Source organism: Oncorhynchus nerka, linkage group LG6 (genome assembly GCF_034236695.1).
Source record: "Oncorhynchus nerka isolate Pitt River linkage group LG6, Oner_Uvic_2.0, whole genome shotgun sequence".
Lineage (NCBI taxonomy): Eukaryota > Metazoa > Chordata > Actinopteri > Salmoniformes > Salmonidae > Oncorhynchus > Oncorhynchus nerka.
The window spans coordinates 38,998,950-39,071,038 of NC_088401.1; the positions used below are offsets into that span (position 1 = coordinate 38,998,950).

Sequence of the window (72,089 nt, forward strand, 5' to 3'; positions counted from 1 at the left end):
CTTGTTGATCAATGCAGAGAGAAGGCAGTAGAGAGATCATAGGTGAGGAAAACAATGCAGACTTATTGGCATTTATATGATGTTAATATTTAAATGTGTATTGGACATCAGCTGTCTGAATTCAGAATTCTACACAAAACAAGATGGCATAGTCTTTCAAACATGTTACCAACCTACTGTACCTGCCTTGGTTGTATATCAGAATTCAGAACCCTGACATTATTAAGCTATGTTGATAAGGTCCTATCTACAGTACACCATATACATTACAGAGAAACTCTGTATATTTTCATTCCTTCTCCTCTATGTGTGGGAGAGAGAAGTGATCCTTGGGAAACCTCTAGGGGAACCAGAAAGGTGTCGGCTGGAAACTGAGACTCAAACGCGACACACAGACACTTAGATAACACATTGAAATGTTAGTCACCTCCTCTTCCCCATCTGATTGGTGAATAAACCCTGCAGGGTATTTGCAGGCCATCCTCTGGGACGGGGCCCAGCCAGTCTGCCTTTCACTCAGATCACACAGGATCCATCATCCATCCCACTCAGATTAAAATGTTAACTGGATATGAGAGGAATATAAAAGTCTGGTGGGAGGGATAAAACGAATATTATATAAAAATAAAAAGAAAGGGGAAAAATATAGATTTTATGGCTTGGTTTGGACCAGAGTGAGCTCTCAACAATGTTGTTGTAAGAAATGTGAGGTGAGTTTAGTTAAATTTAATGTAGGAGTTATTGAAATAGAGTTTGCAATATATGCATTCAGTAATTTCCGTACATTCAGTACTTTGCCGTTTCACATTCAGTAGGCTACAGTAGCATTTCAGTACTTTTTTTACTACGGTTTGAGAAGAGATTTTACTCAGAGTAGTGCAAGAAAATAGTAAATGACAAGGTGAGGGGACAGTAAAGTTTTATGGTAGAGAGGTAATTTATCCAATAAAGCAGATGTATCACCAACTGAACATTTTCATAAGTGAGTGTTCACAGTAAGGCTGAATGAAGTGTCAGCACTTTGGCTGGGATGAAGTCAGGGGCATCTTCTGGCCTTTTCTCGTAAAACCATGCAACACTTCTTCCTGCTTCCCGCTCACAACCTCACTCCCCTCAAATGTCACCATACATTAATGGGAATTTGTGCATAAGTGAGAAAATGATGTCATTCTCCAAAACACTTTTGATCCAAGAGCTTAACATTGATAACATGAAAACAGCACAATTAGTGGGGAGTATATTTAGAAGACATGGTTGAATGATTTTAACGTTTTTTAACACCCTATGACTGAGTAAAGGATTCAAATTCCTATTTTTTGTTGTTGAATGAATTACATTTTATTTGAGGATTGAAACAACTTGAAAGCTAACATACTGTATGTCCTCATATGGCCAGGCCCAGGGTAGACTAATGATGGAAGGAGGCAGTTGCATTGAACCCAACTCAATTTAGCAAATTTTAAATCTAAGATCCACAGCATTAGTTAAGTGATAAAGCCTGAGAGGCCGGCAAACCGTGCCAATACAGTGCATTCGGAAAGTATTCAGACCCGTTGACTTTTTTCCACATTTTGTTACATTACAGCCTTGTTTTAAAATGGATTAAACAAAAATGTATCATCAATCTACACACAACACCCGATAATGACAAAGCAAAAACAGGTTTTAGAAATCTTTGCATATGTATAAATAAATAAAAACTGAAATATAACATTTACATAAGTATTCAGACCCTTTACTCAGTACTTTGTTGAAGCACCTTTGGCAGCGATTAATGCCTTGAGTCTTCTTGGGTGTGACGCTACAAGCTTGGCAAACATGTATTTGGAGAGTTTCTCCCATTCTTTTCTGCAGTTCCTCCCAAGCTCTGTCAGGTTGAATGGGGAGTGTTGCTGCACTGCTAATTTCAGGTCTCTCCAGAGATGTTCGATCAGGTTCAAGTCCGGAGATGGTTGTCCTTCTGGAAAGTTCTCCCAAAGAGGAACTCTGGAGCTCTGGAGTTCTACCAAGATTGCTCAGTTTGGCCAGGCGGCATACTATAGGAAGAATCTTGGTGGTCGTTATGGGGGAAAATGTATATTGATGAGGGGGAAAAAATAATTTGATACATTTTAGAATAAGGCTGTAACGTAACAAAATGTGGAAAAAGTCAAGGGGTCTGAATACTTTCCGAATGCACTGTATATTCTCCAATTATCACTTCTATACAATGGGTTGCCAACATATTCAAAAAATTATAGACATATTTTCATTAAAAACATTATTTTGATGCGTTTATTCATATTAATTCATCCTTCCACAAGACATAGTCTCGAAACAAATCTAGGTTTGCTACCCAAGCCCGGCTGGTGGTTCGATCTATCGGTTCAGTTGCCAGAGACCAGTCTTTTTGACCAGTCTTTTAGTCATTCAGTCTTTTTGTTTTGTATCTATGGACGCGATCCAGTTGTTTGTTCTAAATGTTCCATTGCCACACTGGCTGGCAACATTCTTATCCCTTGCTTGCTAGCTAGCCAACTACGACTAACTTATAGTCACGTCAAAAAAAATGCAGAGGGAATAATAACAAAGTAGCCGTACTTGTTTATGCTGCCCCTTTTTTTTCCTGATGTGTTATTGACTTGTTAATTGTTTACTCCATGTGTATCTGTGTTGTCTGTTCACACTGCTATGCTTTATCTTGGCCAGGTCGCAGTTGCAAATGAGAACTTGTTCTCAACTAGCCTACCTGGATAAATAAAGGTGAAATAAAAAAATTAAATAAATGCTGTTTTCTAATGCCATTTATTTGTAATCTATATTAATGAAATAATAAGGCACAATTTTTTGAAAATGTGCTCTCTCGCCAGTGCAGTGTTGTTTAGAGGAGCTAGCCAACAACAAAGCTAACACAATCACTGCACACTGAAGCTGGAAAGACAGCAAACTAGCTGTATTTCGTTTAATTTGACCTGTTTCTATTGACATTTCTTTGTATATAAAATAAAATGATGCCAGCGCATTCTTGATTTCAACTGGCTGAGAAATGCTGCATACCTTTGTCTCGTCCCATCTCCCGACACGTTCATTACTATGGGACAGCAGTAGACTGAATTTCAATATTGAAACAATGTTGCAAATGTTGGTGAGACAGACAGCAAGTTTAATACAAATTACAATCAAATGCTAGTCTAAAAGAAATGGGAGATCATGTCTATAAATGCTTTTTATGTTGGAGATCAAGTTCATAAATTGCCTGGCTGGGCTGATAAGACAGTGGATTGTGCAATCAGATGGAACAGAGTAAGGCAATTCAACATCATAGCTTCAGCCAGTGGTAACTTGTGGAATAGACACAGGATGGAATGCAGTTTTAACCAATCAGCATTCAGGATTAGACCCACCCGTTGTATAATTAAATATACATCACTACCCCACATAACTTAGGAAGAGATGACTTCAGATAACCTTTCATTAACAGTTTTTTACAGTATATCAGGGTCCATTTTCAGTGTGAAATGTGTGTGTGTGTGTGTCTGTGTGTGTGTCTGTGTGTGTGTGTGTGTACTAAGAGACATGTTTGGTCTCAGGAACAGACAGCTACAAGTATCACCTAAACCTTCCTCTGTTTGATGATGTCGACGGTAACAAATTTAATGAGTTCTCCGCAGATCACAATTCTAATGAGAGAGAAGAGTTTCTGCCACGGTTGCTCGAGTCAAACGTCATGAAATGATTGTTTCATTATGTGGTTGTGTTAATTCTGAAGCAGCCCACTTCTCCTTCTGGAGACCTCTCATCTCTGTACCTACACTGTAAACTCCAATATTCTGTCATTACTTAAACCTGTTTGAGGAAACCCGTTGCTCTTAATATATCTGAGTATGGTTACTTGTGATTTTGGAGTCATTACTCAAACCATGTGTTACTGGGGGATCCAGATTTGAGTTGTATTAGCTTGACATATTTGTACTAAGCCACGCCTCCAATATAATTTCCCAGTGTACCTTGCCTTTTCGAGTGAATTGTAAAGTTACAACCCATGATTGTATTCGTTAATGACAAACATCGTGCTTGAAGTCATTCATTAGCAATTCTGTGGCCTTCACTGAAAGAGGTCCAAGCTGAATGATAGCTTAATAATAATATGCTTGAATGCAATCTGTTACATATCTCATAAGGCTTTATTTTTTAGCTTTAACTTATTACAGTGTCTTGTTACTCTACAAGCCATAATATCAGTCCTATAAGTAGGGTTTCCAAAAATTACACGATTTATTAGAGTTCCTGTTTATAGAATGTCCAGGAATATTCCAACTGGGATTTCTGTAAAACTTGGAAAATGTATGTTCATTTTGCAACCCAACCCTGAAGTAATATTATCCTGGCTTGCAAAATGATGTGTAACTCCTATTAGAATCCAGCCAGAGTTAGGATAACAGTTGACATTTTTATTCATCCACAACCTGTATTCATAATGACTGCTAGGGTTAGTAACCGTGTGAGGAGACTCATTTGAACTGGAACAACCAGTTCAGCAAAGGCAACAAATCTAACTAAATTATTTGATTAGTTGTGAAAAATGGTATGTTATTTATCAATGTGTAGCATAAGATTAATCAGTCAATGTATACAGTGCCTTGCGAAAGTATTCGGCCCCCTTGAACTTTGCGACCTTTTGCCACGTTTCAGGCTTCAAACATAAAGATGTAAAACTGTATTTTTTTGTGAAGAATCAACAACAAGTGGGACACAATCATGAAGTGGAACGACATTTATTGGATATTTCAAACTTTTTTAACAAAAAAAAAACTGAAAAATTGGGCGTGCAAAATTATTCAGCCCCCTTAAGTTAATACTTTGTAGCGCCACCTTTTGCTGCGATTACAGCTGTAAGTCGCTTGGGGTATGTCAGTTTTGCACATCGAGAGACTGACATTTTTTCCCATTCCTCCTTGCAAAACAGCTCGTGCTCAGTGAGGTTGGATGGAGAGCATTTGTGAACAGCAGTTTTCAGTTCTTTCCACAGATTCTCGATTGGATTCAGGTCTGGACTTTGACTTGGCCATTCTAACACCTGGATATGTTTATTTTTGAACCATTCCATTGTAGATTTTGCTTTATGTTTTGGATCATTGTCTTGTTGGAAGACAAATCTCCGTCCCAGTCTCAGGTCTTTTGCAGACTCCATCATCTTCCCATCAATTTTATGGTCCTGTATTTGGCTCCATCCATCTTCCCATCAATTTTAACTTCCCTGTCCCTGCTGAAGAAAAGCAGGCCCAAACCATGATGCTGCCACCACCATGTTTTGACAGTGAGGATGGTATGTTCAGGGTGATGAGCTGTGTTGCTTTTACGCCAAACATAACGTTTTGCATTGTTGCCAAAAAGTTCAATTTTGGTTTCATCTGACCAGAGCACCTTCTTCCACATGTTTGGTGTGTCTCCCAGGTGGCTTGTGGCAAACTTTAAACAACACTTTTTATGGATATCTTTAAGAAATGGCTTTCTTCTTGCCACTCTTCCATAAAGGCCAGATTTGTGCAATATACGACTGATTGTTGTCCTATGGACAGAGTCTCCCACCTCAGCTGTAGATCTCTGCAGAGTGATCATGGGCCTCTTGGCTGCATCTCTGATCAGTCTTCTCCTTGTATGAGCTGAAAGTTTAGAGGGACGGCCAGGTCTTGGTAGATTTGCAGTGGTCTGATACTCCTTCCATTTCAATATTATCGCTTGCACAGTGCTCCTTGGAATGTTTAAAGCTTGGGAAATCTTTTTGTATCCAAATCCGGCTTTAAACTTCTTCACAACAGTATCTCGGACCTGCCTGGTGTGTTCCTTGTTCTTCATGATGCTCTCTGCGCTTTTAACGGACCTCTGAGACTATCACAGTGCAGGTGCATTTATACGGAGACTTGATTACACACAGGTGGATTGTATTTATCATCATTAGTCATTTAGGTCAACATTGGATCATTCAGAGATCCTCACTGAACTTCTGGAGAGAGTTTGCTGCACTGAAAGTAAAGGGGCTGAATAATTTTGCACGCCCAATTTTTCAGTTTTTTTTTTGTTAAAAAGTTTGAAATATCCAATAAATGTCGTTCCACTTCATGATTGTGTCCCGCTTGTTGTTGATTCTTCACAAAAAAATACAGTTTTATATCTTTATGTTTGAAGCCTGAAATGTGGCAAAAGGTCGCAAAGTTCAAGGGGGCCGAATACTTTCGCAAAAACATAGATATATATATTTTTTTTATCCCCAAAATATACCTGCAGTAGAGCATGCTTGGAAAAAGTTATAATTGGTTATCCTGACTTCAAACAAAAATAGATATTGAAAATAGAGTTGATCTGACTTCTCATTTTGCTTTGAGTCAGTACCACATAAGCATTTTAAGAAATAATGACTTTTTACTGACTGAGTTCACTTTACTGGATGGATTTTGGGGTTTACAGTGTACTAATTACTATAATCACATTTTCCTTCCTATCAATTGGGTGAAAATATCTGTGTCCTGGTGACATAACATGGTGACATGGCAATGAGTTGCTTACATTTTTGGTATAAATACATTGTTATAGGTCAGTATAAAAGTCCATACCAAAGCAAGTTGAAATAAGCATAATGAAAATAGGAAAAGAGACAACTCTCTACAATATTTGAATATGTAATACATAATGCCCCATAGGATTAGCTTAGTGGTTCAGTCTGTTTGTGCTTAAGCCAACAACCTGTCAATGTTTGTTCATTGTCATACCATGACAAACATAAATAGCATGAAAATTATAGAACAGTTGGCTAAAACTCATACAGTGTGGGACCAGACTACCATATAGGATTTCGCTGAAAGCTTAACTTGTGTGGGCAAAAGTAGTGCACTATATAGGGAATAGGGTGCCATTTGGTATGCAAGGCAGACAATTAGGATAGCATCCTTGAAACGCTCTTACTGGGAGAAAATTGTTTCTTTGCCCCTGGAATATGCATTTTTTTAATGCAACAAATTTTCAGCGGTGTACTTTTACTAAGCTAACCAGCAACGTACTTAAGAGTTACGTATAAGTCTTGCACCTCGGGGGGAGCTAGGGCATGATTCGGTGAAGGTCTGTGTGAGAGAGTTTTGGCACACATAGTCATGCTGTAAATGGTGTAAACCTGAGTCAGACACACAATTTGGCTGTTTTTCTCTGATTGCACTGTGTTGTTTGGGCTCGATAATAACAACATAAGTAACCTCCCAGGGGTGTAAATAACAAGTAGATTAAAAACAATGATATGCACATATGTAGAAAATAGCCTGGTTTTTACCCTGGCTTGTTAGTGTAGGACACAGGGGCATGGTGGCACCCACCCATACACCCACACATAGACAAACACATGCATGCACACACACACGTGTGCACACATCCACACGCATACACACACAGTCATGGTACACACGTACACTATCTCTCTCTCATGGCCGCATAAACAACACAACTACACTGTAAATTATGAAGGATGTGAACTTGGCTTCACATCAGAGAAAGGGTACATCAGTGCCTGTGCCTGTGTTAATTAGTTTAGCTTGTTTGCTTTTTAATTTATTTATTTGTTGCAGTAAGAATTTGACTGCGTCTTAAATTCCCCCTATGGGCCTTGGTAAAAAGTAGTATACTATGTAGGGAATAGGGTGCAATTTGGGACTTTGAGTTAATCATCTATTCACACTGATAGTGGGAGATAAAACTTGCGGTGGGATGAGGGTGGCTAGTGGTACAGCTGCTGCTTACCTTAAATTATTCATTGAGATTGCAGACCCTGAGTGGCATACCATGCATTTCAAAGGTACTCCATCACATTGTTTATCAGCTCAGGGTACACGTATGTGTATTGGCATTTGATGCTTTATCACGCTCTCTCTCTCTCTCTCTCTCTCTCTCTCTCTCTCTCTCTCTCTCTCTCTCTCTCTCTCTCTCTCACACATTCTCGCTCATTCTCTCTTACTCTCTTTTTCTCTGTACTCAGAATCAAACACCCCTGTGATATATTAACTCTCTCCATTTCCCTCAACTGAATTAAAATGCTATATCACTTTCAAAAGGCAGGGAATTGTGGAAGAGCTATATTGATATGCATCCAAGATGAAGCACATAATGAAAAGACATGATGGAGTGCTGCCTGGACTAACTGCCTGAGCGCACGCGCTCAATTTCACTGCAGTCCGGTTGGCCAAGTCACCCAGGCAGACGAGAGAGCAATGGAGATGTAGTTGGAGAACCCCCCCCCCTGAGAGGGTGATTCACAAGTTATGGCCTTTCTCTCCTTCATTCCACTGTCATTGAAAGGATATTAGATATGGCTGATAGCTTGAGACATCAAACATCACAGAGGAGCTGGACTGATCAGGACAACCTAGGTTAGACTCGGGTGGCTCCTCGCTACAGAGCTGCTTTTCTCCCTGCAGTCACATGGAGTAAATTCTGTGCCTTCCAGGAGTCCTACCTTAAATATACAAGCAGCATATCAAATTGGGATAATATTTTAGTTTACACCTGCAAAGAATAAGAATATTTGCCACAGCATAGATTTTTCATTATAAATCTGATTATTTCACATGGAGGCTAAAAAGGCTAGCTAACTAGCTATGTTTTTAGCCAAGCTGCTCGTTACCAGTAGCAAGGGAAGGCAAATCTACCTTGTTTTCACCAAATAAAAAATACAAAAAATTAAATCTTTGCTATTGTCCCCTTGTGAATGGGAGTGTGACCGGCGAGGATGTCATGTTACCAAAAAGTGTCCGCTACTCCAAAGATCCCACTCACACATGTAGATCAACGGAGTGAAGCTCGATGTCCTCACCTGAGCAGATATCTAATTACTATAATGAAAAGTCCCCATCAAATGCTGTTTGTTAAAGCGAGAGTTATGTTTTTTTTGTTGCATGGGCTGCGTCTCAATCTACCGCATCCGCTGATGACGGCCTTCCACATCTGCGGTGGAATGTTGCACAAATCTGTCTTCTCACGAAAACCTCTTTAGCGTCTGAACCTTTTTGGCTATACACTAATATGACCCCTCCATCGAAAAGTGAGACTGACCAAGTATGTGTTGGCTGTTTTTCTCTAGGATGCCCACAAGCCTCATCTGAAGGTAGTTTAGTTTCTTTCTTATATCACTAAGATATAGGACAGACAGTTCAAAACAAACTTCCTTTTGATAAATGTTTTGTCTATCTGTGTTGCCATGTATGAATGTGTGATTCAATAGTGGACCCCCTCGAAAGGCATAAACTTTAACTCCCCCATCCTCAATTCCACTGCTGCTTTAGTCAACTGCTGCTTCTCACTGTGAGTAAGGGCGCTCTCTTTTCTCCCTTATCCTTTTCCCCTCTGCTTCCTTTTCATTTCTTTCTCTTTTTTTTTCTCTCCCTTGCCCTCTCTTTCTTCATCTCAAACTTGAGAATGGCAGCCAATCAAAAGCAGAGTCCCCTTTGCTTCAGCCTCCCTGACATACACAGCGAGAAGTGGTGCAGCGAGAGAGAAAGAGGCTGAGGGAGGGAGAGTCAGAGAGAGAGAGAGAGCGATAGATGGACAAAGAGAAGTAGAGAGGGAAAGAGAAAAAAGAGAGAGAGGCAGGAAGAGAGAGGATAGAAAGAGGGTGGGGGAAGAAGATCAAATGTGAGGCAGGAGGTGGAGCAAGAGAGGGAGAGGGAGAAGAGCATAGAGAGAGACAGAGGAAGCAGGCAGTAGGCTCACACAAACACTGACACACACACTAGCGCTCGCAGTACTGTTCAGTCTTGGATGTAAGTGCAGCCAAGAGGAGATAGAATAAGTGCCACCGCTAAGCACTGCTACGCGAGGAGTGGGGAGACAGTACCATGACACTCAGAAACACAGATGGACAATACTACTAGCTGTGAATAACAAAGGTAAGGTTCTGTTTTTTTGTTTTCTATTCTCTGTTTTGTACGATTTTTGATATCAAATCTCTGGTGTTATATCAAATCTCTCATATCCATCTCTGCAGTCTTAGGAAACTTCAAAATAAAAAGTGCCTGTAGTAGCTACACGTAGGATATTAATTTGACAGGAAATGTGAATTATTATTTGGATTATGATTAATGGAAATTTTTGTAGGGGTTCATACATGGGTTGATACATTTTTTTGGAACAGAAAATCAAGCCTGACATTTCAAAGTGAAAATTACAAAGTGGAAATTACTTTACATGCATTTTTTAAACCTCAAATACACTACAGGTTTTACATTTCCTTTCAAAATCTGTAAATGCATTCAGATACTTTCTTAAACAAAATAGGATGAACACAGTGCTCATGAATGCAGAGACTTTTTATAAAAACAAACTAGGACTGGCACAGTGCTCGTACAGTGGAATTACGGATGTTGAAGGGCAGCAGCTACATACAGGTAACTGCCAAAATAAAAGAAACACCAACGCAACGTGTCTTAATAGGGCGTTGGGCCACCACAAGCCACCAGAACAGCTTCAATGCTTCTCGCTTTGCCATAGATTCTAGAAGTTTCTGGAAATCTATTGGAGGTGTGCGACAACATTCTTCCACAATAATCATTTGGTGTTTTGTTGATGGAAAACACTGTCCAGAATCTCCCATAAGTGTTTAATTGGGTTGAGCTCTGGTGACTGACTGACGTGTGCGTGCGCACATACACACACACACTTTAAACCCCCATGCTCCTTTGAGACACCTATTGAGATCTCTTTTTCTAACCATGGTAGCCAAAACAATGGGCAACTGGGACATTTTATACATGACCCTAAGCATGATGGGATGTTAATTACTTAATTAACTCTGGAACCACACATGTGTGAAAGCACCTACTTCAATATACTTTGAATTATACGTATTCCTCATTTACTCAAGTTTCATTATTTTCGGCAGTTACCTGTAAATTTAGAGACTTCCTAAACAAAATAGGACTAGTACTGTGGAAGCTCATAGGACAGATTTACAGATTCCTCCAGTGTATCACTCTGATTAAATGTTTTATGACCGGCCTCACATGCTTCCAATAAGCTAAATCATATTCAGACTTTTATGTCAGCTACACGAGTGATTTGTGTGTGTGTGGTAGCAATGGCAAAACCTTACATGTAGTTAAGTGTGGTGAGCAGGTTTGATGGTGAGGCACTGCACTACTGCTCCTATCTCAGCTCAGATGCATGGAAGGGTGAAAAAGTTCATTGTGGGGTTTTGAGCACTGCAATAAGAGGGGCAATGAGTATGTTAGGATGTTATGTTCTATATACCCGACAGCACGGAACTAATCTCTCTGTCCCTCTCTCTCTCTCCATCCCCTCTGTCTCTATCTTTCTCTCCATCTCTGCATCCCTCTGTCTCTTTCTCTCTCTCATCTTTCTTCCTCTCCCTATCTGCTGTTGTGTGCTATGGGGCTTGGTAGAGACTGCCTTGTAGTCACATGTGATTTATAAGGGTGCAGTTTGTACTGGGTCATTTGGGTAATGCCATTATTGTTTAACACAAATTAACCACTAATATTTTCAAGAATTATTATTGTCAGATATGTACTGGCCTTTCAGCGTTCGAATGAATAATAGCAAAACCCTGCATCCCTCCCACACAGACACTGCATGGTTCTCTCTCTCTCTCTCTCTCTCTCTCTCCCAAATACTCAACCAAAGCTTTCAACAGGCTCAAATTGAAACATGACAGACGGAACTCTAAATGAACATGTTGGATATATATAGGAAAATCTGAAAAAAAAATCACATGCTGATCAGAAGGGTTGTCATTGTTATAAAATGCTTGGATCAGGCAACAAAGTTAATTTTGTGTAGTGGGGCTCATCTAAAACACATAATACAAAATATACTCAATGAACTGACATGGACAGCAAAATAAATTGTGAATGAAATTGTAAGCTTTCCGTTCAGTTTTAGTGCATCAAAATCACACCACTAACTCTAAGTGACAATTTATGCAATAGGAAGGATTTTGTCTGTTCATGGCCTCACACATTGTATAGTTCGACCTCCTTTTGAACCAGTTTTCAAGGTACAAAGTGAAGACAGCATTTCAAAACTGCATTTCAAAATTGCAGCAGGTTCTGTAAAGAGTTGTCAAGCCTTGCCAGAGACTGCAGCAGGCAGCCAGGATGCTTGCGATGTTGGAAAGGTCTAGGGCTCCACCAAGTGGACACGTTTTCAGGTCTGCCGCTTTTTCACAGCTGCATCACCACCCCTACTGTAGTAGCACTTAGGCTCTGTGGTGGTCTGTCAATTGTGTAGTCTGTCAGTGTGCAATCAGTAGCTAAAGCCACTCAGTCTGTCAATCACAAAACAGGCATTTATAGTCCTTGACCTCATTGCACAGTTTTGTTAAAAGAAGAACCACAAATTGTTTTTGGCAAATACGTATTCAAACCATCGCTCCGTCTTGTTAAGATAGGTCTATCCACAGGGACATCACATGAACCAAATATAGCCCATGATGTATTTGGTCATATTTTGGTAGAATGTAACATAAATAAGACATTCTCAAACTGTGGGACGTGGACCACTGGTTGTCTGTAAAAGTTTGCTGATTGCAGAGTAAGATTTGTGTGTGTGACTGAAGTTTGATTATTGTAGAAGAGTATGTGGGCATCAGTGGCCTATATATACAGTCGGGAGAACAAGTATTTGATACACTGCCGATTTTGCAGGTTTTCCTACTTACAAAGCATGTAGAGGTCTGTAATTTCTATCATATAGGTACACTTCAACTGTGAGAGACGGAATCTAAAACAAAAATCCAGAAAATCACATTGTATGATTTTTAAGTAATTAATTAGCATTTTAATGCATGACATAAGTATTTGATACATCAGAAAAGCAGAACTTAATATTTGGTAAAGGAACCTTTGTTTGCAAATACAGAGATCATACGATTCCTGTAGTTCTTGACCAGGTTTGCACACACTGCAGCAGGGATTTTGACCCACTAATCCATACAGACCTTCTCCAGATCCTTCAGGTTTCGGGGCTGTCGCTGGGCAATACGGACTTTCAGCTCCCTCCAAAGATTTTCTATTGGGTTCTGGTCTGGAGACTGGCTAGGCCACTCCAGGACCTTGAGATGCTTCTTACGGAGCCACTCCTTAGTTACCCTGGCTGAGTGTTTTGGGTCGTTGTCATGCTGGAAGACCCAGCCACGGCCCATCGTCAATGCTCTTACTGAGGGAAGGAGGTTGTTGGCCAAGATCTCGCAATACATGGCCCCATCCATCCTCCCCTCAATAAGGTGCAGTCGTCCTGTCCCCTTTGCAGAAAAGCATCCCCAAAGAATGATGTTTCCACCTCCATGCCTCACGGTTGGGATGGTGTTCTTGGGGTTGTACTCATCCTTCTTCTTCCTCCAAACACGGCGAGTGGAGTATAGACCAAAAAGCTATATTTTTGTCTCATCAGACCACATGATCTTCTCCCATTCCTCCTCTGGATCATCCAGATGGTCATTGGCAAACTTCAGACGGGCCTGGACATGCGCTGGCTTGAGCATGGGGACCTTGCGTGCGCTGCAGGATTTTTATCCCTGATGTCCTTCCACAGCTCTCTGGTCTTGGCCATTGTGGAGAGGTTGGAGTCTGTTTGTTTGAGGTTGTGGACAGGTGTCTTTTATACAGGTAACGAGTTCAAACAGGTGCAGTTAATACAGGTGGAGTGGAACACAGGAGGGCTTCTTAAAGAAAAACTAACAGGTCTGTGAGAGCCGGAATTTTTACTGGTTGGTAGGTGATCAAATACTTATGTCATGCAATAAAATGCCAATTAATTACTTAAAAATCATACAATGTGATTTTCTGGATTTTTTTAGATTCAGTCTCTCACAGTTGAAGTGTACCTATGATAAAAAATTACATACCTCTACATGCTTTGTAAGTAGGAAAACCTGCAACATCGGCAGTGTATCAAATACTTGTTCTCCCCACTGTGTGTATATTTATATATATTATATATATATATATATATATATATATATATATATATATATATATATATATATATAAACACTCCATTATAAGGGATGCTTAGGGAGTAATCGGCAGTGTATTGCTAAATGGAATGGTCTTAGCTGGTCTCAGGGTGGTTATTTATTCCATATTAAGGCTGCTGTTGCAGATAGGTTTTGAATCTCAAGAGAAATGCACCCAGAATACTCCTACAGTATAAAGGGCGAGAGCAATTCCACTGACCGTTTCTGTTAGGAGTCTAAACACTCCCAATTTATTCAACACTGTGTGTGTTCTTAAAAGTTATATTCAAAGGACAGATAAATGGTTGATAACCATATAAGCCTTCATAGAAATAGTGTTTATTCCACTAGCTTTTGGCAGAATGGTCAACCATGAATTGCCAAATGCTCTACTCAAAGACTTAACTTTTAAGAGCATATTTAATGATTTGTTGTTTCATGCATCTCTGTCTGTTTGCATGCCAAGCCTCTCAAGCTTCCTACCACCTAATATAATCATAAACAAAAATTTTAATATACTGTAGGCATTTAATTGACTAATCAAATCAAGATGATTCAGTGAGAGGAGTTATAGCATCTGGTCAAGAAATCGAGTCAGTACGCTCTGCTCAGGGTGTGGAGGAATTTTAAAAAGACACACTGGCCTAATGCTTAATAGACATGGTGCATCAAAGATTAATATCCAGAATGCTATTAAAACTCAAGGACAGCCTTGAATGATAATTAGAAAATGCAATCACAGGAATCAGACCAAATTAATTGCCAGCCAATGTTTCCCGATTTCCGGGGTTCTGCGCCTGCCATGCCGCCTGTCATACTCATGGCAAAGCCTGGGCACGTAGTGAAGTGATAACAGCACATCATCATCAGCTTTTGGCTTACTGGCACCCCACGACTTCCCCCAATCAGCGTGGTTTCATTCTGTATCTTCTATCTGGTGGTAGGGAGAGCGACACCTACAGTTGATATCACATTTTCTTTGTTCATACAGTACATGTTGTTAAGCGTACTGTATGTTTTGTGAAAATGATTACTTTGTCCTCATGTAGTTGCACATTTTTATTAAATGTGTGATTGTTTTATGTTCTTGTACTTTAACAAGGTTAAACATCTGGGAAACTGCTAGACCGAGTTCTTGCTGACTGAAAATGAACTTTAATGGTTTTGTTACACTTTATGTTTTGAAGGCTTGACCTTGGATGACAGCTGAGACCATACCAGTATTCCCAATCACAACTGTCTCTCTCTCTTGCTGTCCTAACCTTTTAACATTTGGATATAAGCCATAACCTGCCTGTTTGAGAGTCACGGAATGAATAATGTTTTATTTTGAGATCTCATTAGCTGAATTATTTGATTTGCATTCATGGGATAACATGCATTTACATGTGGCGGTGCTTCAATTTCATCAGTGGAACCTTACTAATTTGGCTACAAACAAGGTCCTTTGTTTGTTCATTTTTTTATTGATTGTTGAACAAAAGCAGAGACATGATCAAATATAGTCCTTGCTTGTTCAAGGCCCCTTGTGAGTTACACAATGAATGCTTCTCAGGATGGCGCTGGTACTATGGCCTTTCCACCAGCTTCACACTAAATGGGCTCTTTTTATAAAAGGAGGACAAGATTTATTAGGATTAACTTTCCAAAGTCCATAAATTATGCATGCATCCGCAAATTACCTATCAAGGCTGGCCCTGGTGGGGATTCTGCTTCATCTAGGCACTACAGACTGGTTAGCTGACAACGTCACAAAGACGATGTGTGCGCGTCGAGGGGGCAGAGGTCTGTATTTTTCATGATTCTGGGTGGCCAGACAGCTAACAAAAATGACAAGAAGCTGCCATGTGGGGATTCGCAGGTGGCTCATTGTCTCTTGTTATGATACCATGTCTTTCTTGTTTTGACACTTGTCACGTCTATGATTATACAGTATGGCTAAAATTAACAATGTGCTTGAAAGAAAACAAGTGCTCATTGTGCAAATGGATTTATTATTTCAATAAAGATTTGGAGAGGAAATATAGTTTACATGTTGTCAACAATCCTTTGATTCTAAGCCAACCCAGCCTCTTTGCTACACGGTTGCACATTCATCGGTTTTGTTGCTAAACAACCCACTGTCTACATAGCGCGTGTCATGGAGTCAATAATACAATGGCTACATTTAGAAGCCAAGGTTTGGCTGCCAGCAAGCCCAGTAGATATAGCTTTGTCAGTGGTCAGTCACCATGTATCAATTAACAGGAAGATGGCTAGCTTAAGTTGAACTTGAACCAGGCTAGGAAAACTGTGGTTGAGTTAGCTAGCTAGCTAGCTAAGTAGCTAGCAAGCTAGCTAACTTCCTTCAATTTCATTCTAGCCTGGCGGTATTATAATTCACTTTGTCAATACCTATTGTTTCATTTCACAACTGGCTAGCAAAATAAAACTAATGATGAAAACAGAAAATAGCTGTTACTAAACTGTATTACTTACTACTACTCTATTACTAATCAAATCTGCAAAAACAATCGATCAATGTATTACATTTTAATGTTTTATTGTAAGGGGAATTAAAATAGGCTAGGCAACGTGTTGCAGTAGGCCTTTGTAGAATAATACAAAACATATCCTTGACTGTAACCAAAAACAAATTACTCTTGTAATTCATCCTTTACAATTGTTTATGCACTATTTACCAAGCATTGGTACTTATGTTTATATCAGGAATCAAGGTAAGACCCAAGTGCAGACTTTGTGAAAAGGGAGACTGTGGAAAAATAGGAACAGAGACAATTGCTGGTTGACTTGAACAAAAAAGACGAACTGGCCCAGACAGACAGAAAACACAGGTATAAATACCCAGAGGATAAGTGGGGAAGATGGGCGACACCTGGAGGAGGTGGAGATAAGCACAGGACAGGTGGAACAGATCAGGGCGTGACAGTTTATGGCAAATAATTTGACCTGGACGCCTTGCAGGTAAATATTATTCTGGAATGCATTATTTACCGGACTGTATTACTCTAGTACCAATCAAATCTACAAATCAAATTGATCAAATCTGCTACAAGTTTGGCTACCAGCAAGTTTAAGCTAGTTTAAGCTAATCCTAGGTAAAATGTATGACTCTTTGAGATGCCATTTGGAGCTATAATTCCTTTACTAAAAGCTCTATTCAATCTGTATCGCTGAAGCATTACAGATTGCACTATAGACATTTAAAGGTAATTTCTGATTGGGCCAACATATGCAGTGTTTACCTTGAAAGCAGTCTCTGCCAATGCGGGAGCATTGCCTTTAGCTGAACTTAAATTTCGTAATGCTGGACAAATGCAAAATGGATTTTATATAGCCCAAGATAATTAATGAATGCATTTAAGGAAGTTTCTAATTCCATATAATTCATAATTGTCCCCCACAATGAAATTGGGCAGGGAACTGAGGATCTGTCTCCATCTGTCTGTCCGTTCGTACATTAGTCACACGCAATATTTCAGATGGCACTGGCCCGATTTTGACGAAGTTTGGGTGAATGATGAGGCTTGCTATAGAGATCTGGCATTTAAAAAATTACACTGATTGGGCCAAGGCGGGAGCTATAGTAATTAACAAAAATGTGTTAGTCACATGCAATCTCAATTGACCCAAGGGGTGGGGGGGTGACATGTTTATGTTGCCTGTTTTTTTCTCTAGGAAGATTAAACAGTAGCAATGTACAACACTGGCAACACTAAAGAGCTTTGAAACCAATTATCTCTTGATACAGATAAAATATCTTAATATGAGCCAGTTTGCTAGAGCAGGAAAATTATCCTGCAACAACGAATGTGAATTATTATGTGGATTATAATTAATGTACATGTTTGGAAGTCTGTCATTTCAAATTGGAAATTACAAACTTCAGAAGTCTTTATAAAACCTCAAATGCACTACACATGTTTTATTTCATGCAGAAGTTATCCTGCAATTGGTGATCAAATTAAGATCCTACATCTGTATTAGACACAATCAGACAATATGACCATTGGGGGGATATTGAAACCCAATATGACTGCCTCAAGTCAATATCCTGCTTGTGTTATCTATCTAATTTATCCATGTTCTTCTTCTTCACAGGGATCAATACGGGATCAAAGGGAAGAAGACTACAATGCCTGATTTGGTTACATTTCATTCCAGCGTGCATCCTACCAGAAGCCCATTACCATAACTCATTAGTCATACAGAACTATTTCCCCGTGTGATTGGATACCATGATAACCAATCACTTCCTGGGTCTACTGATGCTCTCCATCCTGCAGCCAATCAATGCCCTGCCTGTGGCACCTGGAAATACTGTGAATCTCTTGGGAACATCGCAGGAGAAGGATGATGGAAGGATACTCCAGCGTTACAAACGAGGATGGATGTGGAATCAATTCTTTCTTCTGGAGGAGTACACAGGGAATGACAACCAGTATGTTGGCAAGGTAAGGGTTTTGTGCACCATTTTTATGGGACATTCTTTGTATGCTGCCTTGAGGTGGTCGATTATGTCAAAGTACACTCAGTCAAAAGGACTGTTCCTGTTGTACTTGACATAACTTTCAATAGTTTCAGAAAATGTATCCATAAATATGTTAGGCCAATGATCCTAGGTGAAGGGAATTGGCATCTATATCCTAGCAACAGGCAACTAATTCCAGCCATCTTCCCGCATTCACGCAACAATTCAAAAACAACCAAGTTGGTTATAAATGAGTAAAAAAATTAGGAATCGTCACTCAAATTAGCGATTTAACATGACACATGGAGGAGGAATAGTTGTTCATATATTTGACAGACAACTTAACCAAATCAAGTCATGAGGCAGACATAACGGCTAGACAAAATAACTGACTCAGTCCCTCACATCGCCAAGGGCCTGAGAGCCTCCACTGTCATGATGACACAGCTCTTCAACTGACAGAGGCTTGTGTTAGCCAGTCAGGGACCAGATAAGAACGCATAAAAGAGGAAATATTTCTCAGAGCTATAACCCCCCCACTTTAGATCAAAGGAGTGACGTGTCAAGCCACCAGTGTTAGTGCTAACACAGAGACTGCTAGTCGCAGTGTTAGAGACAACGTTACAGTTATCATCCTGAGGGAGGGGAACGAGGTGACTGTCGACAGCCAATTTTCTCAGAGGAAGCTGGCTTTCATCACCTGCCTCATCCTCAGGAGTAAACAAGTGTCACAGTACAGGGTGGAGTATGAGGATATGACTACCAGTTTGGCAGATAGCATCATCCTGACGGGTTGGAGACAGGGAAACAACAAGAAGACAATGATGGAGAGAAGAGGGAAGAAGGGAAAGTGGGTAATGGAGAGAAAAATAACGAATCAATCAAGTCAGGCCAATGAAATTTCACTTCACATAATTTTGGCTTTCTTCCTGACTCCGAGGATCTTTGGCTGGCACACTGGGAAGTTTCTTTGCGTGACAACAATAACATGTACTGGCTCTTGACTCACTCAGTGTCCAAAATCATTCACAATTAAACTGTCAGAAGAGGTCTCAATGAATAAAGTTGGTGAAAAAACAAAGCCCACATGCTGGCTTTACTTGGGAAGCGAATAGTGATCACGACCTCTAATTCCATCAGCTTCACTCTGGAGTTGGTGTCTGTGATGAAAATGTGGTGAAAAGCCAGGGCTGATGGACAGGCACTTAAAGGCCCAGGACCAAGCCATATTTCAGTGCACTGTGGGAGGGTTTATTTATTTCACATCCAATCAAGTCCCCCATCCACCAACCCTCTCCCTAAACCCACATACAGCTACAGTATCTTCCTCCTCTCTACTGGTGTAGCGGAAACCCCCTCAGCCCCCACAAGGAGGGGGGACCTACCAACAATGTCTAAATTGTAATATAATTTTGTATTAAATAACTTTGACAGTAACCCTCCTTTTAAATGTCCATATGTAGCAAGAAAACTGTTTTTTTTGTCCAATATACATGGGTACAATGTAGTTTAATGCATCCAATTAGCCAATTTCTCAGCTGCGCCAAACGGCAGACCGCTTAGCCTCCTCACATAATTGACTATCAAGTTTTTTTTTAAAGTTAGGTGACTAAGGTCGGGGAGTGAGTTCATTGTTAAAACCTCTCTGGGATAGGCGGGACAGTCGCGTCCCACTTGGCCAATTGCCAGGGAAAATGCATTAAATCACACATGTAAGGTACCAAATTAAAGCTACACTCGTTGTGAATTCAGCCAACATGTCCGATTTCAAAAAGGTTTTTCTGCGAAAGCATAAGATGCTATTATCTGATGATAGCACAACAGTAAACAAAGAGATAGTAGCATATTTCAACCCTGCAGGCACCACACAAAACACAGAAATAAAATATAAATCATGCCTTACTTTTGAAGAGCTTCTTTTGTTGGCACTCCAATATGTCCCATAAACATCACAAATGGTCCTTTTGTTCGATTAATTCTGTCACTATATATCCAAAATGTCAATTTATTTGGCGCGTTTGATCCAGAAAAAAACAGCTTCCAATTTGCGCAACGTCACTACAAAATATCTCAAAAGTTACCTGTAAACTTTGCCAAAACATTTCATACTACTTTTGTAATACAACGTTTTGTATTTTTAAACGTTATTAATCGATCAAATTGTAGACGGGACAATCTGTGTTCAATACAGGAAGACAATAAACTCACGCTACTTTTCTAGTCATGCGCCTTCTCAAAAAGTACACTTCAAATGACAAAAATTCAAGATGGCAGTACTTCTTCATTACACAAAGGAATAACCTCAACCAATTTCCAAAGACTGGTGACATCCAGTGGAAGCAGTAGAAACTGCAAACAAGTGCCTTAGAAATTTGGTTTCCGAATGAAACCCCATTGAATAGACAGTGACCTCAATAAATAAAAAATCGGAATGGTTAGTCCTTGCGGTTTTGCCTGCTACATAAGTTCTGTTATACTCACAGACATGATTCAAACAGTTTTAGAAACTTCAGAGTGTTTTCTATCCAAATCTACTAATAATATGCATATCTTATATTCTTGACATGAGTAGCAGGAAGTTGAAATTGGGCACGCTATTTATCCAAAAGGGAAAATGCTTCCCCCTATCCCAAAGAGGTTTTAAAGATGGACAGACAAAAGGCAAGACCAAGTGGTGCATGAAAATACAGCAAACATACTTTATCTGATCAAGCTAGTGCCCATTACAGAAGATATCCACATCAGCAAATCTACCACCTCGTCCTCGACTGTCAAAACACCATTGCAGGTAGAAGCTAGTAGGCCTACTTATGTAGCAGCTACCACTAGCAACCTCCCATTCCTGACAGAGACATCACTGCCCGGGACTGGCAATGACAGTGGCCTTGCTCCTCTTCTTCTTTACTCCCCTCGAGAATAGTGACAGTTCCTCTAGTGAGAGTGTCGGCCCTCTTTCTCCTGCTTCTTCTCTCCCAGAAAACTAAGACCCAGCGGCACTCATGAGAGCGACCCCACTTCTGTGAACACTGGTAAGCCTATGAGTAATTAGACGGAAAAACCTGTGGAGTCTCAGTTCCAATGTGTAATATAAATAGGCTACCAGCTAAATACTGTATATAGCTATAGATAGGCTAGTAAGTTAGACTGCATTGTCTGCATAATGAAGAGACACAAGTGTTCCTCTCAGTTGAGTTTGTCTATCAGCCGTTGTAAAATCTTTAAATGTGGGAAGATAAATAATTATGTTATTGTTTCGGTTTGTTGAGAACTCGTTTCTTCAGCTTTCATGGTACTATTGTGATTTACCAGAACAATATTGGTACATTTTAGGAGCAGGTTTACCGAAACACTGGATCAATCTGGTATCTTATCATGGTGTAGACAGTCTCAATACACAACTCAGACGTTTAGGGCTCATCATAGATGTACATCATATAAAATATTGTGCTGGAGTGATTTAAACTGTTCATGATGCTGAAATGTCTTCTCTTTTAGGTGAACTTTACAGTGCGAATTGCCCAAATTCACAAAGTGTCTCAGGGTAGTGCTAATCTAAGATCAGTTATTAATGATTACATGAACATGGATGCCCTGATCCTAAATCATCACTCATACTCTGCAAAACTTTATGAAAATTGGCCCAGGTGTGTATTTGTCAGAAAACTCCACTGCATGTGCCTCTTGGAGTTGTTCATTCACTATCACCTGATCTTCAGCGAGCGATTTCAGATTGCCACTAGCAGACTGCCAATGAGTGAGATTATTTAACCTCTCTAGGGTAGGGGGCAGCATTCGGAATTTTGGATGAAAAGCATGCCCAAATTTAACGGCCTGCTACTCGGGCCCAGAAGATATGATATGCATATAACTGGTAAACTGTTAAAATAGTGTCTGTGAGTATAACAGAACTGATTTAGCAGGTGAAAACCTGAGAAAAATCCATTCTGGAAGTAGTTTTTGTTTTGTTTTTGTAGTTTTAAATGCCATTACAGTATTGACTTAGGACTCCATTTGCAGTTCCTATGCCTTCCACTAAATGTCAACAGTCTTTAGAAATTGTTTCAGGCTTGTATTCTTATAAATGAGGGAGTAAGACCAGTCTGAACGAGTGGACCCTAATGTGTCGCAGAGCTTTTTCAGGCGCATGTGCATTTCTTGTTTACCTTTTATATTGACAACGTTATTGTCCGGTTGAAATATTATAGATCATTTAGGCTAAAAACAACCTGAGGCTTGAATACAAACATCGTTTGACATGTTTCTATAAACTTTACGGATTTTTTGTCTGATTGTTTTGACTGAGTTTGAGCCTGTGGATTACTGAATAAAACGTTTTTGGATATAAAGAGACTTCATCGAACAAAAGGAACATTTATTGAGTAAATTATTGTCTTCTGATTGCCACCACATGAAGATCATCAAAGGTAAGGGATTAATGTTATCTCTATTTCTGAGTTTTGTAACGCTTCTGCTTGGCTGGTTACTGTTTGTAATAATTTGTCAACTGGGCTATGTTCTGGGCTAGGTATGTTCTGGGCTAGGTATGCTTTCGCCGTAAAACATTTTATAAATATGACACTGTGGTTGGTTTAACAAGAAGTTAATCTTTAAACCTATATGAAATATTTTTTGTTTTCTGAATTTTTATAATGAGCATTTCTGTAATTGAATATGGCGCTCTGCAACCTCACTGGATGTTGGTCGGATGGGACGCTAGCGTCCCATGTACCCTAGAGAGGTTAACAAGCCAAGCCCTCGTCAAGGGAGGCCTACTTTTTCAGTATGAAGTGTGAACACTTGCAATGTAATCAGATGGCTTTTGTGTCTGGAGTTTATTTCTGTAGGGGTGCAGTGGCCCACATCACATTCAGTTCCATCCAAGCTATGCATGTGAAGAAAACCCCTTTAACCTCGTGGTAGTGTGTGATGCTTTGTGTCTGTAATCAAATGCTGCCGGTCTTCAGTTCCCACTACAGTTTCTTCCTGTATCCAGTTTCTACTGTTCCTAGGAAAAAATGAAGAATCTGAAAATGCAACAATTTCTAAGATTTTACTGAGTTCCAGTTCCTATCGGTAAATCAGTCAACTGAAATACATTCATTAGGCCATAATCTATGGATTTCACATGACTGGGAATACAGATATGCATCTGTTGGTCACAGACCTTAAAATAAACAATAGGGGTGTGGACCAGCAAACCAGTCCGTATCTGGTGTGACCACCATTTACCTCATGCAACTTGACCTCTCCTTCGCATAGAGTTGATCAGGCTGTTGATTGGGGCCTGTGGAATGTTGTCCAACTCCTCTTCAATGGATGTGCAAAGTTGCTGGATTTTGCCGGGAACTGGAACACGCTGTCGTACAGGTCGGTCCAGAGCATTCCAAACAAGCTCAATGGGTGTCTAGTGAGTATGCAGCCTATGAACGAACTGAGACATTTTCAGCGTCCAGGAATTGTGTACAGATCCTTGCGACATGGGGCTGTGCATGCTAAAACATGAGGTGAAAGCTGCGGATGAATGACACGACAATGGGCATCAGGATCTTGATACGGTATCTCTGTGCATTCAAATTGCCATCGATAAAATGCAATTGTGTTTATTGCGTGTAGCTTATGCCTGCCCATACCATAACCCCACTGCCAACATGGGCACTTGTTTACAACGCTGACATCAGCAAACCAATCACACGACGGTATAGTTCAAATACTTGAAGAGAACAGTTATCCAGTGTGTCAGTGGCCATCAAAGATTATCATTTACCCACTGAAGTCGGTTACAATGCCGAACTGCAATCAGGTGAAGACCCTGGTGAGTACGACGAGCACACAGATGAGCTTCCCTGAGATGGTTTCGTACAGTTTGTGTAGGAATTCTACGGTTGTGCAAACCCACGGTTTCATCAGCTGTCTGGGTGGCTTGTCTCAGACCATCCCACAAGGGAAGAAGCTGGATGTGGAGGTCCTGGGCTGGCGTGGTTACACGTGTTCTGAGGTTGTGAGGCCGGTTGGACAAACTGCTAAATTCTCTAAAACAATGTTAGAGGTGGCTTACGGTAGAAAAATCAACATTAAATTCTCTTGTGGATATTCCTGCAGTCAGCATGACAATTGTACACTCCCTTAAAACTTGAGACATCTGTGGCATTGTGTTGTGTTACAAAACTGCACATTTTAGAGTGACATTTTATTGTCCCTGGCACTAGGTGTACCTGTGTAAAGATCATGCGGTTTAATCAGTTTCTTGATATGCCACACCTGTCATGTGGATGGATTATCTTGGCAAATGAGAAATGCTCACTAACAGGTAAGCAATTTTGAGCATAACATTTGAAAGAAATTAACTTTGTGTGTATTGGGACATTTCTTGGATCTTTTATTTCAGCTCATGCGTTTATATTTTTGTTCAGCATAGATTAATGACTAAGGGCTTTCCAGCACTCCAGATGGAGTGGAAAATATTTGGGGTATCTCAGATTGTTCTGGCAATTCTGACATAGTAACTTCATTGAGAGAAAGGATGTTTAATATGTTTTTATATTTGTAATCACAAAACTTTTTTTAATGAAAAACATGATAAAATGTGCCTTTTTTACTTATACATGCCTCCTTAACTTTTAAGAAGGCCCACATATTAATTGAAATGCATTCCAGGTGACTACCTCATAAAGCTGGTTTAGAGAATGCCAAGCGTGTGCAAAGTTGTCATCAAGGCAAAGGGTGGCTACATTGAAGAATCTCAAATATAACATGTATTTTGATTTGCTTCATACTTTTTTGGTTACTACATGATTACATGTGTTATTTCATAGTTTTCATGTCATCACTATTATTCTCCAGTGTAGAACATAGTAAAAATAAAGAAAAACCCAAACTTTGGACTGGAACTGTATGTTGAGGCGGATGATGTTTGGATGAGTAAACAATCCATGGAAAAATAGTGCCTTGGAATGTCGTCCTATAATATAAGCAAGTGACTGTTGCGTATTATGAACCTGTTTACATTCAATACTTACAGTATTTATTATCACAGATGTTCAAACCAACATCAGTGGAGAGAGAAAGAGAAAGGGAGAGAGAGAGAGAGAGAGAGAGAGAGAGAGAGAGAGCATAATTATTCTGTATCCTTTTGGGGCTCTTTTTTCCTATCTCCCCTCTGCAGCACTAAGCAATGCTCACTACAGACCTGACAAGAATTGCCAATGATTTTGCTACTTTACTGGCTATTCCTCTGTGCTTGTGCAAGGGGATTTAAGTCATCAACATGCTCCTCTGTCAAAGGCTCATTTTGTGCAACAAGAACTTTAGAAAAGAGAACCACCAAGCCTTACTTATAATATTGCATGTTACCTTGTTACTTGTGCTCACCTTGAATCCTAAAGAATGCATAGCTATTGAATTATAACTATTCTATGTTGGTAACAAACTCATTAAACAATACTTAATTTCTGAAGGACAAGATCATAGAAACTACAGTCTTTCTATATACAAATCAAATCAAATTGTATTTGTCACATACACATGGTTAGCAGATGTTAATGCGAGTGTAGCGAAATGCTTGTGCTTCCAGTTCCGACAATGCAGTAATAACCAACAAGTAATCTAACCTAACAATTCCAAAACTACTACCTTATACACACAAGTGTAAAAGGTATAAAGAATATGTACATAAAGATATATGAATGAGTGATGGTACAGAACGGCATAGCCAAGATGCAGTAGATGGTATAGAGTACAGTATATACATATGAGATGAGTAAAGTAGGGTATATAAACATAAAGTGGCATAGTTTAAAGTGGCTAGTGATACATGTATTACATAAAGATGGCAAGATGCAGTAGATGATATAGAGTACAGTATATACATATAGATATGAGATGAGTAATGTAGGGTATGTAAAAATAATATTAAGTGGCATTGTTTAAAGTGGCTAGTGATACATTTTTATATCAATTCCCATCAATTTCCATTATTAAAGTGGCTGGAGGCCCGTCAGGAAGTCCAGTACCCAGTTGCACAGGGCGGGGTCGAGACCCAGGGTCTCGAGCTTGATGACGAGATTGGAGGGTACTATGGTGTTAAATGCTGAGCTGTAGTCGATGAACAGCATTCTCACATAGGTATTCGTCTTGTCCAGATGGGTTAGGGCAGTGTGCAGTGTGGTTGCGATTGCATCGTCTGTGGACCTATTGGGGCGGTAAGCAAATTGAAGTGGGTCTAGGGTGTCAGGTAGGGTGGAGGTGATATGGTCCTTGACTAGTCTCTCAAAGCACTTCATGATAACGGAAGTGAGTGCTACGGGGTGGTAGTCGTTTAGCTCATTTACCTTAGCTTTTTTGGGAACAGGAACAATGGTGGCCCTCTTGAAGCATGTGGGAACAGCAGACTGGGATAAGGATTGATTGAATATGTCCGTAAACACACCAGCCAGCTGGTCTGCGCATGCTCTGAGGACGCGGTTGGGGATGCCGTCTGGGCCTGCAGCTTTGCGAGGGTTAACACGTTTAAATGTTTTACTCACGTTGGCTGCAGTGAAGGAGAGTCCGCAGGTTTTGGTAGCGGGCTGTGTCAGTGGCACTGTATTTAGTCTGTCTGGGAGCAAGACATCCTGGTAGGCGACGGGGCTGGTTTTCTTTTTGTAGTCCGTGATTGACTGTAGACCCTGCCACATACCTCTTGTGTCTGAGCCGTTGAATTGCAACTCTACTTTGTCTCTATACTGTCGCTTAGCTTGTTTGACTGCCTTGCTTTCATTTTTGCGCGAATGCTGCCATCAATCCACGGTTTCTGGTTTGGGAATGATTTAATCGTTGCTGTGGGTATAACATCGTCAATGTACTTTCTAATAAACTCGCTCACCGAATCAGCGTATTTGTCAATCTTGTTGTTGGACGCAACATTCGGGCATTTGACATTAGGTCATAAGTAGTACATATTATTATTATTAACATACTTACATAGTAAGTCATATACATTTATGTTACTTATTTTACTCATGGATCCATGGATCGAATCTATACCACTACATGAATTCATAATACTGCATGAATCACTGCATGAATTGACACCATACTGTTTCATGAATGGATTGTGTAATACTGCATGAATCACCTCTATATTACCTACAAATACTGCATGAATCGACTCCATACTGATGCATGAATTGACTCAATAATACTGCATGAATCCATACAGCACAGGGGTCTCAACTAACCTGTACCCTCAACTAACCTGTACCCATTGACTTGGTACCGGTACCCCCTGTATATTGATTCATTATTGTTATTTTATTGTGTTACTTTATTTTCTGCATTGTTGGTTTAAGACCTTGTAAGTAAGCATTTCGGCGCATGTGACAAATAGTGTGCCAGCATGCCAAATATCCATACGGCTTGTGAAGTTGTCCATAAGCGGACCTCCAATAATTACCTTTTAGTGTTTACCGTTGGAGCGTGTTGTGTATTTTCTGCCTTTTTTAATTCAATAATTGAAAGTCTATGTACAGTACATCCCTTAGGCCTGTGTTGTCTGAGGATTGTCAAACTCCAATTAGCTGGCAGACCTGACAGTATGGCTCCACAGTATGGAGTTCCCTCTTCACCTCCCTTTGATGGTCTCCTCTTTGTTTTCTTCCTGTCAGTTCTCTCTTTATGGGATTAACGACTGAGTCTGAGAAGCATAGGATATGTCCCAAATGGTACCCTATTCCCTCTATAGTGCAGTGCTTTTGGCCAGGGCCTATAGGAAACAGGGTACCATTTGGGACACAGCCATACTGCAGGAATCATCAGAGGAATGTTCAGTGTGAACGGAAACGACACAGGGTATAAATTAGTAATATGAATGCATTTTAGGTGCAGCTACAGAGGTGGGATGTTAATTTGAGCCAGTTTGATGAATCAAGAAAACAATCTTGCAGTAACAGGAAGTATAATTTACTATGTAGATTATAGTTTCAGATTTGTTTGTTGTTTGTTGTTGTTGATACATTTTTTGTTAGTGCAAATCAAGTCTCACATTTTAAAGTCTAAATAATAAAAGAATTCCCAGCAACAAAAAGTGATAAAATTGAGATCCTACATCTGTGCTGTACATGTTATGTTGACTTCATCATATTCTTAAATGTTCAGCAATGAACATCATGAGTAATACTATTCACAGACTGTAGCTGGGTCATTCCAACAATTCTGTACCTTTTGAAAAATGTAACTTTGTCAAGAAAAACATTGATTTCACCTCACATTCTGTCATGTTCAACAGTTTTTTCCAGATTTAGAGGTTAAAGAAAATGACTATAGTAAGTGCCTATGAAGTGCTAATTAAAGTTTATGACAGTAACAGGGTTGACATTTTCATCTTAAAATAGCCATAAATCCCATTATGACAGGATGAATGCAAGGGTGCTGTGTGCAATAGGGAGTGGCAGTTGAATGCAAGCTTTACAATTTAATTTAATTGTCCATCTATTGGTAACAGGGTTGACGTGTTGTGCTCTACCCGCTCAGTTGTACACCACAAAACACTGGATACTTGCCAAAAAGAGAAGAACTGTTTTTTTCCCATTCTTCAAGGCGATACTGCTCCAGCTCTTTCAAGTTGGATGGGTTTCGCTGGGGTACAGCAATCTTTAAGTCATACCACAGATTCTCAATTGGATTGAGGTCTGGGATTTGACTAGGCCATTCCAAGACATTTAAATGTTTCCCCTTAAAGCACTTGAGTGTTGCTTTTGCAGACTGCTTAGGATCATTGTCCTGATGGAAAGTGAACCTCCATCTCTGTAAGATTGAAACAGGTTTTCCCTCAAGAATTTCCCTGTATTTAGTGCCATCCCATCATTCCTTCAATTCTGACCTGTTTCCCAGTCCCTGCCGATTAAAAACAACCCCATAGCATGATGCTGCCACCACCATGATTCACTGTGGAGATGGTGTTCTTGGGGTGATATGAGGTGTTGGGTTTGCGTCAGACATAGCGTTTTCCTTAATGGCCAAAAAGGTACATTTTAGTCTCATCTGACCAGAGTACCTTCTTCCATATTTTTGGGGAGTCTCCCACATGCCATTTGGCGAACACCAAATGTGTTTGCTTATTTTTTCTTTAAGCAAATGGCTTTTTTCTGGCCATTCTTTCGTGAAGCCCAGCTCTCTGGAGTGTACGGCTTAAAGTGGTCCTATGGACAGATACTCCAATCTGCGCTGTGGAGCTTTGCAGCTCCTTCAGGGTTATCTTTGGTCTCTTTGTTGCCTCTCTGGTTAATGCCCTCCTTGCCTGTGCCATGAGTTTTGATGGAAGGCCCTCTCTTGGCAGGTTTGTTGTGGTGCCATATTCTTTCCATTTCTTATAATGGATCTAATGGTGCTCTGTGGGATGTTCAAAGTTTCTGATATTTTTTTATAACTCAATCTGATCTGTAATTCTCCACAACTTTGTCCCTGACCTGTTTGGAGAGCTCATTGGTGGTGCCCTTTGCTTAGTTGTGTTGCAGACTCTGGGGACTTTCAGAACAGGTGTATATATATTGAGATCATGTAACACTTAGATTGCACACAGGTGGACTTTATTTAACTAATTATGTGACTTCTGAAGGTAATTGGTTGCATGAGCTCTTATTTTGGGGCTTCATAGCAAAGGCTGTGAATACATATGCACACACCACTTATCCATTTTTTTTTGTATAACATTTTGAAACATGTTCTGTTTTTCATTTCACTTCACCAATTTGGATGATTTCGTGTATGTCCATTACATGAAATCCAAATATAAAATATATTTAAATTACAGGTTGTAATGCAACAAAATAGTAAAAACACCAAGGGGGATGAATACTTTTGCAAGGCACTGTAATTCGTTTCTCCCTGAGTATGCTGATATTAATATTAATGTATGATGTTGATGCTGTGTTCCTAACTGCTTGTCATTTAGGATGTGAGGGCCCAAGAGATATAGAGCTAAATATACGCCTCTGACACTATTATCAACAGTGCAGTAATGAGCTTCAAGCCAGTCACTCATCATACTTGCTTGAGGTAATGCTACTTTCTTTCAAGAAGATGAATAGTACAGAAAGAGGCACTTAGATGCCCCTCTTTCTTTCCGTGAAATGATTGCATTTTCATGTCTCAGGGTCTTGTAGGCTACTTGCATTATACAAACATGATTGATTATGGTTTACATTGAACATCAAAATCAATATTTGGTGGCTATTTTTGTGTCTATTGTCAGATGAGATTTAAGTGGATGTCCTGCTGAAGTACATTTACATTACATTTACATTTAAGTCATTTAGCAGACGCATGCAGGTGCACGTTGTCAATAATAGGACAGAGTCACAAATCCATGTACATGTGCCTCTTTCTTAATATGGACACCATACAGGCACGTGGAAAAGGTGCTAGCTAGTAGTATGGCTCTTTACAGCTTTGGTTGCATTCCAATTATCTCTCCTTTCCCCCTGAAGTGTGTACTTGTTAATTTCCCTTCATAGATTTGAAAGGTAATGACTGGTACATGGAAACACCTTCTAGCCCATGCCTACACCAATCCAATGTTTTTAAATGTGTGGGGAGTCGTAGTGAAAGAGTGTACAATTCAGAAGGAAGGAGAGATTATTGGGACGCAACCTTGGTGTCTTTTCCAGAGGGGCTTTATCCTCCCTATAGGCAGTATAGATACCTTAATAGAAAGTTACTCAAGTAAAAGTGAAAGTCAGCCAGTAAAATACTACTTGAGTAAAAGTCTAAAAGTATTTGGTTTTAAATATACTTAAGTATCAAAAGTAAATGTAATTGCTAAAGTATACTTAAGTATCAAATGTAAAAGTAAAAGAATAAATAATTTAAAATTCCTAATATTAAGCAGAGCAGACGGAACCATTTTCTTGTTTTTAAAATGTATGGATTGCTAGGGCCACACTCCAACACTCAGACATTATTTACAAAATATGCATTTGTGTTTCGTGAGTCCACCAGGACAGAGGCACTAGGGATGACCATGTGTTGTCTTGATAAGTGCGTGCATTTTCCTGTCCTGCTAAGCATTCAATGTTACGTCCGATGTTGGAATGAGACCAAGGTGCAGCGTTGTAAGCGTACATCTTTCTTTATTTCGATGAACAACAAAAAAACAACAAAAGATAAACGAACGTAATGTTCTGCAGGCTACACAGTAACTGTACAAAAACAAGATCCCACAACTGAAAGTGGAAAAAGGCCTGCCTAAGTATGATCCCCATTCAGAGACAATGATAAACAGCTGCCTCTGATTGGGAATCATACTAGGCCAACAAATAAATAGAAACAGATTTTCCCACCCAAGTCACATCCTGACCTAACCAAATAGAGAATAAAAAAGTCTCTCTAAGGTCAGGGCGTGACATTCAAAATGTAACGAGTACTTTTGGTTGTCAGGGAATGTAGGGAGTAAAAGGTACAATATTTTCTTTCGGAATGTAGTGAAGTGAAAGTAAAATTTCTCAAAAATATAAATAGTATTGTAAAGTACAGATACCCTAAAAAACTACTTATCTAGTACTATAAAGTGTTTTCACTTCAGTACTTTACACCACTGCCTATAGGTGCTGTGTATTAGGTGTCCCTTGACATTATTGGTGACGGAGGTGATATTATCAAGGAAGCATCAGGTTATTTAGGCCTCCTCATGGAGGAAAAAAGTGATCAAATCAAATCACATTTTATTTGTCAAATGCACCGAATACAACACCTTACCGTGAAATTCTTAATTACAAGCCCTTACCCAACAATGCAGTTCAAGAAATAGAGTTAAGAAAATATTAACTAAATAAACTAAAGTAACACAAGAAGATTACATAACAATAACTAGGCTATATACATGGGATACCGGTACCGAGTCAATATGCGGGGATACAGGTTAGTCTAGATAATTTGTAAAGTGACTATGCAAGAAGCTCCCGCGCTCAGGTCTGTTCAACGCTGGTCCGACCAATCTGATTCCACGCTTCAAGACTGCTTCGATCACGTGGATTAGGATACGTTCCGCATTGCGTCAAACAACAACATTGACGAATACGCTGATTCTGTGAGCGAGTTCATTAGAAAGTGCATTGACGATGTCGTACCCATAGCAATGATTAAAACATTCCCAAACCAGACACCGTGGATTGATGACAGCATTCGCGTGAAACTGAAAGCTCGAACCACTGCTTTTAACCAGGGCAAGGGGACCAGAAACATGACCGAATACAAACAGTGTAGCTATTCCCTCCATAAGGCAATTAAACAAGTGTCAGTATAGAGAAAAAATAAAGTTGCAATTCAACGGCTCAGACACAAGAGGTATGTGGCAGGGTCTACAGTCAATCACGTATTACAAAAAGAAAACCAGCCCCGTCGCGGACCAGGATTTCTTGCTCCCAGACAGACTAAATAACTTTTTTGCCCGCTTTGAGGACAATACAGTGCCACTGACACGGCCCGCTAGCAAAACCTGCCGATTCTCCTTCACTGCAGCCGATGTGAGTAAAACATTTAAACGTGTTAACCCTCGCATGGCTGCAGGCCCAGACTGCATCCCCAGCCGACTACAGCTCAGCATTTAACACCATAGTACCCTCCAAACTCGTCACCAAGCTCGAGACCCTGGTTCTCAACCTCTCCCTGCGCAACTGGGTACTGGACTTCCTGACGTGCCGCCCCCAGGTGGTGAGGGTAGGTAACAACATCTCCACCCCGCTGATCCTCAACACTGGGGCCCCACAAGTGTGCGTTCTGAGCCCTCTCCTGTACTCCCTGTTCACCCACGACTACGTGGCCATGCACGCCTCCAACTCAATCATCAAGTTTGCGGACGACACTACAGTGGTAGGCTTGATTACCAACAACGACGAGATGGCCTACAGGAAGGAGGTGAGGCCCCTCGTAGTGTGGTGTCAGGAAAATAACCTCACACTCAACGTCAACAAAACTAAGGAGATGATTGTGGACTTCAGGAAACAGCAGAGGGAGCACCCTCCTATCCACATCTATGGGACAGTAGTGGAGAGTATAGCAAGTTTTAAGTTCCTCGGCGTACACATCACGGACACACTTAATTGGTTCACCCACACAGACAGCGTCGTGAAGAAGGCACAGCAGCGGCTCTTCAACCTCAGGTGGCTGAAGAAATTTGTCTTGTCACCAAAAGCACTCAACAACTTCTACAGATGCACAATCGAGAGCATCCTGTCGGGCTGTATCACTGCCTGGTACGGCAACTGCTCCGCCCACAACCCTAAGGCTCTCCAGAGGGTAGTGAGGTCTGCACAACGTATCACCGGGGGCAAACTACCTGCCCTCTAGGACACCTACACCACCCGATGTCACAGGAAGGACATAAAGATCATCAAGGACAACAACTACCCGATCCACTGCCTGTTTACCCGCTATCATCCAGAAAGCGAGGTCAGTACAGGTGCATCAAAGCAGGGACCGAGAGACTGAAAAACAGCTTCTATCTCAAGGCCATCAGACTGTTAAACAGCCACCACTAACAGTGAGTGGCTGCTGCCAACACACTGACTCAACTCCAGCCACTTTAATAATGGAAATTGATGTAAAAATATATCACTAGCCCCTTTAAACAATGCTACTTAATATAATGTTTACATACCCTACATTACTCATCTCATATGCAAATGTATATGCTGTACTCTATATCATCTACTGCATCTTTATGTAATACATGTATCACTAACCACTTTAAACTATGCCACTTTGTTTACATACCCTACATTAATCATCTCATATGTATATACTGTACTCTATACCATCTACTCCATCTTGCTTATGCCGTTCTGTACCATCACTCATTCATATATCTTTATGTACATAATCTTTATCCCTTTACACTTGTGTGTATAAGGTAGTAGTTTTGTAATTATTAGGTTAGATTACTCATTGGTTAATACTGCATTGTCGGAACTAGAAGCACAAGCATTTCGCTACACTCACATTAACATCTGCTAACCATGTGTATGTGACAAATACATTTGATTTGATTTGCATAGATAATAAACAGCGAGCAGCAGCAGTGTAAAAACAAGGGGTGGGGTGGGCAATGTAAATAGTCCATGTGACCATTTGATTCATTGTTCAACAGTCTTCTGGCTTGGGGGTAGAAGCTGTTATAAGGAGCCTTTTGGTCCTAGAATTGGCACTCCTCTACTGCTTGCCATGCGATAGAAGAGAGAACAGTCTATGACTTGGGTTTTAGGAGTCTGACAATTTGTTGGGTCTTCCTCTGAAACTGCCTAGTATATAGGTCCTGGATGTCAGGAAGCTTGGCCCCAGTGATGTACTGTGCCATACGCATTACCCTCTGTAGAACCATATGGTAAGATGCCGAGCAGTTGCCATACCAGGCAGTGATGCAACCGGTCAGGATGCTCTCACTGGTGCAGCTGTAGAACTTTTTGAGGATCTGGGGAGGAAAAGATTATGTTGTGCCTTCTTCACAACTGTCTTGGTGTGTTTAGACCATGATAGTTTGTTGGTGATGTAGACACAAAGGAACATGAAACTCTCGACCCGCTCCACTTCAGCCCCGTCTATGTTAATGACGGCCTGTTCGTCCCCCCTTTTCCTATAGTCCACTGTCAGCTACTTTGTCTTGCTCACATTGAGGGAGGGGTTGTTGTCCTGGCACCACACTGCCAGGTCTCTTACCTCCCTATAGGCTGTCTCATCGTTGTCGGTGATCAGGCCTACCACTGTTGTGTTGTCAGCAAACTTAATGATTGTGTTGGAGTCATGTTTGGCCACACAGTCGTGGGTGAACATGGAGTACAGGATGGGACAAAGCATGCACCCCTGAGTGGCCCCAGTGTTGAGGATCAGAGTGGCAGATGCTTTGTTGCCTACCACTACCACTTGGGGGCGGCCCATCAGGAAGTCCAGGATCCAGTTGCAGAGGGAGGTGTTTAGTCACAGGGTCCTTAGCTTAGTGATGAGCTTTGTGGGTACTATTGTGTTGAATGCTGACCTGTAGTCAATGAACAGCATTCTGACATGGGTGTTCCTTTTGTCCAGGTGGGAAAGGGCACTGTGGAATGCGATAGAGATTGTGTCATCTGTTGATCTGTTGGGGTGGTATGCAAATGTTTGTGGGTATAGGGTTTCTACCACGATGGTGTTGATGTGAGCCATGACCAGCCTTTCAAAGCACTTCATGGCTACCGACGTGAGTGCTACGGGGCGGTAATCATTTAGGCAAGTTACCTTCGCTTTCTTGGGCACAGAGACTATGGTGGTCTGTTTGAAACATGTAGGTATTACATACTAAGTCAGGGAGAGGTTGAAAATGTCAGTGAAGACACTTGCCAGTTGGTCCACGCATGCATACTGGGAATCTGTCTTGCCCCGTGTGCATTTTGATCTATTTAGTGGTCTTGCTCACGTCAGCTACAGACATCGTGAGCAAACAGTCGTCCAGAACAGCTGGTGCTCTCAAGAATGCTTCAGTGTTGCTTGACTCGAAGCAAGCTTAAAAGGTCCTTAGCTCGTCTGGTAGGCTTGCGTCACTGTGCAGCTCACTGCATGGTTTCCCCTTGTAGTCCGTAATAGTTTTCAAGCCCTGCCACATCCAATGAGAGTCAGAGCCGGTGTTGTAGGATTCAATCTTAGTCCTGTATTTACGCTTTGCCTGTTTGATGGTTCGTCTGAGAGCATAGTGGGATTTCTTATAAGTGTCCAGATTAGTGTCCCTTTCCTTGAAAGCTGCAGCTCTAGCCATCAGCTTGGTGCGGATGTTGCCTGTAATCCATGGCTTCTGGTTGGGATATGTACGTACAGTCACTGTGGGGACGACGTCCTCAATGCACTTATTGATGAAGCCGGTGACTGAGGTGAATCACGGAACATATGCCAGTCTGTGCTAGCAAAAAACAATCCTGTAGCATAGAATCCGCTTCATCTGGCCCATTCCATATTGAGCGAGTCACTGGTTCTTTCTGTTTTAGTTTTTGCATGTAACAGGAGTCAGAAGGATAGAATTATGGTCAGATATGCCAAATGGAGGACGAGGGAGAGCTTGGTATGCGTCTCTGTGTGTGGAGTAAAAGTGGTCTATAGTTTTTTTTCTTCTGGTTGCACATGTGACAGGCTGGTAAAGCAGATTTATGTTTGCCTGCATTAAAGTCCCTGGCCACTAGGAGCACCACTTCTGTATGAGCATTTTCTTGTTTGCTTATGGCCTTATACAGCTTGTTGACTGTGGTCTTAGTGCCAGCATCGGTTTGTGTTGGTAAATAGACGGCTACGAATAATATAGATGTGAACTCTCTTTCGAGATAGTGGGGTCTACAGCTGATCATGAGGTTGCCTACCTCAGACGAGCAATACCTCAAGACTTCTTTAATATTAGACATAGTGCACCAACAGTTATTGGCAAATATACACTCCTCTACGCCCCTCGTCTTACCAGACTTAGATGCTCTGTCCTACCAATGCACAGAGAAGCTGACCAGTTCTATATTATCCATGTTGTCGTTTAGCCATGTCTCGGTGAATCATAAGATATTGCAGTTTTTAATGTCCCGTGGGTAGGATAGCCTTAATCATATATTGTCCAGTTTGTTTTCCAATGATTGCACGTTTTCCAATAATACGGAGGGTAGTGGTGGTTTACCTACTCGCCGGCAAATTCTTACAAGGCTCCCCACCCTCCCCCTCTTTTCTCTGTGTTTTCTTCAAACGGATGACAGGGATTTGGGCCTTGTCTCGACAAAGCAGTATATAATTTGCGTTGGACTTATTAAACAAAAAATCTTTGTCCAGTTCAAGGTGAGTAATTGCTGTTCTGATGTCCAGAAATTGTTTTCGGTCATAAGAGACGGTAGCAGAAACATTATGTACAAAATTAATTACAAACAATGCGAAAAAACAGACAAAGTAGCACAGTTGATTAGGAATCCATACAACTGCAGCCATCCACTCCGGTGTCATCATCATCATAGCAGGTAGCATGAGTGTGTTGCTGACATTTGGCAAAGATACCCTGCCTGCCACAGAGGATCAGTCCGAGGGTAACTTAGCTTCATGGTTAAGGCTTATGTTCCTCCTACGATGCCATGTTGTAATTGCCATCGATATGAAGATTTTGCGGCTGTGTTGGTGACAGTGTAAGACGTGGGAGGATTTTATGGGAGAGAATCATAATTTTAAAAAACATGTCTGGGACTGTGGAAAGTTGCTCCAATTGTGTTGCGGATCGTGTGGAGGGTTATTGGGGAGGTATCAAGCATCCATTGAAGAACAATTGGCTGAGGTTGTGTAGAGTTCACACCATCAACTATTCAGTATCGATGGCTATCTATAAAGTTTAATTGTATATTGTAGAGGTGTGGTGCTTGCAGGGCAGGCTTACAATGTTCAATTTGTTTAATAACCCATGCCTCTCCCTTGAGATCTATACAATAATTCATTGACATTTCACTTCAACATTTGTCAGACAGTGCTTAACAGTACCCATCCTATACCTCCAAAAAGCAAGCAGGAAGCACAGTGGCAAGGAAACACTTCCTAGAAGAACAAGATGGCGCCGGAGGAGATGGCCGCCGTTTTACGGTCTCCTAACCAATTGTGCTATTATGTGGGTTTGTTCGTGATATTTGTAAATGATTATGTATGTAATGTTTCTGCAAACGTATATTACGGCAGAAAAGAGCTTCTGGATATCAGGACAGCAATCACTCACCTCGGATTGGACGAAGATTTCTTCAACAACAACAACAACAAGCAGGACTCACACAATATTCTCCAAACACCCCACATGGCAGACATCTCAATTATTCTCAAAAGGAAGCGACGCAGAGGACGAAGAGCCGGATGCCTCGTCCGGACCCGCAGAAGGCGAGTGGGAAAGCTGCCGTTACTGTCAATACTACTCGCCAACTTGCAATCATTGGACAATAAACTAGACGAGGTACGATCACGAATATCCTACCAACAGGACATCAAAAACTGTAATATCCTATGTTTCACGGAATCGTGACTGAATGACGACATGGATATTCAGCTAGCGGGATATATGCTGCACCGGCAGGATAGAACAGCACACTCTGGTAAGACGAGGGGGGTCCCTGTGCCCAACAACACAAAGGCAACCTGCAACCTAGCCATGAAGTGCTTTGAAAGGCTGGTAATGGCTCACATCAACAACATTATCCCAGAAACCCTAGACCCACTTCAATTTGCATACCGCCCAAACAGATCCACAGATGATGCAATCTCTATTGCACTCCACACTGCCCTTTCCCACCTCGACAAAAGGAACACTTGTGTGAGAATGCTATTCATTAACTACAGCTCAGCGTTCAACACCATAGTACCCTCAAAGCTCATCACTAAGCTAAGGAACCTGGGACTAAACACCTCCCTCTGCAACTGGATCCTGGACTTCTTGATGGGCCGCCCCCAGGTGGTGAGGGTTGGTAGCAACACTGGAGCTCCCCAGGGGTGCGTGCTCAGTCCCCTCCTGTAATCCTTGTTCACCAATGACTGCATGGCCAGGCACGACTCCAACACCATCATTAAGTTTGCCGATGACACAACAGTGACAATGAGACAGCCTATAGGGAGGAGGTCAGAGACCTAGCTGGGTGGTGCCAGACTAACAACATATCACTCAGCGTAACCAAGACTAAGGAGATGATTGTGGACTACAGGAAAAGGAGCACCGAGCACGTCCCCATTCTCATCGAAGGGACTGTAGTGGAGCAGGTTGAGAGTTTCAAATTCCGTGGTGTCCACATCAACAACAAACTAGAATGGTCCAAACACACCAAAACAGTCATTAAGAGGGCACGACAAAGCCTATTCCCCCTCAGGAAACTAAAAAGTTTTGTCATTGGTCCTGAGATCCTCAAAAAGTTCTACAGCTGCAACATCGAGAGCATCCTAACCGGTTGCATCACTGCCTGGTACAAATTTGCTCAGCCTCCGAGCGCAAGGCACTTCAGTACATCACTGGGGCAAAGCTGCCTGCCATCCAGGACCTCTACACCAGGCGGTGTCAGAGGAAGGCTCTAAAAATTGTCAAAGACCCCAGCCACCCCAGTCATAGACTGTTCTCTCTACTACCGCAAGGCAAGCGGTACCGGAGTGCCAAGTCTAGGACAAAAAGGCTTCTCAACAGTTTTTACCCCCAAGCTATAAGTCTTCTGAACAGGTAACCCCCAACCCCTCTTTTACGCTGCTGCTACTCTCTGTTGATCTTATATGCATATTCACTTTACCTATACATTCATGTACATACTACCTCAATTGGCCCGAACAACCAGTGTCTGTATATAGCCTTGCTACTCTTATTTTCAATGTCTTTTTAATGTTGTTTTATTTCTTTACTTACCTACACACCCACATCCCTTTTTCGCACAATTGGTTAGAGCCTGTAAGTAAGCATTTCACCTGTTGTCTTCGGCGCACAAGACAAATCAACTTTTATTTGATTTGAGAAGGAGGGAACCTCATGAAAACTCACTCAGAGGGGAGGAGGGGGTCATCCATGCTGTAGGCCTACACAGTATGGTAACATGCAAGTGCAAAGGCCAGTATCTTTAAGAATGAAGTAACCATTCAGCTAAACAAATAGCCCATCAAATATGAAACAAGTCTTCTCATTCTGTCATCTAATCTCCTTAGAAATCTTTATTTTTGGATCTGCCCTGAAGGCAACGTCGCAGACGGAAGACATTAGGGAGCTAAATGGATTTAGAGTCAAAGTGACATGATTTTATGCTACGTGGCATATGGTATCAGATTGAGCTTCTGTCTATTTTTGGTCTTCAACCAAAGTCTTGAATTATGGAATTATGAAAATAAGATTGGTCTGTGCTTTGTGACTGTTGATGCTTCAAGGAAAAGTTGTTGCAAAAATCATTCCAATCAAGATTTTGCCTTTTGCTGTAGGATATTTTTCCCCTATGTTTGTTTCGTTTTTTTACCTGGCCACAGGAAAGGAAGGAATCGCCCTGCATGATTCCTGTCTTTTTTCCCCCCGCATGATTCCTGTAGGACTTGTTTGTAAGGCGTAGTACTTGTTACAGTATTGTTGTCTGTGTTGTAACATGAAATACATGACACCTCAACGGTTGTCCGTTTGAAATTGTCCGTTTGAAATTGCCCACAGAATATAACTATTTTGATCAGACAGGGACATCCTGCTTTAGAAATGACCACTTCAGGGGGCAGTCACAATCAGGATAAGAAGTATTGCAATCAATTTGAAGGACACACTTTAAGCAGACACTCATGTTCCTAAGAAACAGCTGGAATACAATATTCTAGATGAGAGTTCTGTGCCAAACATGTAACATGTTTAGAGCAGTCTCTGAGAAACCGTTTATGATTTTATTTTTGTGTCATTTAATGGGTGGAATGTAAGGTCCATGCAAGAACCATACAAGATACAAACAATAACCATTTTCATTAGAGCAGTCTGTGAGCTAGCATTCTTGTTTTTCCATTTCTCAAATATACAGATTAATTAAATAATTCCGAGGGATGGTGATTGGTAGCCAATAGTAAATAAATAGCTGAAATCAAATATCTGTGGATTGATTGTATCCAAGGACAATATTGTGAGCTTAAGATCTCAAGCTTATGATCGCAAGATATAAAGTATGACTATCTGTCCTGAGAGACTAATCGAAGGCAGATGTAAAGTTTTAATGGCACATTTGAAGTTGAATCTGTTCTTTGCCAACTGTATTTGTTATTTTATTTTCATGTACATTTCACATTTCCTGACTAACACTGAATGCTCTCTCCATCTCAAATAAAAACTCTTACACAGCTTTTCTCTCTATCCACAGCTGCACTCGAATATGGACAGAGGCGATGGTAACGTGAAGTACATTCTCACTGGGGAAGGGGTGGGAAGCTTGTTTTTAATAGACGAGAACTCAGGTGACATTCACGCCACTAAGAGGTTGGACAGAGAGGAGAGGGCCATATACACACTCCACGCTAAGGTGGTGGACAAGAGGACCAATGAGACACTGGAGGCTGATACTGAATTTAACATCAAGATCCACGACATCAACGACAATGAGCCAAAGTTCTCTAAAGACCTTTATTTCGCCAGTGTCCCAGAGATGTCTGACGTAGGTGAGTAAGTTGGTCCTCTTGTGATGCTTTATTTCTGTGGAGAAATGTGAATGACAATTCTTTCTTAAACCTATATAGTTCACAGAGGCAGAGATAAGCAATGAACTGCATATCAGTCAAATCATGTCATTCACACGTCAATATAATCATAGTGGAAGGTTGAAATTGAAGGTTGAAATCATTAAAGTGAAGGTTTTGCTTCATCACACTCAAATTAATTCAGATAATATAGATTAACCAGTAGGCATGAATACCAACAAAGCTTTAAAAATGCAAACAGGAGAACTGGAATCAATTTCCAATAATGAGCCTACAAATTAATAGAAAGTGTAATCACCATTGAATTAAAACTTACTTGCCAATATGAAAAGTAATGGTTCTCTATTGTGTTCACATAATGATTGAATTGCTGACTGACTCCAGAGAGAGGATGTTGCGGTTAAAACATCCAGCATTGGTAATATGCATTGAATACATGTCTTTCTGTGAGGTAACCAACCACTATTTATTGAAGATCAGACTCAACAAGCTCTGGGTTGGGCACTGTGAAAAGGTGTACTGTATAAGTAAAAGTTGTACAGTAAAAGCACTGTAAACCACTTGTGCAGACTTCCCTCAAAGGTTGATGCTTTCAGTTTCTATTTGTCTGTTAATTCATTCATTAATCCATCAATTTCTTCCCATCATTATTTCATTCATTTGTTATTCATGCATTCATACATACCCTCGGTAATGTTAGAGTGATGCATTTATCATGGGATTTCTTGTGTGTGAAGTACATAGCCATTACCAAATCATTGGTCACGGTCACCAATGCTTCACCAAACAGATGAACAAACTGCCCATGGTTCTATCCCAAATGGCACTCTTTCCCTAGTGCACTTCTTTTGACCAGGGCCCATAGGGATGCATCCCATGTCTTTAGAGGGTGCAAACTGGTTTGTCAGAGCAGGCATCTGTGAAGAGTCAGCAGGTAGCCCCCTTTCATATTCTCATTGCAGACAGCTGTTCCTGCAGTCATTAGTATGCTTGAAGATAGTCAGACTTAGCCAGGACGTTACAGAGGTCTCCAGAATGCCAAGGACAAATGTGTTCCAAATTGCACCCTATTCCCTATAGTGCACTACATAGGGAATAGGATGTCACTTGGCATGCCTCCATAATCTGAGCAGTGGCTAGACAATGTAAGTACAACAAAGGGCTATGAACCCACACTCTAGGGGCCAGTTTCCCAGACATAGATTAAGACTAGTCTTGGACTAAGTGGCACTTTCAATGGAGAATATCAGTTGAACATGAGTTTTTGTCTAGGACTGTATCTGGGAAACCAGCCCCTAGAGGCTTAGTATTACAACAATAATTACATTTTTGCCCCCAAAAATGTAAAACTGTACTCTATTGTTCACCCTTAGCAGAGCTTGAATCATTTCAGCTCAATTTCCGTCCCTTTCATAGATGACTATTATGCATTCTGTGGAAATGTTTTTTGGGGAATGTATTATTTTTAGCTATATTTATAATGACAAGAGCTGTGTGTTGTTCATATTTCCCTAGGCAAGGTTAACTAGGTACTGTGCAACATAAATTACAAGGCCTCACACAACTTCTACCTCCCTTTGAGTTGGATCGCATTTCAAATTATTTTGTAAAATGTTATTGTGCTTATAATTACTTTATTATATGCATGCTAGGTCATTCCTAGTAATTGCTCTGTATAGCTATGTACATTTTCGTGAATGTATGGATGTGCATTATGTTGGATGCAGAGATAAGGCAGCCTAGCAAGTAGACTGTTGGGCCAATAACTGGGAAAAATATGTTGATGTACCCTTGAGCAAGGCACTTAACACTAATTGTTCCAGGGTCGCCGTTAATAATGGCAGACCATGGCCGTGCACCACTCTCCGAGGGTATCTCAGGGAGAGTTGGGATATGCAAGAAACACATTTCCAATTATATACTAATACACACTTGTACATGTGTGAAATAGGACAAATAGAAGCACGCACCAAATTATATAATTTGTGCATTATCTATACTTTGCTATGTATTGTAAGTTCTCTATCTTCTCCTCCACAGGCACATCAGTTATTCAAGTCACCGCGACAGATGCTGATGATCAAACATATGGGAACAGTGCCAAGCTTGTGTACAGTATTCTACAGGGTCAACCATATTTCTCAGTGGATTCAGACAATGGTAATCTAATCACAACACCCACAATGGGCATGCAAACACTTGAAAGAAGCCATCATGTGTGTATATTATCTCTCCTCCTCTACTCTGCAAACAGAGACCCAACAGCACTCAGTATGGGGTGTTTGTTTAGGGAATGATAAGTGAGTTGAGCTTATTCATGGTTTTTCTCTCTATCTCTATGTTAGTCAGATGGTACCTGGAAAGGATATTTTAATAGTGGGTGAATACAATGGCTGCTGTGAACTCAATGGCTTGGTGTGTTAATATACACTCTTAGGGTTCATTGACTGTCCCCATAGGATAACCATTTTCAGTGTCAGGGTTCTGCATGGAACCAAAAAGGTTCTACCTGGAACCAAAAAGGGTTCTCCTATGAGGACAGCCGAATAATCATTTTAGGTTATAGATAGCACTTTACAGTAGTGTTCGGCTTTTGATACCTTCTTTTGATAACTACAACATTCTTGTGATATATTGCACATATTCTATTGAGGACTGGCAATTCAAATGTATTTACTCTAAATTAAGTAGATATTGTCCTTGTAAATTATTTTAATCTCAAGTTAAACCTGACCAGTCATATTGATAATAGTCTATTTTCTCATTCAGGCACGATTAGAACAGCCCTGCCTAACATGGACAGGGAGACCAAGGAGAACTACCAGGTTGTGATCCAGGCTAAAGATATGGCTGGCCAGATGGGTGGGTTATCAGGGACCACCACAGTCAGCATTACCCTCTCTGATGAGAATGACAGCCCACCGCGCTTTGCTAACCGTAAGAGACCTTCTCTCTTCTCATCGTTGTTGATATTCTGTTTTTCGTGGAGACAAAAAGTGCTGTAAATGTATGTGCTCTCTTTTCGCTATCACTGTGCAATTTTTTTTAACTGAGACGACAATTGTTAATCTGGCATGCATCGACGATATCCTGTGAGCTCTTTCTTAAGTCAGTGTTGGTTTGACCTCTGTCAAAAGTTGGTTTTGAGTAATGGGTTATGACATAACTAATAACACATTTACTACAATTATGCTGAAAATTCGTCAGTTAAAAGGCAGATATTGTGCTATGTACGTAGCCTACGGGTAGGACTGGCATCAGAGTCGAAAAGGGAACAATCTGTATGTAATAATCCTTTCTGAAGGAGTCCCACAACTAATGACAAAACAAACCGGAACATTTCCACACAAGACAAACTCTATAAAAAATCTGCGATACTTAATTGAAGCTGAAAGTGGAGTACCTTTTATATATACTTCTCCCCCAGGAGACGTAGATAAACAAACATTTAAAAATACACATCAAATCACATCGTCCCAGGGTGCAAAGAATCTGGGGGATAAAAATCCGTTGCTCATTCTGTTTCTATTCAATTCTTTTTATCCTATTTTCTTCTTCTCCCCAGATACGTTTCGTCTGAGCACTCTGGAGTCGGCTGAAGTAGGAGCAGCCATAGGTCGGATCAAGGCTAACGATGCGGACGTGGGGCGGAATGCTGAGATGCAGTATAGCATCGTCGACCGAGACGGACAGGATATGTTCACGATCATCTCCGACCAAAACACACAGGAGGGCGTTATCAGGGTAAAAAAGGTAGGCCCTAAACTCCCAGTACAATGTTCTCATGTTTTAATTGCTTATGACCCAACTGCTTCAAATCACAAGATACCACTTTGTGTATATAGTTATCCTCTCTCTAAACTAAACCCATCTTCTATTATTATCATCTTCATGAAAGTACTTAACCCTGTTCACTGTCAAGAGACCCTTATTCCTTCTGGGAATTTGTATAAAGAGTCTTTGAGACTTTTGAAATCCAGGTTTAGCTTTTCTTTTCTTAGCCAGGGCCATACTTTTCAGAACCTCGGCCAATTATGCAAATTGGAGAGCCTAAGTGAAAAGAAGACGGTGCGTACATACTGTATATATAGGCTCAGATTAAAAATGACACCCTGATAGCAGTCCTTTATATCTAAAGTTGTGCAAAAAAAATCATAAATACAGTAGTATAATGAAACTCATAAATACAGTAGGTATAAAGAAACTCAGATACAGTAGGCATAAATAAACTCATAGATACAGTAGGCATACATAAACTCATAGATACAGTAGGCATAAAGAAACTCATAGATACAGTAGGCATAAAGAAACTCATAGATACAGTAGGTATAAAGAAACTCATAGATACAGTAGGCATAAAGAAACTCATAGATACAGTAGGCATAAAGAAACTCATAGATACAGTAGGTATAAAGAAACTCATAGATACAGTAGGCATAAAGAAACTCATAGATACAGTAGGCATAAAGAAACTCATAGATACAGTAGGTATAAAGAAACTCATAGATACAGTAGGCATAAAGAAACTCATAGATACAGTAGGCATAAAGAAACTCATAGATACAGTAGGTATAAAGAAACTCATAGATACAGTAGGTATAAAGAAACTCATAGATACAATAGGCATAAAGAAACTCATAGATACAGTAGGTATAAAGAAACTCATAAATACAGCAGGTATAAAGAAACTCATAAATACAGTAGGCATAAATAAACTCATAGATACAGTAGGTATAAAGAAACTCATAGATACAGTAGGTATAAAGAAACTCATAGATACAGTAGGCATAAAGAAACTCATAAATAACAGTAGGTATAAAGAAACTCATAGATACATTAGGCATAAAGAAACTCATAGATACAGTAGGTATAAAGAAACTCATAGATACAGTAGGTATAAAGAAACTCGTAGATACAGTAGGCATAAAGAAACTCATAGATACAGTAGGCATAAAGAAACTCATAGATACAGTAGGCATAAAGAAACTCATAGATACAGTAGGCATAAAGAAACTCATAGATACAGTAGGTATAAAGAAACTCATAGATACAGTAGGCATAAAGAAACTCATAGATACAGTAGGCATAAAGAAACTCATAGATACAGTAGGCATAAAGAAACTCATAGATACAGTAGGCATAAAGAAACTCATAGATAACAGTAGGTATAAAGAAACTCATAGATACAGTAGGTATAAAGCTGTAAGGAGATAAGTAGGGGAGCTCCGCTTTACTTTTCTCATTCACTAGTTTTTATTTCAACCAATAATCGACCAAGTTTATCAACTTAAGCATCAACTTTCAGTTTACTTTCAGTTATGATAGTAAATTAATTCTATTGAATAATTATTGATGGTTTATCTTTTTCATTTTCTTCACAGCAACTGGATTATGAGAAACAAAGGACGTACTCATTCAAAGTGGATGTGACTAACACCTATCTGGACCCCAGGTTCATGTACAGTCCAAACCCTCCTTTCAAAGATGACGCCATGGTGAGGGTGACGATAGAGGATGTGGATGAGCCGCCAGTGTTTAGCAGGAACCCTTATATCATTGAGGTGCACGAGGACACAGCCGCTGGCAGCTTTGTTGGTGTGGTGTCTGCCAGGGACCCCGATGCTGACAACAACTCAGTCAAGTAAGTAATTGTGTCTGCATGTCAAATTGCACCCTATTCCCTAATGCAGTGCACTTCTTTTGGCCAGGCCCATCAGGGCGCTTGTCAAAAGAGTGCACCATATAGGTTATATGGTGCCAGTTAAGACTCAGACCGTACATTGAACTGATCTGGCTCAGCATCTTTGTTATGAATTCATATAATCCACAGGGTTTCATTGGTTGATTGATTGATTGATTGACTACACATAGTTGGTTGATTAGTTGACTTACTGATTGTTTATAGATGTTCCCTCGCTGAATAAAGCTGTTTTAATTTAGGTAATTTGATTGTTTCATAACCTAATGGACTATTATGGTGTAAGAAACAAAGAATAAAAGGTAGCAATAGAAATAAACAATTCCTGGTGTGGTAATAAGTCTATAACAACCATTACATTTTTGGATGTGGAAATGTGGTTCGCTTTGCTAATCGAACCCATCAGTGTATCCGAGTGTCAGTGTGGAGAGAGGGTGGTTGGAAGAAAAGCAAATTATTGATGGGTCCCTCCTTGTTGACGGCACTGTGAAGAGAATACAGACACTGTTTATTTCCACAGAATTATGTAAGCTAGCCCAGTGTGGTAGCGGCACAAAGTCAAAGAGCCTAATTTGCTCTATCGATTCACACTGCGCTGTTCCACACATATGGCGCCTGTCTGTCTGTGTATTTGTCTGTCTGTTGTCTCTCTGCGTATCTACCTGCCCATCTGTCTGTCTGCCCGTTCCATCTATCCGTCCGTCCGTCTGTCTCTCTCTCCAACATGGAGACATGCCAGTCTCTGCTCGTGCAGCACAATGAGGAATGTCAGTCGAATATATAAGTTGACAATGATAAATGAGACAGCGGTATATAAGTACTCATTATTTCCTGACAAAGGAAATAGAAGGAGAGGAATGATACATACTGTGCGGGCCAACATTAGGTGATTTGTAGTGTATTTTTTAATAGACTCCTATGTTATTATGCTCTAACATAATGAATGATATTGATGGAATTTATCACAGGAGATAAGAACTACAGCTTTATGTCTGGGGCAAAACATGTCCATATGATTAATTTGATTTGAATCTTGTCTCGATTAATATGGGTAAATTAAAATGAGGGACAGTTTTACACAATCAAACATGATGTATTTGTATTACTCTATGCAGATACTCCATTGACCGCCATACCGATTTGGAGAGACTGTTCAACATTGATTCTGTTAACGGCACCATTACAACACTGAAAGGCCTCGACAGGGAGATGTCAAAATGGCATAACATCTCTGTTGTTGCAACTGAAATAAGTAAGATAAACATCCTCTTTTTATTACTTTTTTGGCAAAAAATATTGTGCATGTTTGCTAAATTCTGTAGCCTTTGTTATTACACAAATTGTTGATGCTAGAGGCATTTATGCACTTTTGAAAATAGACAAAGACACATAAATGGGATGCAAAAGCTGCACATGTTCACATATGCCTAGTTAAATAAATAATTAACAAATCTGCATATGTTCCACCCACCTGGTGTCCCAGGTCTAAATCAGTCCCTTATTAGAGGGGAAGACATTTTTAAAAGCAGCGGAACTGGCTTCAAGGTCCAGATTTCAATTTGAGGGGTCTACTGTATGGGCCTGCTAACACACTTCAAACATCTTGTTTAGGTAACCCTCGCCAAACCACTCGAGTCCCAGTGTTCATCAAGGTCCTGGACGTTAACGACAATGCACCTGAATTTGCCATGTATTACGAGACATTTGTCTGTGAAAATGTCCAATCAGGACAGGTATAGTAGACATCATAATACTAAGAATGTTGAGGAAAAGCCTGAAGAAAGTACATATGTTTTCGAATGCCTTTTTGTTTCACTATCCACAGCTGATTCAGACGATAAGTGCGGTTGACACAGATGAGCCCCTTGTTGGACATAAGTTTGTCTTCAGCATAAGCTCCTCCAATCCAAACTTCACTATCGTTGACAATGAAGGTAAACGTTAGCCTTCTGTAATTCTTTATTGACTATTAGCATTTACAAGTAGTGAATGATTTGTATCCGGCCATTATCTGTTCATACTGTTCACTGCAAAAAAATGTCTTGTAATTTTTGTAGTGCAATACTGGCAGCACATTTCTGTTATTTGATATAGATGTGTCAAGACTTATTTGTCATTTGGATATCAATGGCCTGAAGTACCTATATTTTATTTAGAAATAGTTTAATTCACTCATGTATCTTTTATTTTCAAGTTTAAACATAGATTTAAAAGAAAATGTTTTATTGAATATCCGAAACATACAATATACTTGCAATGAAGCCGCTCAACAACTACATCATACCAGTCATCAAACAGATTCCCATTCAGAGAGACACACAGAAGCATCCAGGGTCAATGCCCTGCTCACATGAACCACCCCACAGTTCCCCAATAGCTGTCCCTCAACCATTCAAGACCACTCCCACAAATAAATAAATGTAATTCCATTCCCCACCCCCAAGAACCCCCCAATGCACCAACAACCAAGAGAATAAACTAAAGAGAAAAAGGAAAAGACAGAAGAAAACAGCAAACAACAATGCAAAAATAAAAATAAAACATTTAAAACAAAGGACATCAAGGACAACTAAAATCATAACAGCAATGCCAACTGTATATGTTTGTGTGAACTTTTATATGTATGTGTGTGTTCTTGTATGTGTTTATTTGAATGAGAGTGTGTGTATATGCATGTGTACAAACACCTGCACGGCATCAGTCTCAGGAAAACCGGCATTAGTTGTAAAAACACTGCCCCTCAGTGTCATTCAAATTTACTTTTTATTTTGTTTTATTTTGAATTTGTATGACTTTTATCTATTATTATTACTTGTACCCTCATGCTATCTCCCACACAGCAACTCTCCCACTTTTCTCCAAGTCCAATTCCACATCCCAACCCTCAGTTTTCCTCAGCCCATCCCATCTATCTCTTTAAACATAGACTTGCAGGTAGTCTGTTTAATTACAACAACATACACAGTAACGGTAACATCATTTTTTACTTGCCACTGTGTTACATTCATATGCTCTTTTTATCTACCTTAGTTTAATGAACTGATTGCAAGTTGCTCTGGATAAGAGTGTCTGCTAAATGACCAAAATGTACATGTAAATATAAACACTTGCAAAGCACAATGCTGGGTATTATTCTAATGAGCTCTGACCGCAAATAAGGCCACATTTTATTAAAATATAAAATAATTTGAGAGTGGAAGTCATTAGAATAATACCAAGCAGTGTGCTTTGCAAATTTTCATTTTCACATTTTGGTCGTTTAGCATACACTCTTATCCAGACTGACTTACAGTCAATGCATTAAACTAAGGTTGATAAATAAACACATGTCACAGTCATAGCAAGTAAAACATCTCTGTAGCCATTACTGAGAATGCTGTAGTAGTTAATAATACATTGCTCTTCAAGATTCTATGTATTTGTTGAAAGATATGTTTTGATGTATCTTTGCCCACCTCTGGGTAGTGACAAGTGCGTTATTCTAATATTCACAGTAATTTACCACCAGTGTTCTTTAAGTTAATACGGATCTGACTCTTTTTCTCAATTTTCACCTAAAATTACATACCCAAATCTAACTGCCTGTAGCTCAGGACCTGAAGCAAGGATATGCATATTCTTGATTCCATTGAAAGGAAACACTTTGAAGTTTGTAGAAATGTGAAAGGAATGTAGGAGAATATAACACATTAGATCTGGTAAAATATATTATTATTTAATTTTTTTTGTACCGTCATTTTTGAAATGCAAGAAAAAGACCATCATGTATTATTCCAGCCCAGGCGTAATTTAGATTTTGGCCACTAGATAGTAGCAGTGTATGTGGAAAGTTTTAGACAGATTCAATGAACCATTGCATCTCTGTTCAAAATGTTGTATCAAGACTGCCCAAATGTGCCTAATTGGTTTATTAATACATTTTCAAGTTCCTAATTGTGCACTCTCCACAAACAATAGCATAGTATTCTTTCACTATAATAGCTACTGTAAATTGGACAGTGCAGTTAGAGTAACATCTATTTAAGCTTTCTGCCTGCATCAGATGTGTCATGCTAATCCCCCATATCCTACATCGGCTCAACCGTCCCGCTCCCGTAGAGGTTAAAGTAATATCAGAGCCATGCTACAGTAAAATACTGTAAGATGTGACTACTATATGAAAGTAAGTGCTACTTTAATCATAATATTCTTGTTTTACAGTAACTACATGGGATTGGTGCAAGCAGTTTGTCTGCTAGATATTTGCAATTACAGCATATGTATGATTATTAGTTGTTTTATATCACGTGTACTTCTAGAGGCCTAAACAGATGCTTCCAAACTTGTAATGAGCACAATGCAAAACAGACAAAAATACATTGCCTTGCAAAAGTATTCATCCCCCTTGGCGTTTTTCAATTTTTTTCATTACAACCTGTAATTTAAATATATTTTTATTTGCATTTCATGTAAAGGACATACACAAAATAAAAAAATGACATGTTTAAAAAAAAATTACAAAATAAAAACCGGGAAAGTGGTGTGTGCATATGCATTCACCACCTTTGCCGATAAATAAGATCTGGGTCAACCAATTACATAATGTGTTAAATAAAGTCCAACTGTGTGCAATCTATGTATCACATGATCTGTCACATGATCTGAATATGTATACACCTGTTCTGAAAGGCCCCAGAGTCTGCAACACAACTAAGCAAGGGGCACCATCAAGCAAGCGGCCCCATTAAGACCAAGGGGCTCTCTAAACAGGTCAGGGACAAAGTTGTGGAGAAGTACATATCAGGGTTGGGTCATAAAAAAAGATCAGAAACTTTAAATCCATTATAAAAAAAATTGAATAAATATGGCACCAAAACAGACCAGGCAAGGAGGGCATTAAATCAGAGAGGCAACAAAGAGACCAAAGATAACCCTGAAGGAACTACAAAGCTCCACAGCGGATATTGGAATATCTGTCCATAGGACCACTTTAAGAAGTAAACTCCACAGAGCTGGGCTTTACGAAAGAGTGGCCAGAAACAAGCTTAAAGAAAAATAAGCAAACACATTTGGTGTTCGCAAAAAGGTATGCGGGAGACTCCGAAACATACGGAAGTAGGTACTCTGGTCAGATGAGACTAAAATGGACCTTTTTGGCCATCAAGGAAAACGCTATGTCTGGCGGAAACCCAACACATTTCATCACCCCGAGAACCCCATCCTCACAGTGAAGCATGGTGGTGGCAGCATCATGTGGGGATGTTTTTCATAGGCCCTGGGACTGGGAAACTGGTCAAAATTGAAGGAATGATGGTTGATGCTAAATATAATATAAATAAATAATACATTCTTGAGGGAAACCTGTTTCAGTCTTCCAGAGATTTGAGACTGGGATGGAGATTCACCTTCCAGCAGGACAATGACCCTAAGCATACTGCTAAAGCTACACTCGAGTGGTTTAAGGGGAAACATTTAAATGTCTTGGAATGGCCTAGTCAAAGCCCAGACCTCATTCCAATTGAGAATCTGTGGTATGACTTAAAGATTGCTGTACACCAGCGGAACCCATCCAACTTGAAGGAGCTGGAGGACTTTTGCCTTGAAGAATGGGCAAAAATCCCAGTGGCTAGATGTGCCAAGCTTATAGAGACATACCCCAAGAGACTTGCAGCTGTAATTGCTGCAAATGTTGGCTCTACAAAGTAATGACTTTGGCGGGGTGAATAGTTATGCAGGCTCAAGTTCAGTTTTCTGTCTTATTTCTTGTTTGTTTCACAAGAAAAAATATTTTGCATCTTGAAAGTGGTAGGCATGTGGTGTAAGTCAAATTATACAAACACCTCCACAATGTTTTTTTAAAAATTCCAGGTTGTAATGCAACAAAACAGGAAAAATTTCAAGGGGGTGAATGCTTTTGCAAACCACTATATCTTAGAAAATCAGTAACATTTTAAGACTAGTTACCATTGTGATCTGTTTCCTATGCACATTAAAATGCTCAGACACAACTACCACATGTCAGTTCAGTTGGTACAGCATTCTTACTAATGGATGAATATAGCCACTTACAAGGCACGCCTCAAAATATGTTTATAAGCCTGCGATTCTTTCCACTCCCACACATTTTTTTCCACAATGCACCATCATTTACACAATGCTTCTGTAAATATAGAGCAAACAAAAATACAGTACTTTATTGTTAAATTGTATTGTAATACAATCACAACAATTGCTAACATTGAATGTGTAATTACAGTATATATTACAGCACACCAATTCATATTTGGTGTTTTATATTATTTGCACTTGTAGAGACTTTAACAAAGGCTTCTAAACTGGCAGTGACTACAGGGAAAAACAGATCTAGCGGACATAGTTAAACACGCAACTATTACAGGTTTGAGATTTACTGCCTCACCGATCTGTCCCCTACACATATCAGGGGTGACCTCGGGGGCTTTGAGGTACCAGAATGCATGAAAAAAAATAAAAAAAATATAATAGCATTATTATAGATTTTGCGTACTAGCATAGATCAGTAGGGTAGAGTAGGATAAAGTTGCACACATTGGGGAAAAAGTTTGTAGCCTAGGAACCGGAAGTTTTTGGGCATTTTATGACTGGATGTCATGCAATTTTACATAATTTTATATCATTGAAGATTTTAGCAGAATTGTTTTTATTACCTCACAACTGAAATTACAGCCTACTTAGACACTGACAAACTGAGAATCTGAGATCAATAAAAACTACCTTGTCTTGAATCCATCAATAGCCTAGGCCTAGGTGTGTGGAGACACATACAGTGTATTGTACAATATGAGAAGGAAATTTAAGTCCTAAAAAAGCTTTCCAGTTTCACTGACTCACCCAATGATGCGCAGCTAACTCACCGGCGATGGCTGATGCCCTTTTGTCAAAAGCCTCTCTCTTGTTTTACTTTCTGAGACAATACTGTTCACTCAATAGGCATATGTAAATGTTCATAACATAAACTCATCAAAAAAAGAAATGTCCTCTCGCTGTCAACCACATTTATTTTTTAGCAAACTTAACGTGTAAATACTTGTATGAACATAATAAGATTCAACAACTGAGACATAAACTGAACAAGTTCCACAGACATGTGACTAACATAAATGGAATAATGTGTCCCTGAACAAAGGGGGATCAAAATCAAAAGTAACAGTCAGTATCTGGTGTGGCCAACAGCTGCATTAAGTACTGCAGTGTATCTCCTCCTCGTGGACTGCACCAGATTTGCCGGCTCTTGCTGTGAGATGTTACCCCACTCTTCCACCAAGGCAACTGCAAGTTCCCAGATATTTCTGGGGAGAATGGCCCTAGAACTCACCCTCTGATCCAACAGGTCCCAGATGTACTCAATGGGATTGAGATCCGGGCTCTTTGCTGGCCATGGCAAAACACTGACATTCCTGTCTTGCAGGAAATCACGCAAAGAACGAGCAGCATGGCTGGTGGCATTGTCATGAGGGTCATATCAGGATGAGCCTGCAGGAAGAGTACCACATGAGGGAGGAGGATGTCTTCCCAGTAATGTACAGCGTTGAGATTGCCTGCAATGACAACAAGCTCAGTCCGATGATGCTGTGACACACCGCCCCAGACCATGACGGACCATCCACCTCCAAATTTTGTTTTATTTTTTACCTTTATTTAACTAGGCAAGTCAGTTAAGAACAAATTCTTATTTTCAATGACGGCCTAGGAACAGTGGGCTAACTGCCTGTTCAGGGGCAGAATGACAGATTTGTACCTCGTCAGCTCGGGAACTTGAACTTGCAACCTTCCGGTTACTAGTCCAACGCTCTAACCGCTATCCTGCCGCCCGAAATTGATCCCGCTCCAGAGTACAGGCCTCGGTGTAACGCTCATTCCTTCGACTATAACTGCGAATCCGACAATCACCCCTGGTGAGACAAAACCGCGTCTCGTTAGTGAAGAGCACTTTTTGCCAGTCCTTTCTGGTCCAGCGACGGTGGGTTTGTGCCTATAGGTGATGTTATTGTTGGTGATGTCTGGTGAGGACATGCCTTACAACAAGCCTAAAAGCCCTCAGTTCAGCCTCTTTCAGCCTACTGCGGACAGTCTGAGCATTGATGGAGGGATTGTGCATTCCTGGTGTAACTCAGGCAGTTGTTGCCATCCTGTACCTGTCCCGCAGGTGTGATGATCGAATGTACCGATCCTGTGCAGGTGTTTTTACACGTGGTTGCCACTGCGAGAACGATCAGCTGTCCGTCCTGTCTCCCTGTAGCGCTGTCTTAGGCATCTCACAGTAGAGACATTGCGATTTATTTCCCTGGCCATATCTGCATTACTCATGCCTCCTTGCAGCATGCCTAAGGCACGTTCACACAGATGAGCAGGAACCCTGGGCATCTTTCCTTTGGTGTTTTTCAGAGTCAGTAGAAATGCCTCTTTAGTGTCCTAAGTTTTCATAACTGTGACCTTAATTGCCTACCGTCTGTAGCTAAAAGTGTCTTAACAACCGTTCCACAGGTGCATGTTCATTCATTGTTTGTGGTTCATTGAACAAGCATAGGAAACAGTGTTTAAACCCTTTACAATGAAGGTCTGTGAAGTTATTTGGATTTTTACGAATTATTTTTGAAAGACAGGGTCCTGAAAAAGGGACATTTCTTTTTTTGCTAAGTTTATTTGGTGAGCCTACAGGCTGATTAGTCTTCTCTTTTCCGCAGGAACCATTTGCTTTCCAATCGGTCTTTTCCCACACTTGTATTTGAAATATCCCAAAAGGCCTGTTTTGGCTGCATGTCATTTTACAGCAGTGTAGCAGAATGCCTTTGAGCCCCCAACATGCATTGCTTTTTACAGTACTGTATTGTCATATATAATTACAGTATCTCTCTGTACATTTGATGCTGTAAATTTACAGCAATTTGTTACAGTGATGGTGTGAGATGTATTATGTACTTTTTTGCAACCTATGGAGCTGCAACGATACAAGCTTTAGGGGGACCATTTGTTCAAAACATTACAAACTACCTTTAATTTCTCTAATCCTCTATTTCTTTCCTCTGCAATCCACCCCTTAGATAACACAGCCAGGATCCTGACTCGGAGGGCAGGATTCAGCCGGCGTGAGATGAATACCTACCTACTGCCCGTGGTGATCTCGGACAATGACTACCCTATCCAGAGCAGCACCAGCACTTTGACTGTGAATGTGTGTGCCTGCGACAGCCGGGGGAACATGCAGTCCTGCAACACTGAGGCTCTGCTGTCTGCCGGGCTGAGCACTGGAGCCCTGGTGGCTATCCTGCTCTGTGTCATTATCCTCTTGAGTAAGTATTACTATCAATTACACTGGTACAGACAGTCAACGGCTTTGTGTAGAGCCCATGAGGCTCTGTTCAAACGTATAGGGAATATGGTGCCATTTGGGAGACACCCAAATCAGAGTCAGAGCACCCAAGTAATCTTCTTAAGTCTAAACACACGGTATCCAATTCACATATTACAAAGTGGAGGTAATTATTATGGGCTGTGTTGGACTCTACCACAAATAAATATACTGCACTGTGCTGAACAGGTCTGTAGCCACAAAGTCCTTCGACAGCACTTAAATCCACTGTGCTACTTCTATGACTCTACACCTTCTTCTTTGTGTGTATTCCTTTCATCATCATTCTTCAACTAAAGATAGTTGAATGTAGGAGCACTCGCTGAGGCATACTTTGCTGGTTGCTTGTGTAAATACAGTGTGTTTCCTCATGAAAATGCCGTAGCGGGATGAAAGCTTTCATTAGTGGATATATCCACTTGACAAAAAGGTTTGTGTTTTTCCGTGCTAAAGTAGGTCACATGCTATTTCCTGACTTCCTAAAGCACCACTTCAGCCCCCTTTGTGAACTGCTAATGCAGTATTGTAAAAGCACACAGTGCAAAACTGCAAGTATGCATGTCATTTTCCACGGCAAAAAGCTAAAATATGTAGTGCTTATGTTCAAGGGTATATAAATAAGTAATGGCCAAAAACTGACTTTGAACCTGGTACTGCACTTGGCCAAGCATAACCCCAGTGCCACCAAAGCAGCATCATATAGGAGGATCAATTCAATTATCCCATTAAAAGTCATGATAGTGACCTAACGGCAACATACATATCCACTGAGTTTTCTTTGTGTACTTCACTTCACATCGTGCCTAAGAACAGCCCTTAGCCCTGTGTTATACACAATATTACACAGGTTCTAATGTGCCTGAGTGTGTATGCTAATCTTCCTCCTCACGCGATACTGCAGAGACCCAGCTCATCTATTGATGTGTTCACCTCTTCATGTGCATGCTATCTTTCTTTCACAAACACCTGTTTTATGATCTCCACTTAACTAGAATCATGTTTGCATCCTCACCTAGCAACTGATTCCTCGCTAGCAAATTAAGTATTGACATTTCTTCCACTGCATGCCTGTTCCTCCTCACAGTCTCCCTTCACTTGTCTGTCTCACACTGAAGAGAGCTCAACTGTAGCTCTGGCTTCTGGCTCATTGGAAGTGCTGAAGGTTGAACCCCATGCTTGCCTTTTGAGCGAAATATCATGACATCTGCTCATTATCCAATGGTTCTCGCTTGAACCCCTATGACAGGCTGTCTAATTCACCTCTACTGTGCCTCCGACAGACAGGCAGGCAGGCAGTAGGCACTGAGCTGGAACGGTTTGCCCTCCTGCTTCTCCTCCTCTTCGCCACCCCAAACCGCCCAAAACCACAGCATGGGTCAGTCAGAAAGTTCTGGTCACAGGGCCTCTAAAGAGCCCCTCCTGCAGAGAGAGCTTTATAATTAACACCTAGGTGGGAGGCAGGTAGAGCACTACACCACCTGCTGAGAGGTGGAAAAAGGAGGAGGAGGAAGAGGAGGAGGAGGGAGTAACACTGGCTGGAATTATTTTTGTTATTTTTGCTCCTTTTTCATGAAAATAATGAGCTGGACCCCATAAAAATCCCACACTCTCATAGCGCCACTCTCTGGATGCAAATTTCTGCTCATGCTGGCAAGTTTTGATTAAAAGTCCTGCTCAGAAATGAAAATATGGTAAGATGCATTTAATCATGTGTGTAAGTGTAGTCTGACTTGAGAGAGAGAGAAAAAAGGAGGCACTCTTTCAAGTGCTACAGCTTTTCTACAGTGAATGTGAAGTTAAGCGGAAAAGAGAAAGAAAATCTTTTCTGCTGAATCTTTAATAAAAGGAGGTGAGTGCCCGCGGCAGTGCAGCGGATTTATCACTGATGGCAAATGCCTCTTTCTCTCTTCTTTGCATTTCTGAATCTCCTTAATGCATGACACATGTATCGAAGCCCACTCCTCTCCCATCTCATACTCAAGTTATTCTCTCTCTTTGTTGTCTATAGTGATCGTGGTGCTGTTCGCTGCCCTGAGGAGGCAGCAGAGGAAGAAGGAGCCTCTGATCATCTCCAAAGAGGATGTGAGAGACAACGTCGTCAGCTACAACGATGAAGGGGGCGGAGAGGAGGACACCCAGGCCTTTGATATTGGCACGCTGCGCAACCCAGAGGTGATGGACGCTAACAAGCTGCGCAGGGATATCATCCCAGAGATGCTATTTCCCTTCCAGAGGACATCTCCTATAAAGGATAACGCCGACGTCAGAGAATTCATTCATGGGAGGCTTCATGAGAACGACTCGGACCCCACCGCGCCGCCCTACGACTCCCTGGCCACCTACGCCTATGAGGGGAGCGGCTCGCTAGCCGAGTCCCTCAGCTCTCTGGAGTCAGGATGTGTGGAGGGGGACCAGGAGTACGATTACCTCAGCAACTGGGGACCCCCGTTCAAAAAACTAGCAGATATGTATATAGGGAAGGACACGGCGAGAGAAACCTAGATCATAATTAGGCCTATACGAAAGCAGCTCATGTCTCAATAATCTCTCTCACACACTTTCCTGCCACCCATCCATTGATTCATATGAATGGTCAAGTAGATTTCAAGACTTGAACATTACACTCAACACTGGTGGTGACATTTCTCACAGTTTTACTGTTTTTGGTATAATCAGTAAAGATGCCTTTGAATTTTAGGAAATTTTGTGAACAATGGTGTGGACAATGTGTTTTGTAACTGAGGAACGAGATAGTAGTCTTGTATACTATCAATGTTTAATGGGAAAACATATTCACGAAAAAAAGTAAAAAATAAAAAAAAGCTTTTCCTGCAAATTACATTTGAAATAGATACATGTATGAACTGTTTTTCCATGATGGACATACTATATTCTATTCACTATCTTTGTTTGACAAACAATGTTCATGTGAACGGTTGGTAAGGTTTATTCGTCAAACTGTGGATACATTTCATCATAGGTGTAAAATGTAATAAGGACGTGTACGTTGTAGGGTAACTGTTACACACTGAATTCATGTTGTTTGATTGCCAAGTCATATTGTTTTATATTTCTATTTTTATACTTATTTTATTAATAAAAATTCCCCAAAAACACTTCACTTTTTCCCTATTTTTCCATAGATAAGGGCATAGTCCATGCCTTGGCCTCTATAAAATATACAATGATACATCATACCAGTGGAATTTGGTAGCATTGCTGTTCAGCAGATTATGCATATTGTGAATCTTACATGGCCACATCTGAACTACAGGAAACTGTACGTGAGCTACAACCAGTGGTGATTTTAGCATGTAAATCTTGGTGTGGCAAAAAAAATAAAAAATGTAGGATGCATGCCAAACTGTTAGGGCCTACATAAAGCTGTCCCAACAGCAGAGTCTCAACAGCAGAGTCCCAACACCTTACAACTGCTACACCTGGCTATCAGCAGAGACTTGTCTAGCAGCGAAACAGTTAATTCATAGTTCATTCAAATAGCTGTTCATTCAAATAGCTGATATGGCTGACATGCTTAAAACAAATGTGGTTTCTACTGACAATTAAGATGTACAAACTATGGCATAATGGGACAACAAGCGGATAAGAGGGAATCCGTAATTTCGATTAAGACATTAATAAGCATGCGACGAAGGACATAGTCAATATAACTATTTGTTCAGCACTTTTGAAATGTACAGCGATAGCATTCAGAACATGGGCCGTTCATACAGTGTACTCCCTGCAGACCAAGTCATAACAGTAGGATAAATAAAGGGGGCATAATAGCAGACAATGAAAGCTCTTACAATATTCAATGTTTACATTTCTCTAAAACAGGTTACAGGCTACATGTGCACCACCAAGTTAGAACGGTAGGCAAAATTAAGGGGTGAAAATAGACCAAATTATTATCCACTGAATAGCAGGCCAACATTAGTGGTTGCTTTGCAATGCTTACAGTTAGCCACTGATGTCACGCAGGTATAAAGGATTTGGAGACAGGCGCAGGAATACATAATCTGGGTTTTTAATACACCCAAAACAAACATGTATACAAAACACTGGAATGTACCCAAACAAAAGAGTGAGGGTAAACCTCGTGGAACGACACGGGGCAAGACCCGTAATACACAATGCACAAAACACGCAGCACAGGCTGAGACAATGCATAGGTACTCACACGACCAACGGACATGGGAACAATAATCGACAACCCAATTGGGGAAACAAAGGGCATATTTATACAAACACAACCAGTGAGGAATTGGAACCAGGTGTGCGTAATGACAGTTCAGTGCAGCCTAGAAGGCCGGTGACGTCGACCTCTGGAAATGGTGAACAGAATGAGCAGCAGTACTGATTGTTGAATTTGCAACATGTTGTGTAATGTTTATGTTCAATGGCCGATGAGCACTGATACGTTTTATCTATAATTTCTCTTCAAGGATTAAAAAAGATTTGCCATGATGTTGCCCTCTTTAGGTGTGGCATGCCCCATCCCCCTCTCCCTGCCTCCCCCTTTCCTCCTTCAACTAGGCTGCTGTGGTCAGAGAGACGTCATAAATTCCTGAGGATCTCCTCATGGACACGCAGTATAGAGAGAGTACATTTTCATAGAGAACAGGGGAACTTCTTCTACCTCACATAACTCGAGGTCCGAACAAATTTCATGTTACGGAGAAAGCATAGAAGATCGCTGAAGAATCCAGCTACGAACTGGTCCGTTTGTTACAACCTGGGAAAGCTCATGGGAGACGGTGTGGCCACATTACCATAACGCTGTTTATATAATAACCTCAGATATGAGGTTTACATCTAATTGTTGTATAAGATGAATGAGTGAGTATGATACTGTTTACACAATTTTATAATGTGATTTTGGACTGTTTAATGAAGGAAAATTCAAAAAGGGAATTGGAGTTAACTAAATCAGAGGACCGCCCCTGAGCCCAGTTAGGGTCAGGCGTCCTGGGACAGCCCTTTTCTGCAATTCCGAATAAAACCAAACTTTGAGAAATTATCACCAGACCATGTTTTTCTCCATTAGGAGAGGACAAAGGTTGTAAAACATTGCTGAATCTTTTAACCGTACCACGTGGTTAAACTCTTCGACTATCGATACCGACAGAATAAGAACAATTATTTTGTAACGGTCTGAGTGTAGTGGGTGAGGAGTCAGGCGCAGGAAGCAGAGAGTTCAGGGGAGTGCTATTTTAATGCACTGAGAAAACGCTGAACATAAGCCAACCCTCACAAAAACACAGGGCGTACGGAACAAACAAATGCCCCAAACAGGGGGGCTTAAACTGTCCAGGAAAAACCCACAAAATGGGAAAACACAAATCCCATAGACGTGCACACAAGTACACCAAACAGACGATCACAATAATTAATCCCGCACAAGGAACCCTGCGGGCCGGCTGACTAATAAAGCCTTACTACCTAACTCAAAACAGGTGCACTCAATCAACACATAAGGAGGGGGAGGAAATAATCAGTAGCAGCTAGTAGGCCGGCGACGACGACCGACGAGCGCCACCCGAACGGGAAGGGGAGTGTCCTTCGGTCGGAGTCGTGACATCTTTGATATGAATTACTAGTCTGTAGCTAGGAATTCGGTATCATTGAATGCGAAGAACGACAACCGCCGAAACATCCATTCTATAACAAATGAATGAATGTTACTCTGAACTATCCCCTCTAACCAAGACAGAGAGAGAGAGAGAGGGAGAGAGACGGACAATTCTACAAAATAAACAAACTTTTCACCAGCGATCAAGACGACACACTGAGCGGAAATATATATATTGATTGCAATTGTTCCTGAATGAGTGAGCGTTCATGTGTAAAGGATTAGCATTTCAGTTGTTATAATTACCTCACCTCGCTCATCAACTCATCCCTGACCGCTGGCTACGTCCCTTCTGTCTTCAAGAGAGCGAGAGTTGCACCCCTTCTGAAAAAACCTTTTCCCATTAAACATTGATAGTATACAAGACTACTATCTCGTTCCTCAGTTACAAAACACATTGTCCACACCATTGTTCACAAAATTTACTAAAATTCAAAGGCATCTTTACTGATTATACCAAAAACAGTAAAACTGTGAGAAATGTCACCACCAGTGTTGAGTTGCTATTAATGCTATTAGTTTTAGCATGAGATGAGAATGTTAGCTAACCGTGGAGACTTCATGAGTAACCATGTTGTGTGTCGCCATAAGGAATGGCACTTCAAAGAGATAAAACATTATTATATTGTAAAGCTAATCATGACCAACCCCACATGTATACTTCAAAGTTTGGACTGTGGCTTGGACTACTGTGGCTTGGACTGCGGCTTGGGCTGCTGCTTGGACTGCGGCTTGGACTGTTGCTTGTGCGGTAAGTAGATTATAAATTTAGTTAAACTTAGTACTCTGCATTGTCTGTGTCCTCTTAGAAAAAATGTGCTTTCTAGAACCTAAAAGGGTTATTTGGCTGTCCCCATAGGAGAACAGTTTGAAGAACCCTTTTTGGTTCCATGTAAAACCTTTCCACAGAGGGTTCTACATGTAACCCAGGGCTACCTGGAATCGAAAGGGTTCCCCATGAACCAAAAAGGGTTCTCCTATGGGGACAGCCAAATAACCCTTTTGGAACCCTTTTTCAAAGAGTTTACCCACATGGGGGAATAGGGTGCCATTTTGGGACACATCCATTTGTTATATTGGATAATCTTCCACTTTCGTTTCAAAATATGCATAGAGCAACATTATCCATAATTGTGCTTGGACTAAACAAGTAGGAAGTTAATGTTGTGTCAACCTCAGAGGAAGAGAGAAAAGATAGCTGGAATGTAATAAATTGGATGGGGGGAATAGAGAACTAATTCATCAAGAGAAAATAAAGGGAGAGCTGTTGATTATCTTATAAAATACCTCCCAGCAGAGCCCCACCTGTTTTAAGCCCCACATTTTTAGCAACAAAAAAAATTGCTCTGATAAATTATATATTTTAAAAACAATTGGGGGCGTGCCTATTTTGCATGTTATTTTGTCATTAATCGTGTCACAATATACACACAAAATATATATGTAATTGAGTTAATAAAGCAGCATACAAACATAGTCTCTGTTGTTTTCTTGAGTAAGCAGCTCCAAAATGCAGGTGTTTCAGCCTAGCTCAGTGCTTTCTGTGGTGGTGGGCAGGCCAGCAGACAATAGGAGCATTGTGCTGTGATTGGCTCAGTGTTCTGTCACTCATGGGGACACTACGTCACAACTGAAAGTCCTTAGTAAAAGTAGACATCGAACATTTAAGACCTTTGGGTCCTGCCACGAGTTACATTAGAAGAGCCCTTCCAAGAAGGCTCAAGATCATTGGCCACAGATAAAATGGTGTCAAATCCGTTGTATGTAAGGTAGCTTTGATTGGAGATGTAAACATCTTACTTTCAAAATAGCTAATAGCTAATAGTCATCATCATAAATCTGTTGTGTCTTTACTATCATTAAATTGAAGACTCTCTGTAATTATTATTACGCGATCAACTGATTAATCATGTAACTGTAATTAACTAGGAAGTCGGAAAAATATTCAGATTACAAAGTTATAATTTCCAAAAATAACTTTTCAGATATTTTATCTGATCAATTAGTCTTCGAATTAATTAATTATTTACTTTACCTCACGTTAGTCTCATTCCAAACGTCGTAAATTGTTGGTTATCTGCACGTACCCAGTCTTCACTATGAGTCATCCATACATCAATTGTCTTAAATCATTTATTTATCACAAACTAAGTAATTCACAGAAATGCACAAACAAACAAGGTAAATGTGGCCGATAGGTCTAGAAGGATGAGAGCAGAGGAGAGAGAGTTAGCTTTAGCAGCGGGGGGGCCTCCGTGATTTCAGAAAGAGCAGTCTCAGTTGAATGACTAGTCTTGAAACCTGACTGATTTGGATCAAGAAATCATTCTGAGAGACAATTGAGAGCTGGGATGACTCATAGTTCAAGAGTTTTGGAGAGAAAAGAAAGAAGGGATACTGGTCTGTAGTTGTTGACATCGGAGGGATCGAGTGTAGGTTTTTCAGAAGGGGTGCAACTCTAATCTTGAAGACAGAAGGGACGTAGCCAGCGGTCAGGGATGAGTTGATGAGCGAGGTGAGGTAATTATAACATAAATTATAAATTATAACTTTGTAATCTGAATATTTTTCCGACTTCCTAGTTAATTACAGTTACATGATTAATCAGTTGATCGCGTAATAATAATTACAGAGAGTCTTCAATTTAATGATAGTAAAGACACAACAGATTTATGATGATGACTATTAGCTATTAGCTATTTTGAAAGTAAGATGTTTACATCTCCAATCAAAGCTACCTTACATACAACGGATTTGACACCATTTTATCTGTGGCCAATGATCTTGAGCCTTCTTGGAAGGGCTCTTCTAATGTAACTCTATGGCAGGACCCAAAGGGCTTAAATGTTCGATGTCTACTTTTACTAAGGACTTTCACTTGTGACGTAGTGTCCCCATGAGTGACAGAACACTGAGCCAATCACAGCACAATGCTCCTATTGTCTGCTGGCCTGCCCCACCACCACAGAAAGCACTGAGCTAGGCTGAAACACCTGCATTTTGGGGCTGCCTTACTCAAGAAAACAACAGAGACTATGTTTGTATGCTGCTTTATTAACTCAATTACATATATATTTTGTGTGTATATTGTGACACGCATTAATGACAAAATAACATGCAAAATAGGCACGCCCCCCCCAATTGTTTTTAAAATATATAATTTATCAGAGCAATTTTTTTTGTTGCTAAAAATGTGGGGCTTAAAACAGGTGGGGCTCTGCTAGGGAGGTATTTTATAAGATAATCAACAGCTCTCCCTTTATTTTCTCTTGATGAATTAGTTCTCTATTCCCCCCCATCCAATTTATTACATTCCAGCTATCTTTCTCTCTCTTCCCTCTGAGGTTACACACAACATTAACTTCCTACTTGTTTAGTCCAAGCACAATTATGGATAATGTTGCTCTATGCATATTTTGAAACGAGTGGAATCATATCCAATATAACAAATGGATGTGTCCCAAAATGGCACCCTATTCCCCCATGGTGGGTAAACTCTTTGAAAAAAGGGTTCCAAAAGGGTTATTTGGCTGTCCCCATAGGAGAACCCTTTTTGGTTCATGGTAGAACCCTTTTCGATTCCAGGTAGAACTCGCTTGGGTTACATGTAGAACCCTCTGTGGAAAGGGTTTTACATGGAACCAAAAAGGGTTCTTCAAACTGTTCTCCTATGGGGACAGCCAAATAACCCTTTTAGGTTCTAGAAAGCACATTTTTTCTAAGAGGACACAGACAATGCAGAGTACTAAGTTTAACTAAATTTATAATCTACTTACCGCACAAGCAACAGTCCAAGCCGCAGTCCAAGCAGCAGCCCAAGCCGCAGTCCAAGCCACAGTAGTCCAAGCCACAGTCCAAACTTTGAAGTATACATGTGGGGTTGGTCATGATTAGCTTTACAATATAATAATGTTTTATCTCTTTGAAGTGCCATTCCTTATGGCGACACAACATGGTTACTCATGAAGTCTCCACGGTTAGCTAACATTCTCATCTCATGCTAAAACTAATAGCATTAGCAGTAATAGTATTACTATTCCTCCAGCAAGATGGTGTCTTGATTTATGATAGACACACTGACTGCTATTGACAATGTGGGAGTCTATGGCAGTAATAGTACACAGTCATTTACAAGAATGATTTTATCCAAACTGACTGACTGTAAATATCACACCACTTTCAACAGTGAGTAAAAATCAAGTAAAGTAACATTCTACCTTTCCTTTTTAATTGAATTGATGCCTTATCCAGGAATACACTACATCTGTAGAACAAAGTCATGTCATTATTGGAGCCTCCCACGACATTTGATTACAAGCACAATTGGAGCTGTAGTTTCAGAACAAAGAGGGGGACTTCCAGACTCTACTGAGAGTCTGGAAGCCTTTCTGAATAATGCATTCGGGCAGAGAGACATGCCAAGGTGACTGCAAAGACGTGCCACTGTCACTGGCCATTACCTTTAGACTTGGACTACATCCCAAATGGCACCCTATTCCCTATATAATGTATTATATCTGGTCAAAAGTAGTGTACTATAAAAGGAATAAGTTGCCATTTTGGACACAAAGGCGGTAATATGGCGCACTATGAATCGTCCATGTCGTTTGTGGCCAGAAATTCTGCATTAATATTCCAAGCACCACATCAGTAGTATGCAGCATTAGTTATGGTGTGATATCAGTGCTGTGAAGTGGGAGAGACCTATATCTAAGGTCAATGTATTTTCCATTATATTTAGTGAGGTAGTCTGATTAATAAGTTTTATGTGTAGCAGCTAGCCTAGTCAGCACAGTGAAGTCACACTTTACCAGTCTATGACGTTTGGATGCTGATGTAATAGATGCCTATGGGGTGTTTCTTGCATTGCGGAGGCATTTTCAGTCCTTCACCTTTGGAACCATGAAAGACACTTTAAAATGAAAAATAGTTACACATCATACATGTTTTTGCTAATATTCAACTGTTTCTCATTGATACAACATAATCCAGTAATTTATAGTGCAAAACGTTATGCATTGTTTAAAATGGGCTTGTCCCAGTAGTGACCAAGTAGAGTTGCAGTGACACGTTTTGGGGATTCAGAGATATCTCTTATTTTGAACACTAGAAAGTAAACATGAGTATTTCATATATAGTATAGATCAATAAAAAACAAAGGCGGCTTTTAAAATACCTACTTTTTCTTTACAAATATAAAATGTGTCTCTCAGTTTTATGTCATTGGTGTTACCACCTTGAAAATCATTAAAGATACACAAGGACCTTGAGCATTTCCTCCAGTGGCAAACTGTTACCGGGGGAGGGGTCTATATTAAATACAATTCTTGCCTAATTGCACCCTTTTAGTTTGTCATACATTTTAGGATTCCATTTATCATTGACCTCAAATGTATCATTGGTGTGACCATCATTGGTGTTACTGCTCCTACTGGTGACACAATGTTATCATAATGGTAAAAAGGTCATTAAGCTACCATATTAGTTCAGTTAGAATGGGAAGATGCCTTTAAATTTGACAAAATCTAGGAAAAATGTGCTAAACATTTTTTCTTTATTTTTTGCCATACCCAAATGCCACCACAATTCAATAACTTTCTAAAGGTACTGTATGTACTGTAATAAGCCTTAAGGTTTCATAAATATGTTTCCTAAACAGCGTGAACATACATTTTCTTTTTAATAATAGGGATTCAATCAAATGCACGTAAATTAAGCTACCTTCAAGTAAAGTGAAATGTCCTTGTCTATAATGTGTCTTTGATTGATTTTCAGCCTTAGAGTAGGTAATGCTTGCATTTGTCCATGTTCATTTTTGTCCATGTTCATTGTGGTACACCGAAGGACACAACACTATTTGATGACATGTCTATGCTAGATAATAGGGATGATAAGTGACTAAAGACACAACAGGCTGTCACCTTGAATTACCATAGCTTAATATTAAAATGTACCTTTCACAGTAAAAAAGAGAAGCATGTCCTCAAGGAGAGGTGGTAATAATTGAATCTGCCGCGCAAATGGGTGCTGGTCAAAACAGTAGTCTTAATCTTGATGCAGTCTTAATCAGAGTATAAATGGTGCATCAGGCGTTGGGTCCACATGGCTTGCTCATCCGAGAGCAATAACCCATGTGGTGCACTGAACTGTGGGAAACGTTAGAATCGCTAAGTCTGTGTCCCAAACAGATCCCTATTCCCTATATGAAGAGTTTAATTCCAAAACGCTATATATCCATTTTCAGAATTATTGGTAAATTAGCCTTAATTATTTCAATCAATTATTAATGACATTGGTGTATTTTTCACTATAAAATGTTTTAAATGTAACCTTTATTTTACTAGTTAATAACACATTCTTATTTACAATGAAGTTCTACTGTGGAACAGTGGGTTAACTGACTTGTTCATGGGCAGAAAGACAGATTTTTACCTTGTCAGCTCGGGGATTTGATCTAGCAACCTTTAGCATATCTGCCGCCCCCCAATCATGGCATGGGGTTGTTCAATGACAGAAATGTATTAGATTAAAATGTACAACTTGATGGTTTCATTTCAGAGAGACAAATAATCATGTTTTTGTCTAAATGTTATATATCTGCCCCACTTTTAGAAAACTAAGTAGTACTGCTAAGTTTTAAAACTTCAAATGTAAAAAACAACTACATGTTTTATAAAGATCTGTACAAATGATACATTTGTGACATCAATATTATTCAATACAGTAGTATGAGATCTGCATGTAAAACATTTACATTTGACATTTTAGTCATTTAGCAGATGCTCTTATCAAGAGCGACTCATACATTCATCTTATACAGTAGTTAAGTGAAAGAACCACATATCAGTCAAATATACAGGATACAAACAATGGATATAATAGCGTTTTGCTAAAAGAAAAATCATACAGCTAAAATTTGAGAACAGTTAATTTTACACACACACGAAGGTACCCATAAGCAATCATTTCTGATCAAAAACACAAATGTGAAAAAACTGTGGATATAGCGTATTGGATATAAACTCTTCATATAAAGCACTACTTTTTAACAGGGCCAATAGGGGATTTAACCACTGCATAGGGGATAGGGTGCTGTTTCAGACGCAAATTAAAACACCACAGAGGGGAAGAACTCACACCTAGAACTCACATCTTCCACCTCCCTCCCTCACATGTGGCAGCTTGTGAGTACTTATGTTATGCATATCCTGTTTGCATGTCATATGGAATAATACATGGCAGATACCTTATTATGGTGAGGATTCCCAGGGTAAGCAAATGCTCTAGTGCTCACAGTGCACTTTAAGTGCAAAGCGGCAGATGACAATCGCTGATCTTTTTTTCCCCACACTTTAACTTCCTCAGATGTGACAAGCATTTGGATGTAACAAATTGCTTTCTAGCCCGAGGCCATTGTGGCTTCTGATGTCTTGTCAAGTCACCATCTTCAGAATGGTTCAGAATTGTGTCTCTAATGTTAGCATTATTTTGTGCCACTAGTGTGTGTGTGTGTGTGTGTGTGTGTGTGTATAGTTTCACAACATCGGTTTTGTAACACCCCATCGATTGACTCTCTATGACTTTGATATCTCTCAGGTCTTGAAATAGTCACATCAGCAACTCTGAGAAAAGGTCTCTCAGATATGATAGAAGATAACTTAGTACTGTCTTCCTCACATGGGATCCTCCCCTGTGTTATTCTCATAGTTTGAACATACACTGCTCTATGCAGCGTAAATAATTGCCTGCAAGCACGTTGAAGCAACTACATTCAAAACTTTCTTTATTTGGGATGTTATTGTACCCCCTGTGAAGCAGGCGAGAAGAAGCGAGAAATGGGTTGCATGTCAAGTTGTATAATACATTATATTTTTTATGATGGATCAGGTTTGAAAATCGCAGAAGGGAATCATTTTTCTGAGTCAGGCATGGACCGCTAGGCCATAGTGATCAATAATTCAGGTGAAGTATTGGCATGTGGATGGGATGTGACAGGCTGGGGCAGGGAATCCAGGCCACCTGAGACATGGTGGGGTCCTGGAGGAGTGGGAATGGCTCTCCCTGTCACAGTGAATGTGTCCCAAATGACACCCTATTCCTTATTTAGTGCACTACATTTGACCATGGCCCTGGTAGAAAGTAGTGCACTATATAGGGAATATGGTGTCATTTGGGAGGCAGATCTGTGTCCCCTGTTTAGAGGTTGAACTCACACTTGAGTGGAGCTAAGCGGTGCGTCCGGCGATGCGTCTGGGCGGAGGGCGGTAACGATTAATCAAGTGAGTCATCATGGAAGCCGGTGGCCCAGGAGACGCAATACTCATCTTTTAATAAAGAAAATACATTTCCTAAAGGGGCTGGGAGTCTAGTCATTAGAAATGTTAAGTAATGGATGTCTCTGACTATGGTTGATTTTTAGAAGAACCCATCACTGCAAGAGTTAATGTTTGGTTTACAAGGATCAGCTATCAGATTGGTGCATAGTCCATTCTCTCCTCATAGCATTTTACATTGCCTATGGTTTTCAATTTTCTGTGAATAGACAACTTGACTCGTCTATTTGCAGCTCGGATGTTGGTCCTCAATTCTTTCCATTTGTAAACTGTCACATTTTAGGGATATGGCTAACCTAAGGAGCAGGAGTAAAAGAAAACACCTGAGTTTTTCAGCGGAAAAGGAATCTACTGTAGGTTGAATTAGCTAAATCCCTGAAAATCATATACATCCGGTTGTTGGCAACTCTGCTAAGACTAGGATATAGCAGACTACTATAGCACATATATATTGGCTAGGCCTACAGCTCCCCCTCTAAACTTGACAGTGCCTTCAGTCTTTTTTACTTCATAAAAGCAAGCCCATGACACAGCAAAGCCAATTTTCTAAGACCCAGGCTTGCACAGTCAGGATGAAGATACTCAAAGTGTCTTGATGAAAAACAGCCCCGGCGATCCACCTGTCACCTTCTGGATTTTATGGTGTGAAAAAGCTGAAGACTGATTCTGTGCCAGGATACATCATGGAGAACATAATGAGCATCATCAACTTGAACTCGAATCTGTCTCTCTATGGAGCACCATAGGCCTAGTTATAACTGTAAGAAGGTTCTTGCAAATGTAAGTAGGTTAAACTCTAATATCGCTTTGTTTCCTTTACCCCCCCCCCCCAAAAAAAACACAGAGATTGGATTACAACCATATACTGCACAACTGGATTAAGAATACATACATTATTTTAGGATTTGAAGCACTTTGTTTACTGAAAAGTACTATACAAATAAAGTTATTATTATTATTAATAGTAATATTATTATCGAGACTGAAGGCCTAGCTCTCAAGGGTAAATAATTGCATGCATTTACAGTATGCTCAGCTGTATGGTGCTTTGTAACAGGTAAAAATAAAAATGTATAAATCAGAAACAGTATACGTACAGGGGAGAAGATATCAACCACTACTGTACCCAGGGATAGGCAAAAATTGACCAAATACAATTTCAAAATACCATGAAGATGAATGTATCAAAATAAAGTACAGAATACATGATTTTGAAATGTATTAAAATACATGTGTTTTAAAATATAGAAATACATTTGCAAGTACAGGCATAAACAGCAACAACACTCTCAATAAAGGTTTCAGAAATGTTTCACTTGCTATGACTGTGATATGTTGTTGTTTATCTACCTTAGTTGAATGCACCGGTTGTACGTCAGTCTGGATAAAAGTGTCTGCTAAATGACCAAAATGTTAAATGTGCAGTGCATTCGGA

General features: G+C 40.3%; 1 protein-coding gene across 1 annotated transcript; it reads left to right on the top strand.

The window, feature by feature from the left end:
* The first annotated feature begins 9,714 nt into the window (after nucleotides 1–9,714).
* Nucleotides 9,715–59,789, top strand: LOC115130436 (cadherin-10-like). The gene is made up of 12 exons (XM_029661584.2): nucleotides 9,715–9,902; nucleotides 18,089–18,441; nucleotides 41,288–41,582; nucleotides 43,662–43,781; nucleotides 44,391–44,558; nucleotides 45,187–45,374; nucleotides 47,003–47,262; nucleotides 48,435–48,571; nucleotides 48,931–49,052; nucleotides 49,145–49,253; nucleotides 56,379–56,627; nucleotides 58,695–59,789. Exons 2-12 carry the CDS (start codon nucleotides 18,226–18,228, stop codon nucleotides 59,186–59,188), a joined length of 2,358 nt encoding a protein of 785 aa, XP_029517444.1. The 5' UTR covers nucleotides 9,715–9,902; nucleotides 18,089–18,225; the 3' UTR covers nucleotides 59,189–59,789.
* Nucleotides 59,790–72,089: the final 12,300 nt, after the last annotated feature.

What these genes read in the sequence shown, in the direction of transcription:
- LOC115130436 (XM_029661584.2), top strand. Translation starts at nt 18,226, where the DNA reads ATGATAACCAATCACTTCCTGGGTCTACTGATGCTCTCCATCCTGCAG. An exon ending in TGTTGTTGCAACTGAAATAA is followed by an intron (nt 48,572 to 48,930) that starts GTAAGATAAACA and finishes CATCTTGTTTAG; the next exon opens with GTAACCCTCGCCAAACCACT. An exon ending in CACTATCGTTGACAATGAAG is followed by an intron (nt 49,254 to 56,378) that starts GTAAACGTTAGC and finishes TCCACCCCTTAG; the next exon opens with ATAACACAGCCAGGATCCTG.